General features: G+C 47.8%; 1 protein-coding gene across 2 annotated transcripts; it reads left to right on the top strand.

Moving 5' to 3' along the window:
- Positions 1 to 8,865: 8,865 nt before the first annotated feature.
- On the top strand, positions 8,866 to 27,904 carry PCMTD2 (protein-L-isoaspartate (D-aspartate) O-methyltransferase domain containing 2). 2 transcript variants are annotated; one of them, XM_082645772.1, is made up of 6 exons: positions 8,866 to 8,978; positions 13,628 to 13,958; positions 18,723 to 18,825; positions 20,201 to 20,372; positions 22,112 to 22,235; positions 24,883 to 27,904. In XM_082645772.1, the coding sequence occupies exons 2-6, from the start codon at positions 13,652 to 13,654 to the stop codon at positions 25,260 to 25,262; spliced, it is 1,086 nt and encodes a 361-aa protein (XP_082501898.1). In that variant the 5' UTR covers positions 8,866 to 8,978; positions 13,628 to 13,651; the 3' UTR covers positions 25,263 to 27,904. The 2 variants fall into 2 exon arrangements, with proteins under 2 accessions (XP_082501898.1, XP_082501897.1); XM_082645771.1 differs by having other exon boundaries at positions 8,920 to 9,012.
- Positions 27,905 to 60,948: the final 33,044 nt, after the last annotated feature.

Below are 60,948 nucleotides of genomic sequence, written 5' to 3'. Positions count from 1 at the left end.
TTCTGTTGTTGTTGAGTTTTAAGAGTTCTTTCTATATTTTGGATACGAGTCCTTTATAAGTTATGTGTTTTGCATATAGTCTCTCTCAGTCTTTGGCTTATCCTTTTGTTCTCTTAATAGTGTCTTTCACAGAGCAGAAGTTTTGAATTGTAATGAAATCCACCTTACTGGGACTTCCCTGGTGGCACAATGGTTAAGACTCTGCGCTCCCAATGCAGGGGGCCTGGGTTTGATCCCTGGTCCGGGAACTAGATCCCACATGCGTGCTTCAACTAAGAGGTTGCATGCCAAAACTAAGGAGCTGGCGAGCCGCAACTAAAGAGCCCGCCTGCCTCAACTAAGATCCAGTGCAACCAAAAAAAAAAAAAGAAATCAACCTTACCAATTGTTTCTTTCATGAATACTGTCTTTGATTTTGTATGTAAAACATCATCGCCAAGTCAAAGGTCACCCAGGTTTTCTTCTATATCATCTTCTAGAACTTTTATGTGATAATTGTGAGGTTTGTGTCTAGATCCCTTTTTGTGTATCTGTATGTCCAGTTGTTCTAGCACCATTTGTTGAAAAGACCTTCCTTTCTCCACTGAATTGATTTGCTCCTTTGTCAGAGAACAGTTGACTATATTTGTGCATGTCTTTTTACGGGCCCTCTATTCTGTTCTGTTGATCTGTTTGTCTATTCTTTCATCAATACCACACTGTCTTCATTACTGTAACTTTAAATTAAGTCTTGAAGTCAAGTAGTGTCAGTCTCCAATTTTATTCTTCTCCTTCAATATTGTGTCGGATATTCTTTTTATTTATTTTTTTTGCCTTTCCACATAAACTTTAAATCAGTTTGTTGATATCCACAAAATAGTTTTCTGGGATTTTGCCTGGATTGCGTTGAATCTACAGATCAATGTGGGATGAACTGACATTTTAAGAACATTGAGTCTTCCTATCTGTGAACATGGAATATCTATTCATTTATTTAGGTTTTCTTTGATTTCTTTAATCAGAGTATTATAGTTTCCCTCTTATCCATCTTGTACTTTTTTGGGTTAGATTTACACCTAAGGTTTTTTGTTGTTGTTTGTTTGTTTTGGTGCTAAGGTAAATGCTGTTGTGTTTTTTATTTCAAATTCCAGTTGTCCATTGCTGGTAAATAGGAACGGGATAGATTTCTGTGTATTAACATTGTATTCTGAAACCTTGCTGTAATCATTTATTAGTTCAGGAGGTTTTGGTTTGTTTATTTTTAATAGATTTTGGGGGTATATTCTATGTAGACAATCTTGTCATCTGTGAACATAGACAGTTATTTCTTCCTTCCAAATCTGCATACCTTTTCTCTCCTTTTCATGTCTTATTGGATTAGCTAGAGCTTCTAGTACAATGTTGAAGAGAAGTGGTGAGAACATTCTTGCCTTATTCCCAATTTTATGGGAAAGTATCTGTTTTCTCATCCAGTATGATGTTCGCTGTGGGTTTTCTGTAGATGTTCTTTGCTAAGTTGAGAAAGTTCCCCTCTAATCCTAGTTTGCTGAGACTCTTTATAATGAATGGGTATTAGATTCTGTCAGATGCTTTTTCTGCATCTGACAAAATCCAATTTCATATCCAAAATTGATATGATCATAAGATTTTTCTTCTTTAGCCTGTTGATGTGATGGATTACTTTGAAATGTTAAATGTATCCCTGGAGTAAACTGCACTTGGTCGTGGCATGTAATTCATTCTATATATTATTGGATTCAATTTGCACATATTGGATTTTTGTGTCTATGCTCATGAGAGATATTGGTTTGTATTGGGTTGGCCAAAAAGTGCCTTCAGTTTTTAAGTAAAAATAAAAGACAAATTTTTCATTTTCACAAAGACCTTTATTGAACAATGTATTCACTCTTTTGTTCCACTACCTTCTGCCATTTTTCAGGCAACTTCATCATTCCATCTTCCCAAAACTTTTTGTCTTTTTGAGCAAAGAACTGTTCCAGGTGCTTTTTACAGTCTTCTAGGGAATTGAAAATTTTTCCATTAAGAGATTTTGTAAAGACCTAAATAAATGGAAATCCAAAGGTGCAATACCTGGGGAATATGGCAGATGAATCAGAACTTCCCAGCCAAGCTGTAACAGTTTTGCCTGGTCATCAAAGAAACATGTGGTCTTGCATTATCCTGATGGAAGATTATGCATTTTCTGTTGACTAATTGTGGACGCTTTTCGATTTTGTTGAGTGCTGCTTCCAGTTGGTCTAATTGGGAGCAGTACTTGTTGGAATTAATCGTTTGGTTTCTGGAAGGAGCTCAGAGTAGAGGACTCCCTTCCAATCCCACCATATAAACAACATCACATTCTTTGGATGAAGACCAGCCTTTGGTGTGGCTGGTGGTGGTTCATTTCGCTTGCCCCACGGTTTCTTCTGTTCCACATTATTGTACAGCATCCACTTTTCATCTCCCGTCACAATTTGTTTTAAAATGGAACGTTTTTGTTGTGTTTAAGTAGAGAATTACATGCAGAAATACGGTCAAGAAGGTTTTTTTTTCACTTAACTTATGTGGAACCCAAACATCAAAGCAATTAACATAACCAAGCTGGTGGAAATGATTTTCAATGCTTGGTTTGGATGTTTGAGTATGTCAGCTATCTCCCGCGTGATATAACATTGATAGTTCTCAATCAATGTCTCGATTTGATCCCTGTCAACTTCAGCTGCTCTACCTGACTGTGGAGCATCGTCCAGTGAGAATTTACAGCACAAAACTTCACAAACCACTTTTGACATGGTCAATTAGTCACAGAACCTTCTCTATACACTGCACAAATCTGTTTTTGCGTTTCGTTGCATTTTTACCTTTCTTGAAATCATAAAGCATAATATGCTGAAAATGTTGCTTTTTTTCCTTCCATCTTCAATATTAAAATGGTTACACAAAAATCACCAATTTTGATAAGTCTTGTTTTAAATGAATGCTGATATGACAGCTGTCACATACAATCTAACAAAATTGCTTCGAATGAAATTAAAGACAGCTAAGTGCTACTAGAGCCATCTTACAGAAAAAAACAAATGAAACTTTTGGTCAACCCAATACTTTCCCTTTCTTGTAATGTCTTTGTCTAGTTTTGGTATTAGGGAAATTCTGGTCTCGTAGAATGAGTTAGGAAGTGTTCCCTAGCTTCTGTTTTGTGGAAGAGATCAAATAACTGGTATCATTTCTTCCTTAAGTATTTGGTAGAATTCACCAGTAAACCCATCTGTGCCTGGTGCTTTCTGTTTTGGAAGGTCATTAATTATTGATTTCTTTAATAAATTTAAATAATTTAATAAAATAAAATTAAATTTCTTTAATGTAGGACTGTTCACATGATCTATATATCCTTGTATGAGTTTGGTAAATTGCATCTTAAAAGGAACTGGTTCATTTTTTTAGATTATCATATTTGTGAGCTAGAGTTGTTCACAATATTCTTTTTTAAAAAAATTAATTATTTATTTGTCTGCACTGGGTCATCGTTGCTGTGTGCAAGCTTTCTCTAGTTGTGGCGAGTACGGGCTACTCTTCACTGTGGTGTGCAGGCTTCTCATTGCAGTGGTTTCTCTTGTTGCGGAGCACGGGCTCTTGGTGTGCGGGCTTCAGTAGGTGCAGCACATGGGTTCAGTAGTTGTGGCGCACAGGCTTAGTTGCTCCGCAGCATGTGGGATCTTCACAGACCAGGGCTCGAACCCGCGTCCCCTGCACTGGCAGGTAGATTCTTAACCACTGCGCCACCAGGGAAGTTCCCACAATATTCTTTTATTATGCTTTTAGCATTCATGGGTCCCATAGTGATGGCCCTTATTTCATTTCTGATAATTAATAATTTGTATCTTCTATTTTTCTTGGTTAGCCTGGCTAGAGGTTTATCAATTTTATCAGTCTTTTCAGAGAACCACCTGCTGGTTTCACTAATTTCCCCTATTGATTTCTTGTTTTCTGTTTCATTGATTTCTGCTCTAATTTTTATTATTTCTTTTCTTCTGCTCACTTTGGATGTAATTTGCTCTTTGCTGTGTCAGTCCCAGCCTGTTGATGGTGATGCTCTCAGCTAGGAATGCCTGAGGCACTTTCTGGGCCTGTATTGTAGTGAGCCCTGGAGACATCCCCCCCCTAACCCTGCTACTGGGGCAATGTTGTGGCTGGACTGGCTCTGTGGTTCTTATTATGATCACTGGATGCACTTCAGCAAAAAACGTGAGGGAACTCTGAGGAACAAGATTTATTACTCACAGGTGCTGGAGGGAACATGGCACAGCTCAGGGCCACACAGCAAGGTCAGAGGGGGAGAAAAAGAGCCTGGGGCTTTGCCTTTATTAGGGTCTGAGGGTGGGTTTTCTAGGATCATGGGGTCACTCATTACTGGCAAGCCTGGAGCATAAGGGCAGGAATTAGGGTGTAGGCAGGGTTATTCAGGTGCTCAGTTTTCTAGGTCTCCCAGGGTTTTCTGAAATGGGAGCTCTATGCAAGGAGAGAGGGGAATTCCCTACCTGATTGTTTTGCTAGTAGTCGTGTCATACAGCTGGTGATATGTTTATTCACGAGCCATGTCATCTGACGTGGATGCCTTGGTAATCAAAGCTTCACGCCAGGCACTTACACTACACTCTTCTCCCCTTTGTTTTTGTTTTTTAATTTATTTATTTTTGGCTGCGTTGGGTCTTCATTGCTGCACGCGGGCTTTCTCTAGTTGTGACGAGTGGGGGCTACTCTTCCTTGCGGTGCGCAGGCTTCTCCTTGTGGTGGCTTCTCTTGTTGCAGAGCATGGGCTCTAGGCGTGTGGGCTTCAGTAGTTGCAGCATGTGGGCTCAGTAGTTGTGGCACAGGGGCTTAGCTGCTCTGTGGCATGTGGGATCTTCCCAGAGCAGGGATCAAACCTGTGTCCCCTGCATTGGCAGGCAGATTCTTATCCATTGCACCACTGGGGAAGCCCCTCCCCTTTGTTTTTGAAAGCTAGAATTCTAGGGTGGCAGGGTTTGGTTCTCCCTTTTAGTATTTTAAATATGTTACTTCACTGTCTTCTTGCTTGTATTGTTTCCATCAGGAAATCTGCTGTCAGCCTTATTTTTATGCCTTTGTACATAATGTGTCTTTTTTTCTCTGGGTGTTTAAAATTTTTTTCTCTTTATCACTGGTTGAGCAACTCGATTGTGTTATACCTTGGTGTAGTTTCCTTCATGTTTCTGAGCTTGAGGTACATTGAGGTTTGTAGTTTTCATCAAATTTGGAAAATTTTCAGCCCTTGTTTTTTCAAATAATTTTTTCTCTCCCAACCTGTCTTTCCTTCTTTCTGGGACACTAATTACATGTATATTAGGTCACTTGGGGTTGTCCCACAGTTGTCATTGAGGCTGTTAACTTTTTATTCTCATTTCTCTTCATGTTTTATTTGGGACAGTTCCTATTGCTACCTCTTCAAACCTTTCTGCAGCAATGTCCAATCTGCTGCTAATAATATCTGCATATTTTTCAACTCAGACATTATAATTTTCATTTCTAGAAGTTATATTTGAGTCTTTTTTGTAATCTCTATGTCTCTATTTAACTGTTTTCAATACTTGATATTCACTTATAGCACCCATGTTAGTGTCTTTGTCTACTGATACTAAGATCTATGTCAGCTCTGGGCCAGTTTCAATTGCTTGATTTTTCTCCTCATTATGAGTTGTATTTTCCTCCTTTGTGTACCTGACAATTTTAGATTGGATGCCAGACACTGAATTTTACCTTGTTGAGGGTTGGATATTTTGTGTTCTTAAAAATATTCTTGGGCTTCCCTGGTGGCGCAGTGGTTGAGAGTCCGCCTGCCGATGCAGGGGACGCGGGTTCGTGCCCCAGTCCGGGAAGATCCCACATGCCACGGAGCAGCTGGGCCCGTGAGCCATGGCCGCTGAGCCTGCGCGTCCGGAGCCTGTGCCCCGCAACAGGAGAGGCCGCAACAGCGAGAGGCCCGCGTACCACAAAAAAAAAAAATAAAAAAAAAAAAAAAAAAAAAAAATATATATATATATATATATATATATATATATTCTTGAGCTTTGTTTTGGGATACAGTTAGAAGGAAATAGTTTGATTCTTCCAAATCTTTCTTTGATTTGTTAGGTGGGGTCTGTGCAGTGACCAGTCTGGGGCTAATTATTCCTCACTACTGAGGCAAGAGCCTTCTCCGTCCTCTACCCAATGTCCAGTGAACCAAGAGGTTTTCCAGTCTGGCTGGTGGGAACCCGCACTACTTCCTGCCTTGTTACGGTGTGGGGCATTACCTCGAATCCTTCTGGGGGGTTCTTCTCCCAGACTTGGGTTGTTTACTGACATGCATGTGCTGATTAGTTCTCTGCTGAAAATTTGGTTGGGGGCGGTTTCCTGCAGATCCCCAAGTTCCTTCCCAATGTCGCTTTCTCCTCACCAGCTGTGGCCTCTAGCTGCCTTCGCTTCCCTGAATTCTCAGTTTTATCTCCTTGACTCAGGGAGTCCTTCTGGCTCTGCTTGGGTTCCCTTTCTCTGCAGTGCAGCCTGGAGATTCTCACAGTGGTAAGATGGGGGCAATTGCAGGGCTCAGCCCATTGGTTCTTCATCTCTCAGGAGTCACTGAGCTTTGTTGCACAATGTTTAGTGTCCCGAGAACTGTTGCATCACGTATTTTGTCCATTTCTTTGTTGTTTCACGAATGGGGGCAAGTCCAACTCCTGTCACTGCATCTTGGTAAGAGCTTCAGAGTTTCTTAGTACAGAGTTTCAGTTTGGAATTATGAAAAAATTCTGGAGATCGATAGTGGTGATGGTTGCACAACAATTAGAACGTACTTGATGCCACTGAACTGTTCACTTAAAAATGGTTAAAATGGTAAATTTTATGTTATCTACATATTACCACACACAAAAAAACCACCTTAAAAAAAAAGGGCTACCTGAACAAAGAGCCTCGGGGATGCTCCTGCCTCAGGCCGATGCGTGACCACCCCTGTGCCTGCGGACCCCTCCTCCAGACACATCAACCATGAGTGGCCCACAAATCACCCAACCCAAGCCTACATCTTTCAGTGAGCTTTCCCAATACCTGTTAGAGGCACCCCACAGCTCCCCATGGTGTGCCCCCCACTCCCTGGGACAAGGAATAATCCAAGCTCACCCAACTACAGTGTGTCTGGTGGCCTTGGCAGGGCACTGACATCTCTTTTACAGACGGACACATTCTGCATGGGCTGGATGCTGTCAGGAAGCAGGGGCGTCTAAATGAGTGATGCCTGTGACGGGCAGGGCAGAGGGAGGCTCAGCCGTGCTGAGGCAGGAGCAGGCCTCACTGCTGTGGGCCGGGAGAGGGCACGCTGGTGGCACAGAGACCTGGTTTTGGCTTCTGCCTGGACACAGTTATGATGTGGTGTTTGTCACACTGCAGCTCTTCTGCCAGATGTCTGTGTCCAGCAGGACAACCTTGCTGTGAGCCCAGGCCGACTCCCATCGTCAGGACCGCTCTTCTCCCTCTAGGAGAGCATGCTAATACCTATTCCAAGGAAATAATCTCTGTAAAGTGCTTAGCATGATGCTCTACAAAGACCAATACTGATGGTATGTTGTCTATTATTTATATTAGGAAGACCAGTCGGCACAGCAGAGGGAGGGGTGGTGAGATGCGAGGCTACAGCCTGGCCCCATAGAGATGAGGGAAGCGAGGCCAAGGCAGGGTGGGGTGGATGGAGGGCCTATCCCCTCACAGCAGGGAGAGGGTCAAGGATGGCTCCAGGGCCTCTGTAATTTGAAACAGCCACAGACTATCACAGGCAATCAGGTAGGAAGGGCTCTGAGAGCCAGTGTGACCGTCACCAGGTTGGCGGCAACCACAGGGCCACTGATTCGGGGCTGTGGACCACCAAGAGAAGCAAGCCTTCCCTGGAACATGGAAAGTGGTGACAACTATGCCCCCAAGTGGAGCTCAAGTCTGGCGAGGAATGTGGGGGCAGGAGGGACCCAGGCAGCAATGCTTGCAGCTGTTAAATATAAGGGCTCCCTTATAGGACTGTGTCTAAAGAAAGGGCTCTGCTGCTAAAGACTCAGTTGGAAAACCTATGTGAGGTTTGGGCTGAGCAAAAGGAGGTTCGGGCAGATTTCACAAAGTTTACTGGGTAGGCCGGGCAGGTGGCCCACAAGGGACGTGTGGCATCGGGGCAGAAGGCCCCCCCGCGTCGGTGGGCGGCTGGGGAGGTAACACCGAGGATCTGCCAGTGGGCCAGGATGCAGGGGCAGGCCACTTCTGAGACGCAGAATGACCCTGACTGATGCCCCAACAACTCTCACAGGAAGGGCTGATCAGGAGGCGGCGTGGGAGGCGGCGGTGAAGCCAGTGAGGGTGGGTGTGCAAGTCGGGGCTGCGTGGAGCCCTCGCAGACCCGGGTGGGCATGGTAGGGGCTCCTGCCCACTTCAGCTCTCCCTGGCCTGCAGCCATTGCACCCTCTCTTGGCACAGCTGGATCCTTCTGGTCCTGCAGATCTTCGCCTGAACGTCCCTTCCGTGTCATCCAAGCCGCAGCAGCCGCCGCTGCCGCCAGTTACTGTCCATCCCCTGTGTTTTCATTTCTTCCTCACCGGTCGGTCCCCTCCTGGAAGGTCACTTCCAAGGAGTGAGCCCTGCCTGTCGTGGTCACAGCTGAGTCCTGGCTCGCGGTGGGGCGCGGAAGAGATAACGCTCACCTGCGGCTGCCCTTTGACTTCCGCCTCCCAGCGGAGCGCATGGTCGGCAGGGACGTCTGGATGGGGCCCACCGCTGCGCCCTTGCCCCTTTAAGCGCTGGACCCGGGCGCACGCGCAGTAGGGCGTTCGGGCGCGCAGGCGCAGTGGGGCGGTGGATGTTTACGGCGGCGGAGGTCGGGGCTGCGTAGTGGGAGGCGGACTGGCCAGGGGCGCCAGAAGAGCTGCAGGTGCGGCCCAGCGGCCGATCCCGCGGGCCCGCCGAGCCAGGAGGTACTGAGCCGCCGCCGCCGCCGCCCTCGGCCCGGTCTGTAGCGGGGTATGGGGGGCGGTGCGGCCCCTCGTCCCCCTCCCCCTCTCTCCTTCCTCTCCACCCCTCCCCTTCCCCTCGTCCCGGGCTCCCGGACCCTCCCCCAGGGCCGCCCTCTCCTCTCCGCGTCTTCCTGTCCTCTTCCGCTGTCCCCTCGTCCCCCACCCCCAAGCATAAACACCCCTCCGCGTCCCAGGCGTCTCCCGTCCCCGCTCCCCCCTCCCCGGGGGTCCGCCCGTCAGTGTTCCGGGGGTTCCCGAGGTCTTTCCAGGTGCGCATTGCTTACATCCTTTGGGTTGACTTAACTCTCCAGACGCGTAGCTCGTCCCTAACTTACTAAGTAGGAAACATTTGCAATTAGCACGGCAAGTGGAGAGTTACCAAGATTTGAGACAGGTTGTACCTTTTCAGAAGGTGATAGAGTCTGTTAAGGAAGTATTGGCCCTTCAAGCCTTGGGGACTTAGCTTCAGGCAAGACCTGAAAGAGGCGTTCGGTTGGGAAAGGAGAGCTCGCCGGGCTTTGGGGCGTGTGTTTTGTTTGTGTTTGCGAGGGCCTGTGTCTCCCAAGTTGATGTTTGCACATCAGAGAAGTCTTTTATCTCCCACCTTTGCTCATGTGCCTGTCAACGTTTTCTTCGTTCTTTTTGGCCAAGGAGGGGCTGAAGTGAACAACTGCATTCTCAGTGTTGGGTAGACCGGCAGGTTCCTGTATAAACAAGTCCGAACTTGTGGCTCTGCGGGGGGGGAAATAGAGCCATACGCTAGGGTGGGAGGGGCCCTTGGAGACGGTGGGTTTCGGCTCCTGAGACCAGCGCCTGGGCCCCCTCCCTGTTTGTACTTGGCGCGGGACGTCCCTGGCGGGGAGAGACTCCTCGTTCTGACAACGTGTCAGTATTTTCAGTTCCAGTTTTAGAAAGCTTTTTTTTGTGTGTTTAGTATCCAACACGTGTTCCACTGGCCTGGCTTTTATCAGGCTCATGTATAGTGTGTATATGGCAGCCTTTCAAGTATTTGGAAAAAAAAGTCCCTCTGCATCCCTTGTAAGAGTTTTGGTTTTCAAAATGAAAAAGTCTCCCTTTCTTCCATTATGCCTGCGGCAGGGGGTGTGGTTTTGGTTCCTTCTCCCCAACTCATCTTCCAGCCGAATTACTTTGTCCGTGTTGCCCTTAATAAGTAGCCTGATAAACCCAGCGTCGACTTGAGTCTTGGCCCCGGGTATCAGAGCTTCATGCTCTGTTAGCCTGGCCACTGTCACAGCCTCCTCCATTGTCCACCTGAGACCTTCCGATGCCTCCTCCTGCTCAGCCGTCTCCTCCCTGTGCCCTTAACGGCTGCTTTTGGAAGAAGCAGCATTAGAGGAAGGCTTTCTTGGGTGGTGCCCGGTTACTGCGGAGCGGTGAATTCAGGGTTGCAAAGTATAGTCGAGTGCAGCATCCGAAAAATGACTTGCCATTACTTTGAAAAATGGAATTTGAGCGGCTTGTAGGTCCAGGTTTGGTTTGGCAAAAGGACATCTCTTAACCTGTTGGTGGTGTTTTTGGTGGCGTTAGGACCGATCACATTCATGGTCAGTAATAAGCAGTGATTGTCTGCAGTGTGAGGGAGGGTTAGACTGCCCGGGAGAGTTAATAGTAAATATCAGATCCTACAGGTTGTCCCGTGCAGCCTACCAGTGGCAGCAGATAGGGTTACCACACAGTTATTTAGTCTGTCATTTTGGAGAGAGATGACCAGTGTGTTCATTGGCAAAGAGTTTTGCTCCCTTGAGAACTGTTTAAAGCTGTATTTGGTGTGGGGTAGAGAATATAGGCCCGGGGTTGAATGGCAGCCCTGTCCTTTCACACTGGTGTGTCATCATGAGCGGAGTGACTTCTCAGTCCCAATATGCCTGATAATGTTGTAAAGCCAAGATGAGGTCGTGACTGGCAGGTGGTGCCTGTAAAAAGGTTGCAGTTAGTTGCTAGTTTTACTAAAAAGCTAGCCTTTGCACGTGGAATAAACTTTCAAAGTGAGGCAAAGTTGAAAATAAGGGATAAATACTTGGTAGACAATGAAACACACCCAACATAGACTTCGTGTTTGCTTTCTGAGGATAGAACATTATACTTTGCGGGCTTCTGGGTGAAGAGGTGGCTTTCAGATCCACCCTGGAGGATGTGTGGGTGCCAGACATTTCCCTAAAGCAAGCAAACATGACTCAACTTTTAACTAGTGACCCAAATTTTAAGATGAGTGTCCAAGACTAGGGGTAAAGGCTTTAGCCTCAGAACTAAGTGGCTCATCCAGGATTAAACTTGACCTCCCATCTGGCTAAGTTAACTGGCCGTGGACTGTAACCAGCAAGGTCTCTGAAACAGTTTAAAATGGGGGTGAGAATCTAATAATTGGAAGATCCTAGTGATTTGAAAGTCTGATATTCAGCTCTAAAATCTTTATTTTATGTATTTTTTATTTTTTAAATTAAATAAAATTTTTTTATTTATGGCTGCGTTGGGTCTTCGTTGCTGCGTGTGGGCTTTCTCTAGTTGAGGCGAGTGGGGACTACTCTTCGTTGTGGTGCACGGGCTTCTCATTGCGGTGGCTTCTCTTGTTGTGGAGCATGGGCCCTAGGGCACGCAGGCTTCAGTAGTTGCAGCATATGGGCTCACTAGTTGTGGCGCGCACGCTCGGTAGTTGCTTAGTTGCTCTGTGTCATGTGGGATCTTCCTGGCTCAGGGCTCGAACCCACATCCCCTGCGTTGGCAGGCAGATTCTTAATCACTGTGCCACCAGGGAAGTCTTCAGCTCTAAAATCTTGCCGATGAACATGAACTGTTCCAGCCATAAAATAGAAGAGCGTTTGTATTAAAAGTCCCACCTTTCACACATTTTGTGTCCTTGTGAGAAGCTGAAGATTAATCTGTGTGGTCGGTGGCTTTCATTCCTGGGGAAATCTCTCCCACCGCAATTGCCAGTTTTGTGTGTGGGGTGTGTGTGTTTGGAACTCTTAGTTGTGGCATGCAGACTCTTAGTTGTGGCAAGTATGTGGGATCCAGTTCCCCGACCAGGGATCAAATCTGGGCCCCCTGCGTTGGGAGCGCAGAGTCTTACCCGCTGGACCACCGGCAAGTCAGTGCTGTTTTCTTTTTTCCCAGCAGTTTATAGCAAATGTTTTTGTAAACATTACCATTTTATTTGAAGTAAAAGTCCCTCGGGTAAGTATAAAATTGGAGTTGTTTAGGAAGAGTAAAACCTCTACAGGTGAAGGAGCATTTTCCCTGTGAACTAGAGGAGGGTACGTGGTGTTTTGGTAGCCGGCTCAGAGGGGAGCACATGCTGTTACTTTGTCTTCTTGAAGGCGGTTGGGAGGAGAGCGGAATGTACTTTCCGATGTTGACGAGCTGGAAAGGTTGTGTAGTAGGCATTTCGAGGAGTTGAGGGAGTTCTAGTAGCAGCTTCTCTTGCTCTGAAGCTGTAGCCTTGAGACGGCTGTTGTGTTTGTTACAGTGAGGTGTTTGTCACAGTATGTTTCTTGGGGAAGAGGGTTTTGTGGATGTTGTTTTTGCCTGAATTTGTACATCAGAACGTCCAAATCAGAGATTGAATGGATTGCTTGACTTGATGTTTATGCGTATGTGGGATGTGGAGTTGCTAGATAAAATATAAGACAGCAGTTAAATTTGAATGTCAAATGAACAATGAATAACTTTTTATTATTTGTTGACCTGAATTAAAAAAATTTTTTTTTTGCTTTTGAAGATTTATGTACCAAAAAAAAGGATCTACAGCACTTGAAATATTCAAAGAGGTTGATATTAGAATGATTTTCTAGTAGACATATCTGCTCTCTTTTTATGTTTACATTCAATGATTTTTCCATATGTGGATATATACCTGTTAAGATAGATACATGTTCAGGATTTCCATGGTGGTCCAGTGGTAAAGAATCCGCCTTACAATGCAAGGGACGCAGGTTTGATCCCTGGTCGGGGAACTAAGATCCCACATGCAGCGGGGCAACTAAGCCCGGTACCATAACCACTGAGCTCGTGTGCCTCAACTAGAGAGCCTGAGTGCTGCAAACTACAGAGCCCACTTGCCCTGGAGCCTGCGCGCCACAACTAGAGAGAGAAAACCCACATGCCACAACTAGAGAGAAGCCTGCATAACGCAATGAAAGAGCCCGCATGCAGCACTAAGACCCGACCAAAAAAAAAAAACAAAAAAATCTTAAAAAAGAGATAGGTGTATATTCAAGATGATTTTAATCCTAAATGCTTGACTTTCTAGAATGATGACTTTTAGTAAAGTTTTGAATTCATGCTTTAATGATGTTCTTAAGTTGTCAACTATGTTTTAGGGATTGCATGTTCATTTGTATTCAGTCGATACTATAAACTACAAACTTATTTTTGGATGGATATAATTGAATTTCAAATTTAACTTTTTTGTTTTGACTCTGGCATTCTTGGGAGTGGAGGGGGATAGGGTGGGGGGGTGGGTGTTGAATACATATATTCCATCTGTATTACTTTCAGAATTCAGAATCTGAAGTTGGTAAGTGTTTAGGACTCCTATTGCTCTCCTCTAACCTTTAGTATGAATTGCTCTTTTAAAAATTTTAAAACGGCAGCTTTCTGTAAACGTGGTCTCGAAGATGGGAGGCGCCGTGAGTGCTGGTGAGGACAACGACGAGCTGATAGACAATTTGAAGGAGGCGCAGTACATCCGCTCTGAACTGGTGGAGCAGGCCTTCCGAGCTATTGACCGCGCAGACTATTACCTCGAAGAATTTAAGGAGAACGCGTATAAAGACTTGGCGTGGAAGCACGGTAACATCCACCTCTCCGCTCCGTGCATCTACTCAGAGGTGATGGAGGCCCTGGACCTGCAGCCTGGCCTTTCCTTCCTGAACCTGGGCAGCGGCACTGGCTACCTCAGCTCCATGGTGGGGCTCATCCTCGGTGAGTCTGGCTCTGTCCCACGTGTAGGAGGGAGAGCCTGCCGGCAGCGTGTCCTTTTGTGGGGACCGAGTTGTAACTGCTCTCGGCCTTCCCAGCCGTCGTGGTGTCCACACAGTCCCTGGGTGGGGGGGGTGATTGGATTAATCGAGAAATCCCCGTAAGGAATAGAAGGGTCCTTCTGCAGCTTTCCTGTCCCCCCAGCCTGCGCCTCCAACATCTGATCGGCACACCCTCCTTTTGGACAACAGAGGACCTAGAGATCGTATAAATCTGGACCTCATGGTCATTTCTCGATTAATCCAGTCACTCAGCCCGCCCTGTCATGGTCTCTAAACTGGGAATAGTTAACTTTAAAGTCCCCTGGAAGTTAAAGTTCTTCCAAGCACTTTTTGTTTTAATACTAAAAAAGTTAATACTTGTAAGTTGTTTATTTTAAATATATTTCAGGGATGGGAAGGATTTCACAAGTTATCTCATTTGAAGCCATTTAGCCTGTTTTCCCAGGTTTGCTAAATATCAGAGCTTTCAGCTTAAGTATCTTAACATCATTACTAGGTCAGTATAAGATTCCAAATATTGGCGATTTCAAGTAATAACGGCTTTAAATTCATATTTAAATCATTAGCGGTCCATCACAAGATTGTTTCTTTGTGGCTGATATAGGCACTTAAGAAAATCTTAGCAGTAACAGTTGCTTTTTGTGGATATGGAATGAAACTTTTGGTTTCTTCATAAGTTCATATACTTTAGAATTTGCTGAAGTTTTGAGATTCTGATCATCTGACTTTAGGCTATAAATTGCTACCCTCAGATTATTAAATGGCAATTTTTTTTTAAGCTAAATGCTTTTTGAATTTAACTTGTCTTGGATTGAAACTGCTTTGCAAAGGGAGCCCGGGTTATTCATCATTCTGGAATTAGTGAATTGTAATTCCCTCTGGTGGAGCTGAAAAATTGGAGGAGCTAAGGATAAGGTGGTCAGGATATCAAACTGATTAGGTTAGAAATGCTATTGAAAAGAAATGAAATGCTCAGGAAAAGATGACTTAAAGTAAACCTCAGCTGCCCTGCTGCACTTGATGTTGTGTAGAAGTTATAAAGAAATGGCTTACAGTTGATGTTGTTTGTCTTTTCTGAATCCCCTCTTTCTTGGGAATTTCACTAGATACTAGGAGAGGAGAGTTCTGAAGGAAGGAAAGCTGTGTTTTCGGCTGCAGTGGACACTGCGTGCTGCTTTGATGTATTTGAAGGAGGTAACTTGAGAGTTTGCATTCACGGGTAGACATCTTGGATCTGCAGGGAGAAAGCTGCGCGCACTGGACTGTGTTCACTGTCTGGATGCTGGGTGTCCTGGGCCTCCCTGTCTGGTTCATTCAGCCGTGACGGTGCTTCGTGCAGATCACTGCAGAGGTGAAAACCTTGCTGGCCTCCCCGCGCCTGCAGATGTGAGGCTTGGAGTGTTTCATCTGACTTAGGGGCTCTTATTCTCTGACCGCAGCCTTTCTGCCCGGCTCTGAACCGTGTCCCCTTTCTGCCACATTCCTGTGCTCATTCTGTGGCTCCACCCCTTTGCTGAGGGCGCTCCCTTCTTGAGGTCCCAGTTGGTGGTGGGGAGGATGCAGCACTTGTCAGCTTAACCTGAAAGTGTCGTGTGATGTCGTGTGCTGCTCTGCTTGGGGGCCTTGTGGGACTAGTTTCCGTGTTGTGTCTTTGGTGCCACCGTCCTGACCGCCTCCTGCACTCCCTCTGCTTTTAGTTCTCTTTTTATTGGGGTGGGTCAGGGGATATGTGTTTTTAGTCTGGTGTGAAGCTTCTTGGGAATAGGAGGTGTGTCCTCAATAAGTGTCTAACAAAGGTGAGGGGCTAATGAGAACATGATGAATGGGGGGAAAAAGCAAGCTTTCTTGGTCTCTGGCAAGTGACCAAGAGAGCAGTGGGGATGGAAACGGAATAATGTGCATGTGATATAAATACTGGAAATGTGACTTCTCAAGTAGGCTGTGTTTTTGCTTTTTATAACTATGTTTAATCTTTTTTTAATGATATTTTATTTATTTATTTAATTTATTTATTTTTGGCTGCGTTGGGTCTTGGCTGTGGGCGGGCTTTCTCTAGTTGCGGCGAGCGAGGGCTACTTTTGTTGCGGTGTGCAGACTTCTCATTGTGGTGGCTTCTCTTGTTGCAGAGCGTGGGCTCTAGGTGAGTGGACTTCAGTGGGTGTGGCACGCAGGCTCAGTAGTTGTGGCTCACGGGCTCCAGAGCACAGGCTCAGCAGTTGTGGCGCATGGACTTAGTTGCTCTGCAGTATGTGGGATCTTCCTGGACCAGGGCTCGAACCTGTGTCTGCGGCATTGGCAGGCGGATTCTTAACCACTGAGCCACCAAGGACGCCTGTAGGCTGTGTTTTGATGAGAGAATGTTTTAGCAGCAGCTCTGTACATGACAGGTGTTGAGAAAGGAGAGCGTGTGAGTCATCCAGCAGAGGCAGGAAGGCCTGGGCCTGGGGCCAGGCTGCTGCACCAGGAAGGGGCCAGATGAACCAAGTGGCAGAATGCAAAGCTGTGGGTGCACAGATGGTTGCATTTACCAGTATTTCTGTTGGACTGTAGGGTTGAATGCTGCCCTGTGACTTTATGTGTATGTCTTTTATTTATTTTTTTTATAAGATTTTTTTGATGTGGACCATTTTTAAAGTCTTTATTGAACTTGTTACGGAATTGCTTCTGTTTTATGTTTTGGTTTCTTGGCCACGAGGCGTGTGGGATCTTAGCTCCCCAACTAGGGATTGAACCTGCACCCCCTGCATTGGAAGGCGAAGTCTTAACCACTGGACTGCCGGGGAAGTCCCTGTATGTCTTTTAAATAAAGCCCTACGTGCCCTGTTTATTTTCACATGATTTTTTTAAATTGAGGTATAACTTACCCGTAGTAAAGTAACAAGTGTGAAGCGTGGAACTTGGTGAGTTTTTACATCCACCTCCATGTAACCATCACCCAGAACAAGATGCAGAGTCGAGTCTGTGCCCCATAGTTTCTCATGGCCACCGCCCCGTAGCAGGACCCCACCCCTCCAGAAGGGGGAGGATGCTCACCTCCATCACACAGATGAGCGTTACCTGTTTTGACCTTCATACAAGTGTTTTTATTTTAATTTAATTCAATTTAATTTATTTTATTTTTTAATTTCTTTTTTGCATGTTTTTTAAAATTTATTTTTGACTGCATTGTGTCTTCGCCACTGTGCGAGGGCCCTCTCCAGCTGCAGTGAGCGGGGGCCACTCCTCGTTGCGGTGCGCGGGCCTCTCACTGCGGTGGCCTGTCCTGCTGCGGAGCACGGGCTCCAGGCGTGCGGGCCCCAGCAGTTGCGGCAAGTGGGCTCAGCACCTGTGGCTTGCGGGCTCCAGAGCGCAGGCTCAGCAGCCGTGGCTCACGGGCCCAGCTGCTCCGCGGCATGTGGGATCCTCCCGGACCAGGGCTCGAACCCGTGTACCCTGCACTGGCAGGCAGACTCCCAACCACTGCGCCACCAGGGAAGCCCTATTTTTATTTTTTATTTAAAAAAATTTTTGGCTGCATTGGGTCTTCGTTGCTGCATGTGGCTTTCTCTAGTTGTGGTGAGCGGGGGCTACTCTTCATTGCGGTGCGTGGGCTTCTCATTGCGGTGGCTTCTCGTTGCGGAGCACGGGCTCTAGGCGCATGGGCTTCAGTAGTTGTGGCACGCGGGCTCAGTAGTTGTGGCTCACGGCCTCTAGAGCACAGGCTCAGTAGTTGTGACGCACGGGCTTAGTTGCTCCGTGGCATGTGGGATCTTCCCGGACCGGGGCACCAACCCGTGTCCCCTGCATCGGCAGGCGGACTCTCAACCACTGCGGCACCAGGGAAGTCCGACCTTCATGCGAATGGATTCTTACAACACAGAGATTTAATGAAGCTGTTTGTGTCAATAGTTCTCACTGAGATTTAACCCAGGGGCATTTGTATGTGGAGGAAGCAGTTTCATCACGTGGGCTCCTGACTCTTCTCACAGCTTTATTTCCAGTTACTGATAAATTTCTTTTGGTTAAAAAAAGTTTCATTTTGATTTTGGAATTATAGTTTTATTTTGATGATGATTTAAACCTATTTTGTGAGAATTAAACACCACATCTGAGTGTTTGGGGAGCCCTTTGATGGAAAACAGGCCTGTGTCCACTTTCATTTGCAAATACATGTTTCTTCTTTAATTCATTCGTGGCACTTTGAACTCCTGGTTACAGGCCTTGGCTTTTTTACATTTTCAAATGATTCCTTAGAAGCTTGAGGACAGGGAGGTCCAGGCTTTAGGAAGCTGTGAGAAAGAGTACTGATGATGGGCCTCCCTGGTGGCGCAGTGGTTGAGAGTCCGCCTGCCGATGCGGGGGATACGGGTTCGTGCCCCGGTCTGGGAGGATCCCATATGCCGCGGAGCGGCTGGGCCCGTGAGCCATGGCCGCTGGGCCTGCGCATCCGGAGCCTGTGCTCCGCAACGGGGGAGGCCACAACAGTGAGAGGCCCGCATACCGCAAAAAGAAAAAAAAAAAAAAAAAAAAAAAAAGAGTACTGATGATGTGGTGAGCAGAGGCCAGCCTGCATATTTAAATATTGGGTTGGGTGATTTAGGCCCAGTAACGTGTATTTCTGTAATTATACATGCCAAATCAAGTGTGTTGTAGCCTATGAAACAGAAATAAAGAGTAGGGGTTCTCGCCCTAATTCTACATGTTTTCTTATCCTGAAACCGTTTAGGTCCTTTTGGTGTGAACCACGGGGTGGAACTCCATTCAGATGTGACAGAGTATGCAAAGCAGAAGCTGGACTTTTTCATCAGGACAAGTGACAGCTTCGACAAGTAAGATCAAATCTGTCCATGGTTCTGGGTGTCAGTTATAACTTAAACTTTGGATTAAATGGAAAGAAATCAGTTTATTACTGTTCGTGTTCCAGGAAACATGATTGAACTGTGGCAGGAGAGTCAGGGATATGTGTGTATCTGTTCTAATTATTCTTAAAATATTCTGTGTTTTTAAGGGCCTTATGTTTTTAATTTATTTATTAATTTTTATTTTCTTTAAAAATTTATTTATTTATTTATTTATGGCTACGTTGGGTCTTCGTTGCTGTGTGCGGGCTTTCTCTAGTTGCGGCGAGCAGGGGCTACTCTTCGTTGCGGTGCATGGGCTTCTCACTGTGGTGGCTTGTTGTGGAGCACGGGCTCTAGGTGCACGGCTTCAGAAGGTGTGGCACGTGGGCTCAAGTTGTGGCACACGGGCTCAGTAGTTGTGGCTCACGGGCTTTAGAGCGCAGGCTCAGTAGTTGTGGTGCACGGGCTTAGTTGCTCCGCGGCATGTGGGATCTTCCCAGACCAGGGCTCGAACCCGTGTCCCCTGCATTGGCAGACGAATTCTTAACCACTGTGCCACCAGGGCAGTCCAGGTTTTTTAATTATGATACCTGAAAGTAATTTCTCACCAGTATAAGAGAACAAATAGAATGTTCATTTTTCCCAATTTTCGTGTTTCCAGTAGAGACAACATTTTATCGCCTACTTGTTTGTAAAATGGAATTGTTGCATTTATCTTTATTTTTTTATTTTAAATTTATTTATTGATTTTGGCTGTGTAGGCTTTCTGGTTGCGGCATGCGGGCTTCTCTAGTTGTGGTGCGTGGGCTTAGTTGCAGTATGTGGGACCTTAGTTCCCTGACCAGGGATCAAACCCGGGTCCCCTGCGTTGGGAGCACAGAATCTTAACCACTGGACCACCAGGGAGGTCCCACATTTGTTTTTAAATGGCACCATGTAGCTAGCTCTTGCATTTTAAAGCAAAGCATTAAAGTTCATATTTTAGGGAGCAAAAATTTTAGAAAAACCAAATATAATTTTCCCTCTTTTTACTCGGTTAGTAGATCTTGAATAAGATAATAAAGATAGAAGATAATAAAATAAGATAATAACAATAGCCAATAGTGATGCTTGGAGCTTGGCTGATGTAAGCTTGGATTGCACTTATGATACTGACTTTCATAATATTTGGTTTGGAATTTCTAGCATTCTGATTATTACTCGCGTAATTCTTTCTGAAGTCTGGCGTCCAGCTTCTGCCTCTGATTTTGCTGTGTTGCTGTGGGATTGTGCGATGAAAACATACCCGTGTTTAGTGTAGATTTGCCATGTAGGCTTGTTCTAATGTGACATATTGAGTTGTGGAAAACATTGTTTGCTTCAGGTTTGACTTCTGCGAGCCGTCCTTCGTCACCGGCAATTGCCTGGAGATCTCTCCAGGCTGCTCTCAGTATGACCGGGTGTACTGCGGGGCAGGCGTGCAGAAGCAGCACGAGGGGTACATGAAGAGCCTCCTCAAAGTCGGGGGCGTCCTGGTCATGCCGCTGGAAGAGAAGGTCAGGTCCCCGTGTAACCCACGGTTTTGCACTTAGCTGCCTGCCAAGGTCGGTTCCGGGGAGCTGACGTGCACTCTCCTTCCTAACTCTTGTAACAATGCCCTCCATTTCACCGATGAGGAGACAGGCCGTAGAGGCAGCCAGGGCGGGGCAGGTCCTGACTCAGGCGGGCATCCCAGAGCCTGCACTGCAAGGCTGACCTGCCGCCCTCTCTCTTCTCCTCCTCTTTTCTGTCCTCTCCCCCTCCTCCCCCCGCCCCCTAAAAGCTATTCTTTTATGCTTTTGCTAGTATTGGAATTACTGTACACATAAAAAAAATTATTAGAGTAATTCTATTTTGGTAGCTAGTCTAATTGTTAAATTCCATGGTGGAGGGTACTTTACAGAATCCCTTGCTGAGTGGGAATCTTGTCCAGGTCTACTTGGCTATGCATGTTTCTGTATGTTTTAGATACTGTGTTTCTTTGGAAAAACAGATTGCAATAAATGAGCAACCTATCCGTCACAAACAACGAGGAAAAACAGAAATGATAAATGTTAGGAGATTGTGCGTTTTGGTGAAATTTTCTTCAGTTTTAAAATATTAGCATGAAATTCATTTTGTTTGAAAAGTAATTATTTATTTTAGAAAATCCAGAAGATATGAACATTAAGAAAAACTATTCACAGTCCCTCATGACTGTTAGCATGTGATTCTTGTAGCACTCTCCTCTTAGTTTGTATCCTTTCAGAAAGGTTATGGTACACTAAGGTGTTGTAGTTAATATGTGAATATAATTTTAAGTTACTTAATATTCCACATCATCATTTTTTAGTGCTTATGTGGTAGCCGGTTGAACCATTGACCAGTTAATTATCTGGCTTCTATAATCAGACATTAGGTTGTATGTCGTTTTTATTGTTAGTTACTGTTATGTAAAGACTGTAGTGAATGTCCTTAATAAAAAATATATATGTTCTTCAGTATTTCAGTTTGTACCTGCAAAAGATAAGGGCTCTGTGTTTTTAAACTTCATAACAAAACCATTACCAACCTAAAAAAATTAATAGTAATTCCTTAATATCTTGAAATGTCCAGCTAGTGTTCAGGTTTTCCTGATTGTCTCAAAATCAGATTGAACAGCTTACTTGAATGAGACCCCATTTAGGGCTGTGCACTGCACTTGGTGGATTATCTCTTCAGTGTTGTTAATCTCTAAGTTTTCCTCCTTTCTTGCAATTTATTTGTTGAAGAAATCAGGCCATTTGCCTTAGAGAGGTTCCTGCTGCTGTTCAGTGGGGCAAGATGGTCTTTTTCCAGTTCCCACCCTCCAGAAACCACAGCCCAGGACTCCGTCTAGGCTGGAGTATCGCAGCTGGTTGTGAGGGTCTCTGATGACTTGGACTTGAGAATCGCCCCATCTTCTTACGCTTCCCCCGCCACACGGACGTTTTTTGTAGAGTCCAAGGAGGCCGTCTCATCAGAATCCCCACATCCCTTCCCTGGTTGCTTCCTCTTGTTACCCGTTAACTTCTTTCCCTGTTATATATATTTTCTGTACTAGAAGCTTGAGTATATTTGCAAGAATATCATTACGTTATGTGTAATTCTTGTCACATCGCATTAGAGGCCCATGTTGTCAGGTTTTTTCATTGTTAGTGTCTGTGTTTTTTTAGGTTGTGTACAGGAATGATTATATTTAAATAGACAGTACCAGTAGTCAAATCTTTTGAATGTCCTCGTTTTGTCTTTGGGATAGTTGACTAAGATAACTCGGACTGGTCCTTCTGCCTGGGAAACAAAAAAGATTCTGGCTGTTTCTTTTGCTCCACTGATCCAGCCCTGCCAGTCAGAGTCAGGAAAATCAAGACTTGTCCAGTTACGTAAGTATGAAGATTCTTAATTACTTTTTAGATCTTTTTACTGTCGTTAGAATTTGAAGAGAAATAAAATTCATAAGAAACCTTTTAATGTTAAAGAACACTTTTCCACCCATTGAGGCCTTTAAAGTTTTACAAGTGATTTTTAAAAAAATCACTCAAAAAACTATAGTCTACTTTTAGCCTATTTTGGATTATTTTAGGATGTTTGTGCTTGATATTCAAGGATGAAAAGGAACTCCCTAGAAAGAGAGAAAAGGGAAGAGAAGCATGAGCAGAGGCACACTGGCCGTGAGCTGGACGTCCCTGGTGTGTGGGGGATGTACGCCGGGGACGTCCAGGGTTAGGGTTAGGGTTAGCAGCCTTTGGCTGCTCTGTGTTATTTGAAGCCACGGGATGGTTGTCAAACCAAGGATTGATAGGCATAAGCGGAGAGGAGCTCGCCAGAGTGGGGGTCGTGGGAACATGAGGTGGGCAAGTGGGTTAGACCCAACTTTATCATGTAGGTGGTAGAGTCCGTCCCATGTTTTAAGTAGAAGATGTGGGGACTTCCCTGGTAGCACAGTGGTTAAGAATCCACCTGCCAATGCAGGGGACATGGGTTCGAGCCCTGGCCCGGGAAGATCCCACATGCCGCGGAGCAACTAAGCCCGTGCGCCACAACTACCGAGCCTGCGCTCTAGAGCCTGCGAGCCACAACTATTGAAGCCCACGTGCCTAGAGCCCACGCTCTGTAATAAGCGAAGACACTGCAGTGAGAATCCTGCGCACTGCAATGAAGAGTAGCCCCCGCTCGCCGCAACTAGAGAAAGCCCGCGCGCAGCAACGAAGACCCAACGCAGCCAAAAAATAAAAAACACCCCCCCCTCAAAAAACTCTAAATAGAAGATGTGGCACCTCCGTATTCTGGATTCCCTGGTGGTCAGGGGAGGGTGAATTTGTCAAATGTGTGCTCCCTGAAAATCCCACCGGAGTGGGTAGGCAGGCCTGCCCGCGGGCCGGGGGGCACCGCCTTCCAGAGCCCCTGCCGAGCTTCAGAAGGTGAGGCCACAGGTGGGATCTACGACAAGTGTCTTGATCATGCCTGGGTAAGAATCATGAAGACGTGGAGGGTACCCGAGATGCGGGTTTTGAGGCCAGGGCTTCAAAGCCAGCGTGGCAGAGTGAACAGTGTCGATGCTCGTCAGGGCTCCGGAAGTGAACTTGGAGTTTTGTCTCCCGGACCAGAGGCTCTTAGACGAGTAGAGTGATGTTGATGAGGGCAGTGCACATCGAGGCCGTGAGGATGCAGTTGTGTGCTGCACAGGGGATAGGGTCAGCTCTCGGATGGACGGGTGAGCGACCAGACTGCAGGCTGAGCTGGTCAGGAGGCCACTGGGATTTTCTGGGCAGGAGATAAAGACTGAAGCTGAGACACTGGGCTCTACAGTGGCAGGGACTCAGGAGGCGTGTAGGGCCTTTCTGAGGAAGGACATGGGCCTGAGGTGGCTGCCATGTTATGGAGGCGGGGCTGCAGGAGGCTCTGACCCCAGCAGGACTGGGTTAGAGCCCGGGGAGCCTTTGGCTGCTCTGTGTTATTTGAAGCCATGGGATGGATGTCAAACCAAAGACTAACAGGCATAAGCGGAGAGGAGCCCGCCAGGCAGGGTGGAAGAGGAAGAGGCCAGGGGATGAGGTGGCCCCCACCGATGGCACCTCGGGGTGAGCTGGAGAGGCCAGAGCTGGCCCTTGGGAGGTCTGAGGAGGGGGCAACAGCAAGTGGGGTGGCGGGAGAGGAGTGCTGCCATGCGGCCGAGCAGGAGGCCATGTGGGGGTGTGAGGGGCGGGCGAGTGCAGAGCCCCCGTGTCCTGACAAAGGGGAGGAGGGTGCTGCGAGCCGGGGCGCCTCCAGGGCATTGGGCGCTGAGCAGGTTTTGCTCGGGCCTCTGTGATTCTGGTGAGAGACGTGGGCGACAGAGGAGTCCTCCGCATAGTTTGGGTGGTTATTTTTTTGGAGAAGTTAGGTTCAGGGGGGTAAGAAGTGATGCTGACTCTCAGTGTCAAGGCCCCTAATGATTCTCTTCCTCTCAGAGGAGCCGTTATATTTCTGTGTGTGTATTGCCTACACATTGGCCTAAATTGAGCTTTAATTGCCAGATTTTATTTTTCCTTGATGTGCTTTGGGATTTTTGTTCTTAAAAATGTTTTGGAACTGCTTTTTCTCTACTTTAATAAAAAAGGAACAAATTCTTAAATTTCTGAAATACTGTGAAAATATTAAAACAGATAAAAGAATTGTAGAGCCATGTGGTCACTTATTTCCACTGGATGAGACAATGCATCACTGAACACGGCAAATAGGGAAATGAAGCCGGGTGTCAGAGAACCAAACGCTGTAACCCTGGTTCTTATTCTTCCATTGATTGATTAGCCAAGCAGTACCGCTTCCTTTTCTTATCTGATTTACAGGTCAGTGCATTTGAAAATATCTTTTGAAAAATACCATATGAATGCAAATTAGAGTATAATTAACATTTGCCTACAACACTATCCTATTCTTGTAATGTGTTTGTAAGTACGCCAGTAAATGAAAATGTGGTTAGAATTTTCTCAGGTGTCTAGACCTTGTGGTGTCACGAGGCTGAGGCTGACGGTCTCGCTCTCTGCACAGCACCCCTGGCGGTTCGCAGCCTTCAGGACCTGGCGCGCATTGCCATCCGGGGCACCATTAAGAAGGTCATCCACCAGGAAGCTGTGAACAAAAACGGGAACGGACTGAAGAACACTCCCAGGTTTAAACGAAGGAGAGTTCGCCGCCGCCGAATGGAAACGATTGTCTTTTTGGACAAAGAGGTGTTTGCCAGTCGGATCTCCAACCCCTCTGATGACACCAGCTGCGGAGACCTGGAAGAGGAGCGGCAAGAAGAAGAGGTGACAACCCCGCCGGACGCCAAGCCAGAGCCCCCGGTGAACTTCCTGCGTGAGAAGGTCCTGAGCCTCCCTCTGCCAGATCCCCTGAAGTACTACCTGCTTTATTACAGAGAAAAGTAAGTCTGTGGTCCAGGGGAGGAGGCCAAACCTTCCTGGAGGGCCGCCCGCAGCAGGTGCCCTGGAGAAGGAGGGGGCTCCCGCTCTGCGTCTCGTCTTCTCGTCTGTCCTTGACTGTCCTGGAGAGTTTTCATCCAGTCGTCTGATTTCTGTAAACACAGTCTGACAAACATAAGGTGCAAGGGAGAATGTTGTCTCAAAAGGGTGAGAGTCTCCTGGAGGAGGGGTTGACTTCACACTCTCAGGAAATGCTGAGGTCTGCACGTGGAGGTGGCCTGGAGACCGTTTCTTACACAAGGTACACGTGTCTGCATCAGAAAGGAAAACTGAAGTTGAAATTAACTTGTGTTTCTTTTATAAAAGGTGAGACAAAAAGCACAAGTTGGTAAGTGTTTAAAATCTTTTTTGAGTGGGACATGCCTATGTGCAAGTTTGAATTTTACGGTATCAACCTCTTAATTACTGGCACTGAGTAATTAAAAGATTTATTAAAAGATTAATTTAAAAGATTTAACTAAATCTTTTAGTTATCTGGAACATGGATACTTGATTGAAAAGCCCTCTTAAGTAAATTAATTACATCTTACGTGAGTTGTCAGTTGTAATTTTAAAAAAGGAAAATTGTGCTGAGGAGAGGAATGAACGTATCAAATTGCCAGATGTCTTTGTGGAATTGCAAAAGAAATTCCAAGGAATTTTTTTCTGACACCTTTTGTTACCTTTAAAAGAACCAACATTGAGTAATCGCCTCAAGCAAAGTCCTGAAGAATGAAACAAGTGTTGTGTGTAAGTAAGGAGCTACATTACTTTTGCCCCAGAGACAGAGCGTACTGTTGACTCAGCTTTAAATACAGTCACGGTGTCTAAGGCTCAGTCCTCAGAGCAGGTGGGAAGTACTGGCTGCAGGAAATGGATTGGGGACAATGTAGACGGCCTGTGGGTTGGGTTTTTTTTTTTTTTTTCAGTTGGCTATTTTTCTGTAATCACATTACAGTACTGATTCATAGATTTTATCTTTTATAATTCTGGAGAAAAATATTTGTTAGTTTTGTAATTTTTCCTAAGAACAAACTCGTGTTTAGTACATTGCATTAGAACAGTTTCACTCGAGTTTGACTTGTAGAATCCATCTTCTCCAGCGCTGTGTGTTGAGAGCTTCCTGTCTTATCAAGTCATGGGTCTAGAAGAAGAGGCCGTCCTTTTAACTAGGTGGCAGCATGTTTACAAGTGACACTGCTTCTTCCAAAACATTGGTTCTTTTCATACTTTTCAGTTTTAACCAAAGGCTAGTATAAAATGTTAACACTAAACCCCAAATCAGAGTGCTGATGGAGGATTAATCATCCAGATTTTATGATTAATTTTATCTCTTAGCCTCTCAGGTGTTGCTGGATTTCAATGTCTTTGTGGTTTTACCAGCTTCGCTGAGTTCTGGTTATTTTGTTTTGCCATTTATGCTTTCTTTTTTTTTTTTTTTTTTTTTTTGCGGTATGCGGGCCTCTCACTGTTGTGGCCTCCCCCGTTGCGGAGCACAGGCTCCGGATGCGCAGGCTCAGCGGCCATGGCTCACGGGCCCAGCCGCTCCGCGGCATATGGGATCCTCCCAGACCGGGGCACGAACCCGTATCCCCTGCATCGGCAGGCGGACTCTCAACCACTGCGCCACCAGGGAGGCCCCATTTATGCTTTCTTTAAGTAACTGAGTCATTTTATCACAGAATACTGTGTGCACACATAGCTGGGAAAGCGTGTATATTGCTCTAAATTGGTATAGTTAAGCTATTGTAAAGAAGGGTTTCTTCATAGTTGTGTTTACCTGCCTTTAACTGGAAGTCAGGCCTCGTTGTCTCAGAGAGAAAAGCATGAGTCACGTTTACTTGCTAAGACTTCAGTTTGCAGATCTTGTTGACGTTATTCTAATTGATTTGTAGAGACCTCTGCAACACGTGGACATTTTTGGACATGATATCTGAAATATTTTATGTTAGGTGGCTTGACTAAATTTTTTTCTGTAATTGTATATGGATTTCCTTTTTTTTTAACCACATTTGCCTTTATGCTAGATTGTAAAAACTCTTTACGAGGCATAAGACATGTTTTCCCCTATATATGTTAAACCTTTCCTTAACATTTTGTATTTACTTGTTGGTTTGTGACTTTTAAACCAGAATTTGGTTACAATATATATATATAGATATTGAATATAATATATGTGAAATAATTTGGTATTGATCTATCTAATAAACATAAAGGAGAATCATCAGTGAGTTTCCCTGTGTGTCAGCATCTTTCTCCAGAGGCAGTCTCAGACACTACTTTCTGTTTTCAAACAGATGAATTATATATATAGTCTGTGTTGTCCGCAAGCTCTATATTGTAAACCACATTCTAGACAGTGGCTGACTTTTATGTTTTGATTAGTCTGTATTTTTATATGTGACTTTCGTCTTGAAAGTAGTACAGCCATAGACATGTGCAAAACAAATAACAAATTTATAAATATTAAGTATATAATGTAGAAATCAGCTGTGTATTTAAAAATATTTTTGCCCATCTGGAACTTTCAGGGGATTAATGCAAGAAATATGAAACAAAGGTTTTAATGAACTGATATACAAAAGATACCAATAAAGGTAGTTACGACACTTTAGCCTTCTTGGCATTGCTTCTGTTTCCTGTGTGGAATTAAAATTCTTGGCTACATTTTTTTTTCCAAAAATGTTTTAAAATAAACGTTAAAAAGTTAGAATCAGGGCTTCCCTGGTGGCGCAGTGGTTGAGAGTCTGCCTGCCGATGCAGGGGACACGGGTTCGTGCCCCGGTCTGGGAAGATCCTACATGCCGTGGAGTGGCTGGGCCCGTGAGCCATGGCCGCTGAGCCTGCGCGTCCGGAGCCTGTGCTCCGCAAGAGAGAGGCCCGCGTACCGCAAAAAAAGAAAACAACAACAAAAAAATTAGAATCATGTGCTTTCTTTCACTGTTTGTATTATTGCTGAATTCTGTACCATTCTAGCACACTTAGAGGAGGCATGATATGTGATTGAACACGGGAAGTTGGAACAGACAAAGTCTGGCTACGTGAGAACATAGGCGTCTGGAGAGAGTCTGGTGAGTTTTTTGGCCCGATTTCCCCATATTGTGAAAATGTTAAATAAGAGATATTGGGTAATGGCATTATATCTTGTGGGGCAGCGGGGGTGAGGATGAGGGTTCAGGGTTGGCGCTGGGGTCAGGCCAGGGCCAGGGTCAGGATTTAGTGTCAGGGTCAGAGGGTCGTGGTCCAGACTTAAAAGTATTGAGGTGCTATTGTAGTAAGTGAGCTTTTTTTTTTCTTTTTCATTTAAAATTCCAGTTTTTCCTAAACACCGTTGCTGATTCTTTTAATCCATCTGGGCTGCTATAACAAAACACCAATTGGGTATTTTAGGTGGTTTATAAACAATACAAGTGTATTTCTCACAGTTCTGGAGGCTGGAAGTCTGAGATCAGGGTCCCAGCACGGTTGGGTGAGGGTGCCCTTTCTGGTGGCAGAGTATATTACAGACAGCCCATGCTGCTTTTACTTCAACAGGCCATTTTTCTGTAAGCATATTAGAGCACAGTTTGGGGTGGTGCGAGCAAAGCCAGGAGGCCGCTGCAGTCAGTAGCCCTGAGTGAGTGGTGGGAGGTGTGTGGCAGGCTCTGCAGGGACGGTTGTCTTCCCACGGCGAGCACAGAGCCCTTGTTTTCTGGACTTTGTCACATGCTTAATCCTAACTGTCTCTGGGAGTTATTTCAGCAGGATGTGTTTTATAGAAGCTTCCCTGCCTTAAGGCTTAGGGACTCATGGTGTTTGGAACCAGGCTCGTTCGTCACACAGCAAGCCACATGCTTAGATGCCGAGGTTGCAAGGCAGCCAAGTGATGATATGAAGTCCACCTCCCCAGAGGCAAGGAAGGGGCTTGAGGTACTTATAGGATAAGGAAGCAAGGTGGTCTTAGGTGTGGGGAAAGGAGATTGGAGGTAGGGAAGAGGTGAGGCATGAGTGTATCTGAGTTACCTGCTTCTTCATGCGACTTCAGGGGATTGGAGTAGGGTTCAAATTTTTAGTCTGTTCTGATATGAGCCTATAGTTAAGGGTTAAAGGTGGTGTAGGATCATGGTCAGGTCAGAGGTTAGGGTTAGGGAGTAGTGTATGGTTCAGAGTTAGAGGGTCAGGATTAAGGATTGAAATTCAGGCTCAGGGACTTCCCTGGTGGTGCAGTGGTTGAGGATCCACCTGCTGATGCAGGGGACATGGGTTCGAACCCTGGGCCGGGAAGATCCCACGTGCCACGGAGCAACTAAGCCCGTGTGCCACAACTACTGAGCCTGTGCTCTAGAGCCCACGAGCCACAACTACTGAGCCCACGCGCCGCAACTGCTGAAGCCTGCGTGCTCCAGGGCCCACGTGTCACAACTACTAAGCCTGCATGCTGTGACTACTGAAGTCCATGCGCCTGGAGGCCACACACCGCAACGAAGAGCAGCCCCCACTCGCTGCAACTAGAGAAAGCCTACGTGCAGCAATGCAGACCCAATGCAGTCATAAAAAAAAAAAAAAAGACTTGTACATTTCATTAAAAAAAATTCAGCCTCAGTGCTCAGGGTGAGAAGATAGGGTCAGGGTCAGGGCTAGAGGCTTAGGGACAGTATTAGAAGGTCCATTAAGAGGATGAGGTTTTGAGGGTCAGAGTTAAAGGATCTAGGTTAGAGGTTCAGGGTTAGAGGGTTAGGCTAGCTGTAGGTTGGCTCCCCTGCACCTGGAGATACGGGACCCATGGAGTGGGGACCAGGCAGTACCACTGCAATGGGGCTGCATTTGCTGGCACATCCTCACCAGGTGTCTCTCAGCGCCAGGAGTGTCCAGCCTTAGGGCCCTAGCCAGCTCTGGGTCTACATGATGGGACTCCAGGTTGGGTCACTGCTGCTGAAAGAATTTACTAAGAAGTTCTCTCTCTCTCTCTTTGTAATTTATCATTTTTATATAGTGGATTATAGCTGATTTACAATGCTGTGTCCCTTTCTGGTGTACCTCCACTTGGTTCACATAAAGAGAAACATCTACATATTTTTTTCCATATTCTTAGCAGTCTTATGTATTCTCTTCTGGAGATTTCAATGTGTTGGGTTCTATGTGCTGTACACTAGGTCCTTGTCGATTACCTATATTGTCCATGAAGGGTATGTATGCTGATTTCAACCTCCTGGTCTATGCCTCCCTCCACCCCGCCTTCCCCCTTTCGTAGCCACAGTTGTGTTTTCTAAATGTGTGTCGCTGTTTGTGTTTCGTACGCTTGTTCATTTATTTGTATCCATGTTTAGATGCCACCTATAAGTTAGGGTTACGGTTAAGGTTGTTAGGGTCAGGGTCAGGGTCAGGGTCCGGTGTGTAGGGTGTGCTGAGTCTAGTCCTTTGCGCTTTAGAGTAAGCCTTGTTGATTGCCTGTTTGGTCTGTGGAACGGTATCTGTGCTCATTTTAAACTCCTGGTTTATGCCTCACCTCAACCGACCTTTGCACTCTGGCGGTCGTAAGTGTGTTTTCTAAATGTGTGGTTCTGTGTCTCTTGACATTTAGTTCGTATATAGCAATTTTGATATTCCACCTATAACTGATACCTTATGATAAGTCTCTTTTTCTGTCTGACTTATGTCACTTAGAATGATCGTACCTAAGTCCACCTGAGTTGCTGCAACTGGCCTTATTTCATTGATTTCATGGCTGAGTTATATTCCATTGTACATAAGTATCACATCTTCTTTATCCGTGTTTTCCTTCCAAGGAGATTTCGGTTGTATCCAAGTCAAGGCTCTTGTAAACAGACAAGCACTAAAAGTTGTGGCGCCTGTGTCCTGTCGAGTGTTGCTTTTCCCAAGACATATGCCCATGAGTGGAAGTGCCGTATGCTCTGTAGCTTTGTTTCTTAGATTTTTTTTAGGAGACAGAATACACTTCTCCAGAGTGCCATTGGCAATTTACCTTTCCACAATCAACGTAAAAAGGCTCCCTTTTCTCCATGCCGAATCCTTCACTTCTGGTTTTTACACTTTGTGAGGATGGCCCTTCGGACTGATGCGAAGTGATACCTCCTTGTAGTGTTGATTTGCATGGTGCGCCTGCTTGGTTTGCCAAAAAGGGTGTATGCGTTTTCCCTGAATATATTCTTGTAGAACGCATATGCCCTTTCTGGCCAATGGCATCGTTGAAGAAGTTCTGCCCCTTTCCCTGTGCTTTCAAGGCGAGACCAGTCTCCCTATTGAAATTCCGTTCCTGCAATTCTGCCTTGCTTTCAAGTCCTCTTTCGTGACTTACCTCAAGGCATTTTTCCACGTTAGGTATCATTTACAGTCCTGCACGACTGTGACTTGCAGTGCCCCTGAGCTCCACTTTTCAACTTGTTTCTTTGGGCATTGGCCACCGTACAGCAGGATTGCTTCAAGCCCTATTCTAGTTCAGAAGGCTAGCTGAGCCTTTTGTCACTTCCTCTTCCTCTTCGGAAATTAGAGTGGCATGTGCCTGTCCAAACACCTCAGCGCTGTCCCTCATTCTTCCCACCTTCCAGTTCATCTTGGGGACAAATTCCAAAGTGTGCGAAACAAGATGTTGATGGTGCTGACTTCCCCTGGTGGGGAGATGGTTAGGAAAGAGGCTGGAGCGGGGAACCCGAGTGCCTGGAGATGAGGAGATGAGGTGCCTTTTCCAAACTCTTCCCGATGCGACAGTGTATCATTGTCAGGGTGTCCCATGCATGTTTTAGCTGTACGAAGGGTCCCCTGCACTTGGAGATTTGGGATCCATGGAATGGGGACCAGGCAGGATTACTCGAAAGGGGCTGCATTTGCTGACTCATCCTCACCATGCTTCTCAGCCCCACAAGTGTCCAGCCTTAGGGCCCATGCAGCTGTGGGTCTAGATGTGGTCAATCCAGGTTGCATCACAGCCCCTGAGCGAATTTTGTAACATTTTCTTTCTGTCTTTTTTTTTGTTTTTTAAAAATTTATTTTTATAATGGGGTAAACGTGATTTTCCATGCTGTCTTTCTTGCTGCTGCACATCCACTTGTTTCACTTACAGAGAGACATCCATAAATTCTTTTAAGATTCTTACCAGTCGTATATATTCTTTTCTCGTGACTAGAGTGTGCTGAGTCCAGTTCTTGAGCTATAGAGTAGGTCTTGTCGATTACCTGTTTGGTCTTTGGAACAGTATCTGTGTTAATTTCAATGCTCTGGTTTATGCCTCACCCCACCCCACCTTTCCCCTTTAGCAGCCATAAATGTGTTTTCTAAATGTGTGACCCTGTTTCTGTTTTGTAATTTAGTTCACGTGTAGCCATTTTTAGATTCCACCTATAAGTGATATCTTATGCTAAGTGTCTTTTTGTGTCTGACTTATGTCACTTAGAATGATTGTACCTAAGTTCACCTGAGTTGCTGCAACTGGCCTTATTTCATAGATCTCATGGCTGAGTACTATTCCATTGTACATAAGTACCATATCTTCTTTATCCATTTTTTCCTTCCAAGGACATTTATATTGTTTCCAAGTCGAGGCTCCTGCAAAAGGGCCGCACTAACAGTTGAAGTGCCTGTGTCCTATGGGTTTATGGTTCTCCCGAGATGTACACCCGGGAGTGGAAGTGCCGTATGCTCTGTAGCTCTGTTGTTTGTTAATTAATTAGGTAATTAATTTTGCCTGTGTTGGGTCTTCGTTAGTTCGTGTGGGGTTTCTCTGTTTGCAGGAAGTTGGGGCTACTGTTCGTTGATGTACACGGGCTTCTCATTGCAGTGGCTTCTGTTCTTGCACAGCACTGGCTTTAGGCGTCAGGCTTCAGTAGTTGTAGCACACGGGCTCCGTAGTTGTGGCTCACGGGCTCTAGAGCACAGGCTCAGTAGTTATGGCGCACGGGCTTAGTTGCTCCGCGGCATGTGTTATCTTTCCCGACTAGGGCTCGACCCTGTGTCCTCTGCCTTGGCAGTTGGATTCTTAACGTCTGCGCCGCCAGGAAGTCCCTGTAACTCTATTTTTTAGAATTTTTAGGAAACGTCATACCCTTCTCCAGCGTGGCTGTTAGCAACTGACATTCCCGCCATCAGCGTAGCAGGGTTCCCTTTTCTCCACATCCTCTCCTCCATTTCTGGTTTTTACACTTTGTGAGGTTGGCTATTCTGACTGGGGCAAAGTGCTACATCTCTGTAGTGTTGATTTGTATTTCCCGCATGTTTGGTTGGCCACAAAGGTCGTATGGGTTTCAACCTGTACACCCTTTTTGGCCAACTGAATCATAGGCAATATTGAGCAGCTTTCATGTGCTTTAACGGCAAGTCCAATCTACCTCTTGCAGTCCGGTTCCTGCAGTTCTGCCTTGTTTTCAAGTCCTTTTCAGTTACTTGCCCCAAGACTTTTTTCTACGATAGTTGTCATTTACAACCCTGAAGGCGTGGTGGATTGCAGTGCCCCTGAGCAACTGTCTTCAACTTGTTTCTGAAACCGGCCACAAGGTGGCAGGATTGCTTCAAGCCCCATTCTGGTTACAGGGGCGGCCTGAGCCTTTGGGAAATTCCTCTTCCTGATGGGAAATTAGACTGGCATGTGCTGTCCAAGCACGCAGAGCTTGTTTTTCATTCCTTTCCCCCCTTCCCCTTCATCCTCCCGACAGATTCCAAGCCGTGCACGACCGGCTGTTGAGTGTGCTGACTCCCCAGGTGGGGAGACTCTAAGGAACGAGGCGGAAGCGGGGACCCCACCTCCCGGACATGTGGAGATGGGGTGACTTTTCCGAACCCTTCCCGCCCATCCGGCCCCCCATCCTCTGGGGTTCTGTCCGGACACCGCGGGGTTTCCAGCGGTGCGGGGCTCTGGCGCCGCCCTGCAGGGAGCAGCCCTGCTACCCGCGCCTGCAGCGCCACCTGCTGGCCTCTCTGTCCTCCCGTTGGGCACAGTCTTCACCTTCCCCGCTGCCTCGGACGGTCCCTCTCCGCACTGTCCTGTGATCACCCCCGGCTCCACACCCCTCGTCCAGCCTCAGGGATGACCCAGGACTGGGCTCCCCGCCTGCCCACCTTCGGTCTGTGTCCTCAGTCCACCTGTGCAGGCAGGTGAGGATCCCCTCCAGAGGCTCCCAAACGCTTCACCCCTACATCCTCCCCGGGGTCGGCCCATGTCCTGTCGGCATGTTCCACCCTCACCAAGCCCCCAAGTACCTGGCAAGGGCAGGCATCAGGCCTGCTGCGTGCACTGCTGTGCGTCCTGCTGTATACACAGGCATGACCCTGCCCCAGGGTGCAGAAAGGCAGCCTTACCTCGGGACGTGGGGAGAGGGGCTGCCCACAGGGCGGACGTCCGCTCTCGGCTCACCAGGCAAGGGCAGCCGGGTTCTCGCTCCTTGGACGCTTTCTCACCCAGCCTGGCCAGGACCCAGCTTTGTTCCCACCCCCGTCGTCCCTGCATTGGCCTCGCTCTTGTGAGCAGAGCAGGACAGTGTGGTCTGTGGTCACAGGCTGAGACACACAGACACTGGCTGACCCGCGTGCACCCACGCTGACCACGCGGAACGGGCACTGCACCAGGGCCCGTGCGGTGTGGGTTCACCTGCCCACAGAGAGGCCGGGCCTCTGTCCTTGCTCTAGGAGGTCACCTTGAGTCGGACGGGAGTGTCCGTGCTCCATGGGCCTCGCTCCAGGCTGGTCTGTGCTGACGGCGTGATACACGGTGGGGCTTCCCGAGTCCCCCGGGGGCTGGAGGTCAAGGTCAGGCACACGGCGGTCCCCACATTGACGTGACAGACCCCAGTAAACCCTGCACTTCAGGACTCAGGTGGAATTCCCTGGGCTGCCACAGCTGAGGAGGCTGGACCCTGCTCATGCCCCCTGTCCTCGCTGATTTTAACTTGCATCCTTCACCATAATAAACCCTGGGTATAACAGCTTCAGGGAATTCTGGGAGCCTCCAAGAAAAAAGAAGCCAGGGAGGGGGTCTCTGGGTCCCTGACTTTACAGTTGGGGGCAGAAGTTGGTGGGGAGGATCTTGGGGCCCTGGAATCTGAAGGGCTACTCTACCAGGGGAGGGGTAGGAGACCCTGGGTGGTAGTTAAGCTGAGTCCAAGGCCCTCCTGTGTAGGAGGCATCCTAGCCCCGGGGATCCTGAAGAGGCCGGCTCCCTCCTCCCCTCCACCTCCAGGCCTGGTCCCTGCTCTTGAGAAATTCCCTAGGGTGGGGTCCTGGTGCTGGAGGTGCCCCAATGCTGTGGCCTCCTGAGCCTCCAGTGAGGATAACGGGAGCGGGGGAAGACCTGCACAGAAAGGGAGCTTCTGCCGGAACAAAGCCTGGGTCTGCTGCCCCCACCCCCAGGTGCACTGGGACAGGAACGTGAGAGTGAGGCCCCCTCCCCTCCCAAGACACCCAGGACACATGGGCGCTGGTCGCTGGCCTCCCACACAATATGAAGATCTCCCACGCAGGCCTGATGGGTGAGAGACACTATTTAAAGACTATTAATGGGGCCGGGGGGGCCCAGGGGGTGAGGCTGATGTGGGGAGAGTTGGAAAATCACCCAAGGATGCGCTCTCCCTGCAGCGACCCCCCAGGTGGGCTCAGGTGGAGGTGGACCCATCAAGTCAGAGCCCACATTCGGGGTCTTTGGGGGACAAATAGCCAAGCACCCTCAGTCCTTGCCTTCACCTGCTGCAGTTAGAGCCTGCCCTGTGTTTTTCATGGCCAAGTTCTCACCCCTCCCAGAAGGCCTCTTGGGGGTTCATGGGATGGGGGTGTCCATGGCAGGACTGGAGGGCCTGTGGTGGGCTGGAGGCCACGTGGCAGGCAGGAGGGCTCGCATCGAGCCTGCCGGTCCACACCTCCGGGTCACAGGCCCGCACAGAGTCCACCAGGCTGTGGACGTGGTAGAAGGTGCAGAGGTGTGGGGACCGGGCCAGCCATGCAGGTGTCTGACCACCGAGCGGTCAGTGTGGAGAATTCCCAGGGAGCCCTGGCCGTGCTCGCACCCTCCCGGGAAGGACACGTCAGCGTGGCCCCTGGAATGACCGGGAGGTCAGCCGGCAGCGCCCCCCACCCAACCTCACTGTTACCACAGGAAACAAGAGGCAACTCCGTGAGGAAACATGGAACATCACCAGCCTGATGCTGTCCTGAGGAAGGTCGGCTGGCATCTGGGAACTGGCTGCTATAGTGGATTGAATGGGGGGGTCCCCCAAGAAGTTATGTCCACGTCATGCCCCCCAGAATCTGAGAATGGAACCGTATTTGGAAGTATGGTCTCTGCAGGTATAATTAGTTATGGATATGGAGGTGAGGTCATCCTGGATCTGGGTGGCCCCGAATCAGTGACAGTGTCCTTCTAAGAGACAAGCAGAGAGACATAGACACACAGGAGACACCACGTGAAGATGGAGGCAGAGACGGGAGGGATGCAGCCACAAGCCCAGGGACGCCTGGAGCCCCCAGAAGCTGGAAGAGGCAGGCAGGACCCTCCCCTGGAGCCTCCAGAGGGAGCGCAGCCCTGGGACACCTTGACCTCAGACGTCTGATCTCCAGGACTGAGAGGACAGTTGCTCTGAGCCTCCGTTTGTGGTCGTTCATCACAGCTGCCCCGGGAAGCTAATGCAGCTGGTGAGCAGCTCCCAGGCCTGATCTAAACCCTCCCACCTCCCGTTAGGGGCAGCCCCCTGCGCCTGTGCTGTTGCACAAACCATGTGGCTCATGCTGGACCCCGGCTCCCCTTCTGGGCACCGGCATTTTGGAGGGTGAGGGCAGAGCGCACCACGTGACCAGCCGCCAGCCGGTGCCAAGCCTCTAATGAGCTTCCCTGGGGGCACGGGGGTGCGGGTAACTGTCGTGGTTCTGCCCTGCGTCACTGGGGGAAGAGACACCCTAGAGACCCTCGAGGTGAGGAGGGGGCATGACGGGTCATGAGGTGACCGGAGCAGGGGCCCTCCCTCCCGGGCATCCCTACTGCGTGCTGTGACCCATCTCAGCTGTGAGGATACAAGCCACGAGCATGTGCTGGGTCCTGTGAGCCTCCCAGCCAGTCCCTGAAGGTGAGGGCGGCACTGCAGACCCCAGCCCTCTCCTCCACGTCTAGTAGGTGGAAGACCCACTTCTGCTTGCCATTCCAGAAGCGGTTCTGGGGCTGTCCTGGGAGGGCTTCTGGGGTTATGCAGGCTGAGCCCCTGTTGCTAAGTCCCCACTTCCCCACAAGAGCCTCCAGAGCAAGCAGTTTGCACTGTTGCCTGAATGACCGCCCACCAGTTTTCTCAGGAAAGAATCAGGGGTTTCTGTACCAGCGTCCGCAGGCAGCTCTGCATCTGGACCCATGTTCACATCTTCTGTGTAAACACTGAGAACCTTCCCTGACACCTGCCCCAGCTGACCACCTCCGCATGCCGACCACAGGCCCCAGTGCGGGCGTCAGTCAGACTGACCGCCCGTCTCAGCCTCCTCCTCTTGTTGTCAAAGCTGCTCCAGGCTCTGCTCAAAGCCCGTGGACCCACCTTTCACAGGGCTGTCCTCCACCCCCCATCTTCAGCAGGAGTTCACCTAAGTATTTAAGTGAAGGGGTCCAGAGATAAGAAAGGAAGCTACAAACAAACAAACAGATGGAACCAGCTGGGACCAAGATGGCAACGAATCTGACCCCCAACAGACCCTGAGTCTCATCACAGGTTGAATTTACTATATCGGCATATTAAGTGACACACCCACCGGCGGCCATGACTGGACGTGAAGGACCAGAAACGGGTCAAAGGAGGTGGTGCCCCGCCCCCTTGGGAAAAGCCCCGCCCCTTCCCCCGGAAGGCCTCTTCATCCCATCACTAGCCTCACTCCTCCTCCCTTTGTCTTCGCTCTTTACAATTAAGCCACTCTCTCCAGGAGGGCGAGAAGTTGATCTGTGAACTTAGTTCCCGCTTCTCCATTCTCTGGCCACTGAATAGAGCCTGTGTGTGGTGGTCTCGGCTTTGGTTTTGTTATTTGCCTACTTGACTCCACGTGGACAAAGGAAACCTCCCCCGCTGAGGCAGAGCGCCTCGCCAGGCTGGGGCCCGAGCAGGGTCCACGTGACGTCACTTGGGAACAGTCTGTAAGGGGGCGGCGGTCTCTGCCCGTGGGGTGGGGGCAGGGACACCTACAGCCACAGCGCCGGCTCCGTGGACGGCACGGCCCCTCGTGGGCCTGGACCGTGTGCTCTCGTCCCCCCACGCCTGACACCCCCTGACAGTCGTGACGCAGTGACCCTGGCTGCTGGGCGTCCCGTCAGGGGGGACCAGAGGCAGCACCTGGTGCCAGGTGAGACGTGCCTTTTCACGGGCAGGGGACATAGGAGATATTAGGACTTTGTGTCTAGAAAACAAACCAAGCGGCTAGAAGGTGATCTGAGCTGTGGACCTGAAACCCACGTGCCAGGTGAGAGCTCCCACTGGACACTGGCTCGGAAGCTTCCGCACAGGCGACAGCAGACCAGTGCTTCCCGCCCGACCCCTCCAGGCCTCCCTGTGGGCACAGCTGGGCCTGCGTTCCTCAGGCTCCCCGACCCAGAGCCTGAAGGGCTGATGCTGCCAGGGCCTGGGGACGCGAGGGGTCCCTCCACCAACGCTGCTCGGCCCCTCCTCCCCAGTGACCAGGGGAGGGAAGCCCCGTGGAGTCTCAGACCCGGCACAGGCAAAGCTCGCACACACACCCCCCAGGACCCCCAGCCCAGCCCTGCTTCCTCAGGCCCACCACCTGACCCTCCCGGTGCCTGCGTCCCACCGACCCACATTCCCGGTGTGGACGTCCACGTGCACAAGCCGCTCCGTGTCCTCTTCCCACATGGGACACCCCCATCCCTTCTTCTCCCTAATGACGGCCTGGACCCCGAATGTTCTGGGCAGGAAGAGGGCCGAGGAGGAGGCCAGCCTGTCCCGTCTGCCTCCTGGGGGCCCAGACACAGGGCTCGGGGTTCCTGGGCCTTGAGGTCTGGATGCTTCCAGGTGTGGGATGAAGCTGCCACTGCCCACTGGAGCTGCTCCTTCCGAGACTCAGGAAGCAGGGGGTCCCACCACACGGAGCCCATCCCCAGGCTCTGCTGCAAGTCTGCTCAGATTTTCTCTCCTGATCCTGAAGGCAGACCTGCGGGAAACAGGGCCTGCGATTCCTATACTGACAGTGTTCTGTGGAATTTCCACTAGACCCCTTCCTACCCTGTTCTGAGCAAATCACTAGTCAGTCCATGCTACCATCACCCCATGAGCAGACCAGGAAGCTGAGGCTCTGAGAAGCCAAGTAATCCAGCCGGAAGCACAGATGTGGGACACGGAGTGGGCTCTGCACCCGCCGCCCACCCAGGGGGACTGCCCACTCCCCGCAGGTTCCACGCCTGTTCCCTTCACCCCCCTCCCGGGACCAGCTCACAGAGCATCCTCTTGAGGGGGATTCACTTACCTTCTTTTAACAGGATCCATCTCACTATCCTGTTTTGTGATCATCCGGAAGGCTTGTCACTCTGAAGCAAGTTCAGCCTCACGTCACCAGAGCAGATTTCCTGGATCACACTCACCACCTGTCCACTCCCAGCTCAGACCCAGAAAGGCCCCCTTGGCCCTGAGCCCCATGGCTCTGCCTGGGCTCCCACCCCCTCCTGCCTGGTCCATCCCTCTCATGTCCCCTGCAGGGTCACCAGAGGCTCCCACCTGCCCCAGGCAGGCTGTCTGCTCTGTCCTGGGGAGGCCTCCATGGTGTCAGGTGGAAGACACAAGAGGTACCCGTGGGGCCTCCCTTATGCAGCACAGTGGCCAGCACCCACCTACTGACCTCATCACTCTAGATGGACAGGGTTTCAGGGGGTCTGTGGCATCTCCTGGTTCTCATTTCATCCCAGCACTGCCCACAGGGAAGTTGCTAAGCAACTCTGTGCTGGCTGCACAGAGAGGACGCTCATACATGCCCCCCTCCCAGCACATGGGGCCCTCGTGGTCAGGCCCCTCCCAGGATATGGAGCTCACCTGAGCAGGTACCCAGCAGCCCCCGGGGCCCTCGTGGTCAGGCCTCTCCCAGGATATGGAGCTCACCTGGGCTGGCACCCAGCAGCCCCCGGGGCCCTCGTGGCCGGGCCCCTCCCTCGGTATGGAGCTCACCTGGGCCGGCACCCAGCAGCCCCCGGGGCTCTCGTGGTCAGGCCCCTCCCTGGGTATGGAGCTCCCCTGGGCAGACACCCGGCAGGGCTGGGCACACAGGAACCGTGCACATAGCCGTCACTGCAGAGCACCCCCAGCCCACCTGTCGGTTGAGCTGACACAGAGCACCTCAGAGCAGGACCTGAACTAACAAACAGCAGCTCCGACAGGTCTGTGACCCTGGGCTTCACTCTGTGCGGCCTCCCTCTGCCTGGTCTTCCAGAGGCTTCCACTGCAGGCGGGGCACCAGGCCTCTGTCTCCACCCGCCACCCCTCCTCTCCCTGACTCCTGGGTTCCTCTCATTAGGAGAGGGTCTTCTTGAAGTTGTCTCCCACTCATGGGCCAGATAAAATGATTAGAAAACAAGCAGAGCTGCAGCCCCTTGTCTATCCTGACCCTCAGGACCCTACACCTGTTCCTTGGACCTGGCCGGTGCAGCAAGGCCCATTTTCTGCAACTCTGAGTCCTTGATGGGCAAGGATTGGCTGACCTGGGCAGCCTGACCCTGCCTGCCAGCCCTCCCCAGGTGTGCCTGGGTGGAGGTCAATATAAACACCGCTCCAGGCATAAGAGCCCCTGCAGCTGTGCCTGACACCATAGTCTCTGCCCCGTCAGCAGTGTCGGGGCTGTGCTGCTGGGAGGGAGTGAGGGGCCATGGCTTTGTGGGTGGCCCGGTGTGAGTGGGGCTCTGCTGGACTTTCTGCAGGAGTTGCCAGGCTGCCACCTGCTAAAGAAGAGGATGTGTCACCCATACCTGCCGCTGGAATTTCTCCCTAGGCAGAGGTGAGGAAGGAAAAAAGCAGTGGGGGCCAGGACAGGAGGGGTATCTCAGGCAGGAAAATGGAAAGCTTCCAGAAGAGCGCCCGGGGCCAGGACCACCCTGGCTGGCCTGCAGGCACCAAGTCGGTCTGCGTGCTGTCGCTGGTGTGGCTCCACGGCCCTTCCTCTAGGCTTTCAAGTCCTTGTACATATTCAGGTGTTTTACCTGGGAAGGGTGGGAACAGTTCAGCTTTAGCTGGCCTGGGGCTCAGCTCACGTTTACTCACAGACGCCTCGGCACGGTCTCCCAGCTTTGCAATGAGGACACTCCTTGCGGGGGTGCTGCTGGCTGCATGGGAGACGATTCCCCAACTCTGACCAACTTCAGAATTGTTTACCACTGGAGCAAGTGCCCTGATAGGGTTTTCCTCTGTGTAACTAGTGGGTTCTTAATTAGTAACGTGAACGGTGACATCAAAGGTCCTGAATCAGGATGGAAATACTTATCCCCAACATGTACAGACGTAAAAACCTGGGGAGGCTGTGTGCAGCCGGCACCCTTAGGGATGGGCTTCCGACTGACCCCTCAACATTCTGGTGTCCAACCACTGCTTTAGGATTTCTGGGGCCCAGTGCTGACTCTAAGGGTTCTGCAATCCAGTCTCTGTCGGCCTTTAATGAGACCCGCACTTCCAGGATCCTACAGAGCAGGGTCTGTGTGACCGTTCTGTGGCTTCTGTAACAAATGACCACAAGCTGGGTGGTTTAAGACAACAGGAATTCATCCTCCCCCAGTCCTGGAGACCAGACATCTGAGATCAAGGTGTTGAAGGATGGAAGTCTCTCCAAAGGCTCTAGGATAGGGTTCTTCCTGCCTTTTCCAGATTTTGGGGGCTCCAGGCGTCCCCAGGCTTACGGCTGCGTCCCTCCCGTCTCTGCCTCTGTCTTCACGTGGCTTCTCCTCTATGTCTGTGTCTCTCCTCTGTTGTCTCTCATAGGGACTCTCTCAATTGGATTGAGGGCCACCCTAACCCAAGATGACCTCACCTCGAGATCCTTCACTACATATACTAAGACGCTTTTCCCAGATATGGTCCTGTTCACGTGTTCTGGGGGGCACATCTTTTGGGGCCAGCATTCAACCCATTACCTGTGTATAAAATAACCCTCATTTTAGGAGGTAACCAAGGTCCCGTATAGACTGGCATAGGCAGCAGCCATGTGGGTGGGGTCTGGGCAGAGTGAGGACCCTGGAATCACCTGGAAAGGATGAAGTCCCGGCTTCATTAGGTGAGCTCTTCCACCACGGGGCCCGTGGAAACAGCCACTCCACTCTGTCCGTGGAAAGGGACCCAGTGCCGAGTCCAGAAGTGGTTATACTGCAAAGCTGGCTCTTCTGGGGTTTCATCATCAATAGCATCATGTAACCAATAACTATGGGCTTGGAGGAGTCACTCTCTGGCACATGATGACAGCACTGTCACTTTAGGCTCATCAAGCCTAGAATAGGAACGTTTGAAGGAGAAGAGTTTGGGAAATTGCAAAGCTTGGTTGTCAAGGAAACTGAGCAGGTTTGTTAAGGTTGTCAAGGAAACTTCTCCCTTAAACTGAAGGCAGGGCCGGGAGAGCTGAACTCCAGGGATCTTTTAAAGGGACTGCTTTTAAGCACCATCACCTGAGAGGTGGTCTCAGTGTGAGCCGGGGTTTGAGAAAAGTGTGATGAGATTAAGCCTGACTTTCTGTGACACCTGGGGAGGAGTTTGTAAAGCACCTTGGCTTTTTTTTTTTTTTTGCCGTACACGGGCCTCTCACTGTTGCGGCCTCTCCCGTTGCGGAGCACAGGCTCCGGGCGCACAGGCTCAGCGGCCATGGCTCACGGGCCCAGCAGCTCCGCGGCATGTGGGATCTTCCCGGACCGGGGCACGAACCCTTGTCCCCTGCATCAGCAGGCGGACTCTCAACCACTGCGCCACCAGGGAAGCCCCTACCTTGGCTTTTAAGGCAAAAGTTTGTTGCTGGAACAAAGTGTCTCCCAAAACTGGGCTGGAGCTCAAGATGTCTCTGTCCCCTTCTTGTGAGAGTCCAGGGCAGGTGGGTGTCAGGTCCCAGGCTCTGTCCCCCTTGTTTCTCCTCCCTGCTTCCAGGTGAGGGCTCCAACCGGCAGGGTGGGGTGACCAGGTGGGCATCATGCCCTCCGTCCTAGGATGCAGGCTGGTCAAGGCCCTCACCACCTCCACCCCTTCCCCTTGGTAACACGAGACACTGTGCCCCAGCTGTAAGGGGTGGGAAGGCTGGGAGGTGCAGGGTAGCTGTGAACAGGAAAAAGGGAAATGGTTTCTCACGGGCAGCTGCATGGCTCTCCTGTGAGGGTTACCTGGACGCTAGTGCCCAGACTCTGGGGTCTGTGAAGCTTCGATGCTTTGTGGTTCTGGAAATCCTATAGGAGACGGTCCACAGCAGGTGAAGCTAATGCTCTCAGTGGAGCTGGTGAAGCCAAAGATCTGCAGTTCAGACTGAAGGTGCTGATGTGGGCATACATACAGGACAAAACCATCTCGTGTGAATGGACTTCAGGCACGTTTAACATGAATGCAGTCATGTTAATGCCTAGCATCTTCTATCTCGTGCCTCCCCTCAGGGACCCCCTCCTCAGGTCCTGAGGATCCTGTAACTCACATACAGGGGGATGGAGAGTGGGCTCTGTCCAGTCTGAGCCCTGAGTTACCCTGTGTGTGAGTCTGCTCAGGACCACCATAACAAATACCACAGACTGGGCCGCTTGAATAACAGACCTATCTCCCAGTCCTGGATGCTGAGATCAAGGTGTCTGCAGGCTGATTTCTCCTGAGGCCTCTCTACTTGGTGCTTAGACAGCCATCTTCTCCCCAGGTCCTCACATGGTCTCCCCCTGTGCCTATCTGTGTCCTAGTCTCTTCTTGTAGGACATCAATCCTATTGGATTAGGATCCAGCCTAGTGACCTCATTTTTACCTTGATCACCTCTTTAAAAATCCCATCTCCAAATACAGCCACATCCTGGGGTCCTGGGGGTTAGGGATTCAGCATGTGGATTTGGGCGGACGTGACTGAGCCTATACTATCCTCCTTAGGAACCAAGGGTGCCTCGGTCCTTCCTTCCCTCAAGTCACACGAGGTGATGTAATGGCTCAAGGAGAGGCCACTCGTGCAGAGTTTGTGTCCCAGCTGGGGAACCCTTCCCTGCTCTCTTTGATCAGGCAGTGGCAGCGCCAGTCCCCTCCGGAGGTGAGCAGTTCTGGGGTTTCCTGCCGTGTCTCCTGGCCTGCTGAGGTGCTCATTGTCAGGGAACTCAGGAGCCAGCAGCCTAGTGGGGATGCTGGGAACCCTCAGGGCCTTGGCAGATGTCTCTCCCAGCAGATACCCTAGTGAAAGTGGGGAAACATTTGGGGGATTACAGGTGGGAGAGGGTCACAGTCTCGTTTATGCTTCAGAAAGACCACATTGGGGTGGGATGTGAGACGCACTGTGGGGCAGGGAGCTTTGTCAGGCCTGATGGAGGAACCAGGCACGAGATTGGGCTTGGGACAGGGCTGTGGGCGTAGAGGGGAATTAGTGTGGGAACTGGCCACAGACTGTTGTCAAAATATCGGCTTCGCTGTGCACTGAGGCCAAGCAGAAATACAGAGACAGGGATTTCTGAGGAAGAGAGAGATGGCTTTATTTTTCTGCCAGGCAGAAGGGAAGACACAGCTGGCTAGCGCCTCAAGAACTGGGCACCCCTCCTTGAGAATCAGGGAAGATTTTATATGTGGGGCTCTCGCAGTCTGGGGTATAGGATGAGGATCAAAGTAGTGAAGGTCTTGCATTCCTCCTTTCCTTTGCATTGTTTCAAAACAGTCATAGTTTGTGTCAGGCTGCCTGGTAATTGGGGTCCAGCAGTCTGGTAATTGCATCCGTTTGCCTCTGGTTTATCGGCCGGTGACCTTGTTTCTGAAATGAAAAACTATAGGGGGTGACTTGTTATGAGGGGCGTATAGAATGTAAGTGCTGGACATAATAAGGTTAGGGAGTGAGAGGCAGGGGATGTAACTCACACAGAGTCAGGGGTGATGGGTGCCGAATGTAAATTACATAGTGTCAGGGAGTGAGGTTAGCTTTGTAAAGTACAAATCTAGTTACTCCAAATGAGTGACAAAGTAAAACAAGGAGTGATGAACTCTTTCAGGCCAGGTTGTGTTTCTTCTCTAGCCTGTTCGCTGTTCCCTTTGTTTTCCTTGTTCTCAGGGGAAGGAAAACTTCATTTCTGTTTTTGCTGCAACAAGACTCTGGAGGAGCAGATGACAGTCAGTGGGGCACAAGGAGGGTGGGAGCCTGGGAGCCCCCAGTGTTACCGAACAAAACGTGGGTCCGCTTGCCCGAGTGCAGTAAAGCCAGTCTACTGACCCCGGGTGTGGTGAAGGAAAGTGCAGCTTTAATTGTACAAGTGCCGATACAAGGAGTCCAGGCGGCTTGTGCTCTGAAACCCCGAACTCCCTGAAGGATTTCAGCAAAGCAGTTTCAAAGGCCAAGTGAAGGAGGGGGGTCGCAGGGTATGTGATCAGCTGGTGCACAATTCTCTGGCTGATGGTGAGGTAACAGGCGGTTAACATTATAAATTCTTAGGCCCCAGAAGCTCCGGGGCTACCTGTTCATGATCATCAAGTAGTTAATTCCTTCCACTTGGTGGTGGAGGAAGCGTGCGTCAGACACTGTTATCCGGGTACTTCAGAGAGGACCTACAGCAGAGGACGTTGGGGAGGGCTCTGTCCTGGGAAGGCCCTGTAGGGTCCGGCTCGGTTACACCCGGTGCCTGGGCTCAGCAACCTGGGAAGGTGGGGCTGCTCCTGGGTGTGGGGAGCTGCGGGATCCCAGTCCTCTGAGGGCCCTGTTAGCCCCCAAGGTGAGATGGGGGTGCAGTGGCTGGACAGAGGCGTCTGGCCTGGGGGAGGGGTCCAGGCTGGAAATGTCATGGGAATCATCCCAGGGAGGGAGAGGAAAGGCCAGTGGGGGCAGGTAGGTCACAGCAGACTACGTGCAGGTGACTGCGGTCCTGGTGGAAGCAACTCAGAGCCAGAAAGGAGTGGCCGTCAGGGGCTCAGCTCCATTCTCTTGTTCCTTTGTAAAACCACTGTGTCAGAGTTTGAGACACCACCAGGAGACGTCTGGGCCCAGTGCTGCCATGGCTTCATCAAAGGGGTTCAGGGGGAACACAGGACCACTGCAGGCCCTGCCCATGTCCTCACTGGGAATGAACCCCACTGGGGCTCCTGGGCTCACAGACTTGAGGGAACCTCTGTCCTCAGGACCGGTCTTCCTCCCTCCTCTCACCTTCTGGTCAGAGGCCCAGGAACCCCCAACCTGGCTCCACCCCCAGGGCCTGGATTCAGACGCCCAGGAACCCCCATCCTGGCTCCACCCCCAGGGCCTGGATTCTGGGACAGCTTAGTGGTAAGCAAGACCCTCATGCTCCTTTATCTGCCTGGGGGTGAAAATGTCTTAAACGCTGCAATTGACTGATTATGGAGGGCTGAGTGTTTCCAGCAGGTATGGGTGGAAAGATGGGGCGTGAAGTTCCTATGTCTGCAGGGTCTTCCCAGCGTGAAGATCTGTCAACATCGCAGCCAGTCAGCATCCTCCCAGGAAGCCCAGATCCAGGATAACAAGGGCAGAGGCTCTCCCCTTGCTTATCTGTAACTTCCTGCTCCCACAGCAAGGAGCCTGGCTCCCACCATCTGCCATTTATCTGTGCATTGCTCCTTTCCAGGTTACATGTGCAGAGGTTTCAGAATTGTTAGCTACTACACCCTGGAAAGAACTTCGTAGAATAAAGCCCACTGTTTATATACGGTCCATTTTGCCTTTAGTCTACAGATTCCATTCATTTCCAAAGGTAACTTAGGTCAGCAGCTTTTACCCCATCCCCTACAGTGAGTTGTTTCCATATATTTCTAACACAGTTAGATTCTGTGACATTATGTATTCCATCCTGCAACACTCCTACATCCTAAATAACTAAATTTGAATAGATTATGATTGGCCCCTTGGGCTGTGCACATCTGTGGTCTTAGACAACTGCATAGTGACAGGTATCCACCCTAGAGTATCACGTGGAACACTTCAAACCCCCCACCCCATGATCTGCTTATGATCTATGTAGCTTTGCCTTTCCCGGAATGTCATCAATGGGGTCATACTGTGTGCATCCTCCTCAGACTGGATTCTTTCACTTAGCAGTATATACTGAAGATTTATCCATGTCTTTCCATAGGTTGGTGGTGCATTCCTTTCTGCTGAGTAGTATTTCACTGCAGGTGTATGGGAGGAAAAACAATTTTCCCTCTACTTTTCTAGGTTCTTGGTTGAGGTCCCCCCTGCCCCTGTAATAAAAGACAGATTACCAGGAGAAAAGCAGAAGTTTAATAACATGCATACCTTCTGAATACAGGGGGGATACCATGGAAACTGAGTCACTCCCTGAAATGACCATAACCATCCCCTTAAATACCGTCTTCAGCTAAAAACAGAAGAAAGATGCTGGGGAACGGGGGAAGACCACTTATGGCAGGTTATCATGCAAAGCTCAGTAAACGAGGGTATGACTGCACATTTAAGTCAGGACTTCTCCATTGAAAAGAGTTACTTAAGATTTAATTATCCTATTTTTGGTGCAAAGAGGGACATACCCTTATAAATGGAGATTTCTCTATTGTAAATGTCCTTCATAATACGGCAATCTCAGTTTTCTGAGATTTAAAAAAAATAAATTTATTATTTTATTTTTGGCTGCATTGGGTCTTCGTTGCTGCGTGCAGGCTTTTCTCTGGTTGTGGCAAGCAGCGGCTACTCTTCATTGCGGTGCGTGGGCTTCTCATTGTGGTGGCTTTTCTTGTCATGGAGCACAGGCTCTAGGCGTGCAGGCTTCAGTAGCTGTGGCACATGGGCTCAGTAGTTGTGGCACACGGGCTCAGTAGTTGCGGCTCACAGGCTTAGTTGCTCTGTGGCATGTGGGATCTTCCTGGACCAGGGCTCGAATCTGTGTCCCCTGAATCGGCAGGCAGACTATTAACCACTGAGCCACCAGGGAAGCCTTTTTTTTTTTTTTTTTTTTTTAAAGCAGGCCAATAATCCTTATGCCAGAGAGACATATTTTGGGGTGGCATATTCTACTCGCCTTGACATGGATGTACCCCAATTTGCTTATGCATTCATCTTTTGAAGGATATCCTGATTTCTTCAAGTTTTTAGCCATTATGAAAGTGCTGCTGTGAATAATTGCACCCTTGTTTGCATTTGGACATAGATTTTCAAAGCAGTTGCCTAAATACTGGAAACACGATTGTTGGATCCCAACGTGAGACTTGTTTAGCTTTGGAAAAAACTGCCAAATTGTCTTACAAAGTGGCTGCACATGCATCCCCCCAGCGATGAGGGAGAGTTCCTTTTGTTCCTCACCCTCCAGCAATTGGTATTGTCCTATTTTTGGAGCTTAGCAGTCCTAATAGGTGTGCTGTCTTATCTCATGATTTTAATTTGTAATTCCCTAATGGTGTATGATGTTGAGCTTGTTTCTGTATGACTTTCACTCTCTGTGTATCTTTTTCGGCGGGAGGTCTGTCCAGGTCATGCTGTTCATGTTCATGCTGAGAGGAGCCCCGTCTCCTCAGGACCCGCTGGGGCTTTGGCTTCTGGGACATGTGGGGCCGAGTCCACGCTGACGGCTGGGCTTCGGGACCACCCGGGGTCGAGTCCACACTAACGGAAGCCGGGTCTCCTCAGGACCTGCTGGGGCTTCAGCTTTGGGACACCGTGGGGTCCAGTTCATGCTGACAGGAGCCTGGTCTCCTCAGGACCTGCCAGGAGGTGATGCCACTGACGGAAAAGGTGAGGAAAAGTGGGCAGAAGGTACCTGTGCGTGGCTGACTGCTGAGGGTGTCTGTCTTCAGAGGACCCAGGAGAGGAGGGGCTTGATGTGGAAAACTGGTTTTTTGGCCCCTTTTGTGTGTGGTGTAGATAGAGTGCAGTGTTGTTCTTCGGTGAGTGGCGTCCGGTTTTCCCAGCACCGTTCATTGAGGGGACTGTCCTTTCCCTGGTGTATGTTCTTGGCTCCTTTCTTGTGAAGGAACTGACCACATACCTGTAGGTTGATTCCTGGGTTCTCTGCTCTGTTCCTCTGGTCTGTGGGCCTGTTTTTGTGCCAATTCCACACATTTTTGGGACTGTAGCTTTGTAATGAAGTGTGAAGTCAGGGAGGGAGATGCCTCCAGCCCGTTCTCCTGCCTCAGGGTCCCTTTGGCTCTTCTGGGTCCTTTGTGGTTCCACACACAACTTAAGATTGTTTGTTCTGTTTCTATGGAAAATGTCACTGGACTTTTGGTAGGGATTGCACTGAATGTGTACATTAATTTGGCTAGGATGCATATTTTTTTAAATTAAAAAAAATTTGGGGCCACACCATGTGGCATGCAGGATGCGGGATCTTAGTTCCCCAATGAGGGGTCGAACCCATGCCCCCTGCAGTGGGCGCACAGAATCCCAACCCCTGGACAGCCGGGGAAGTCCCACCTTAGAATGCACATTTCCACAATATTCTTTTTACCCATGAGCACGGGGTATCTTTCCATTTATTTTTGTCTGTTCAGTTTCCTTTATCAGTGTCTTCCAGTTTTCAGTGTGCAGGTCCTTCACATCCTTGGTTAAATTTACTCCTAGTTATCTTTTTGGATGCAACTGTAAGTGGAATTTTTTTTTTAAATTCTTCTTCTGATGGTTCATTATCAGTGTATAGGATCACAAATGATTTTTTTGCATTGATTTTTCTTTTTTTTATCCTGTAGCTTTACTGAATTCATTTTTTAGTTGTAACAGTTTTTGGTGGTTGAATGTGGAAAGCTAGAATTCAGAAATCTCACTGTTTCAACTACATCCAGGTCATCCACAGCACCCAAGACATAGTGGTTCCCAATAAAATCTTCCCATGGTGCCTCTTGTAGTATGTGGACTCCTACAAGGGTGATTAGCATCACCACTGTGGGTGAACTGGATCTGGGTAGGGCTTGGCCTCTATAACGGAGTTTGATGTCTGTATTTCTGGCTTGGTATGACATGGTTGTTTTGATAAGTACTGTATTTTCTAGTAAATTTCAAGTGTATAAAAAACTTTAAATAGCAGTATAAAGTTTTCCACATTCACAAAATACTCCAGTTTGTTTACCCTGTGAGAGTGGGGGGGCCACTCTCCGAGGGAACCAGCACATAACCCCATAATGAGGAATAATTATGGTTTCCACATTATAATCCTATCCACAGACTTGCTTCAACTTTCACCAGCTGCCCCAGCTTTGTGGAAATGTATTTTTCCATTCGAATCCAGTTTTCTTTTCTTGGAACCATCACTGGGGCTTTTCCTCACTTAACAAACCTTGCTGGATTGAAAGTGTACAAGATGAGCATGATCTGGGTGGTTTTTCTGTATGGCTTCTTTCACTTAGGATGTTTTCAGTGTTTATCCACATTGTAACATTGATCATTATTTCATTCATTTTTTCCCATTGTGATTAAAAACACATAACATTTACCATTTAAACCATTTTTTTAAAGCTTTTAAAAAATTATTTTTTATTTTTTGGCTGTGTTGGGTCTTTGTTGCTGCACGCAGGCTTTCTTTAGTTGTAGTGAGTGGGGCTACTCTTCATTGCTGTGTGCAGGCTTCTCATTGCGGTGGCTTCTCTTGTTATGGAGCATGGGCTCTAGGCGCACGGGTTTCAGTAGTTGTAGCACGAGGGCTCAGTAGCTGTGGCTCGCAGGCTTAGTTGCTCTGCGGCATGCAGGATCTTCCAGGACCAGCGCTTGAACCCGTGTCCCCTGCATTGGCAGGCGTATTCTTAACCACTGTGCCACGAAGGAAGCCCCATTTAAACCATTTGTAAGTATACAGTTCTATGGCATTAACTACATTCACATTGTTGTAAAAATATCCTCACCATCCATCTCCAGAACTTCATTTTCCCCATGTGAAACCGTAGCCATTAAACACGAACTCATCTCAACCCCTGGCAACCTTATTCTACTTTGTCTTTGAGTTTGACTTATCTGGATACCCCATACTAGTGGAATCATAGAACGTTTGTCCTTTTTTGTGTCTGGCTGGTTTCACTTAGCATAATGACTTCAAGGTTCATCCACATTGTAGCATGTGTGAGAATTACCTTAGTTTTAAAGGTTGAATAATATTCCATTGTGTATATACTACACTGTACTTGTCCATTCATCTGTTGAAGGATGTGTTGTGTTGCTTCCACCTTTTGGCTATTGTGAATAACGTTGCTATGAATATGGGGTACAAATGTCTGTTCCAGTCCTTGCTTTCTAATATTCTGGGTGTACACCCTGGAGTGGAATCAAGGGATCACACATTTTCCATGTTTTTCAGGAGCCACCATACAGTTTTCCACAGCGGCTGTATAATTTTACTTTATTCCTTTATATGACAGAATAATGTAGCTTATGAATCTACCTTATTTTGCTTATCCGTTTACCTGCTGATGGACATTTAAATCTTTTCTAGCCTGGGCTATTGTGAACAGTGCTGCTATGAATAATTGGTGTACAAGTTTTTGTTTGAACGCCTGTTTTCCATTTTTTTGGTATATATCTAGGAGTGGAGTTGTTGAACCACATGGTAATTATATTTTATATTTTTGAGTAAATGCTAAAGTTTTGTACACACAGACTGCACCATTGTACATCTCCACAAGTAACGTTTAAGGATTCCAAATTCTCTACATTGTTGCCAACCTTTGTTATTTTTATTTATATATTTTAAAATTGATTTTAAAGTTTATTTTTGTTCTAGTGTGTGTGAAGGGGCATCACACTGTGGCTTTCATTTGCATTTTCATCATGACTGCTCACATTTGACATCTTTCCATGTCCTTGTTGACCGTTTGTATGTCTTGCCTGGAGAGCAGTCCATGCAGCCATTTGTCTGTTTCAAAAATTTTATTGTTTGTCTTTTTGTTGATGAGTTGGAAAAGTCCTGGGTATATTCTAGGTAAAGAGCCTTATCAGATATATAATGTGCCAGTATTGCCTTCCATTCTGTGAGCTGTCTTCTTCCTTTCTGGATAGCCTCTTTTGATGCACAAAGGTTTGTAATTTTGAGGAAATCCAATTTATCTATTTTTTTCTTTCATTTCTTATGCTTTACTGTCAAATCTAAGAAACCATTGCTAAATTCATGGTCAGGAAGATTTAATTCCTTGGTTTATTTGAGAGTTCATACAGTCATCCCTCGGTACCCACTAGGCCAGGCTTTAGGCCTGGGGTTGAGTCAGTGTGAGGGTTCAGGGGTCACGGTTTAGGGTTATGGGTTATTGTTGGAGAGTTCTGGTAGAGGGTTGTGGTTAAAGGGTCGGGGATTAGAGTTCAGGGGTCTGGGGCGAGGGTCGTTAGGGGGTTACGGTTAGAGGTCAGGGTTCTTAGGGTGAAGGTTAGAGTTAGGTTTAAGCACAATTGGCCCTCATTGCCCTCCCCTCTCCTTCTCTCTGAAGCCTCCAGAATGGATAGGACTTGCCCAGGGTCAAACAGGAGTCAGGGAGCTGAGGTCAATAACTGGTTTTCTGGCCTCCTTTCCCCCAGTCCTGGGCTCTGAGAGAAGAATGAAATGTCTGTTCTTGTCTCGGACTGTTTCTTATCCAACTCAACCTCTGTTAAGGATTGGGGAGGGTGTCAGAAGTCATGCATGGTTTCCCTCTGCCCTCCTACCTGGGAAGGGTGATGCTGGCCCTACTCTGCCTGGGCAGGCCCAGGTTCCAGCACAGCCCAGACTGGAGGGCACTCAGTGGACACGTGTGGATTTATACAGGACTGGGTGCAGTGACCTGCCAGACCCCAGATGCTGCCTTCTTAAGAGCTGGTGGGCCCTCCTGGCACTGGAGGCCTCCTTTGTTCCATCTGAGTGGGCATGAATAGATGATCAAGTTTCAAGCAGGACAGCCTTTGACCTCTGACTATCCAGGCAGGCATCTGTGGTCCTCTAGCTCAGTCCAGCCTGGGCATTGTCAGGCCCTCATATACAGTTACGGAGCTGACCATGATGCTGGGCAATTCAAGAGCTACCTGGGCAGTGTAGACATTCCTTTGAGAAGTTTCAACTACCAACATGCATGTGGCTGAGAAAAAGGCCTCCTGCTCACAGCCTCATAGGCTGCCAAGAGAAGTAATAATCCTCTAAACATTGGAGTGTGTCTCTGACACAACACCCATACAGTAGACCATGACCCTGCAATCCTTTGTCCTTTCAGTCGTTAGAAACTTTTGACATGCATATTCATTAAGAATCAAAGATATGGAAGCACCTGGACCGCCCAGTGGGAGGTTTACAGTGACACTGCCATTGTCTTGGAGAGCCATATGCATCCATGTGGCCTCTGGAAGCCTGCCAATTATGGGTTCCATGGCATGGAATAATTCTTGAGCCTCCCGTTACTTCATCGCACAAGAGTTTCCTTACCACCCTAGCATTTGGTTTCTTCCCTTAGAAAAGGAGAGAGAAGAAACTGGAAAAGGAACAGTATTGTTTTTCAGGGATGGGTAGTTAATATGGCCAGGGAGATGGCATAACTCACGGGCTCCCACCTCTCAGGGGCAGGAATGAGGTCTGTGGGTCTTCTGAGGGCACATGGGCTGTTCTGGGCCAGCCTCTGAGATGTGAGGATCTGATGCCCAAGGAAAGAGACTTGAGTTTACCACCACCAATGATCCTGACTTTTCAGCAAGTGAAAGAACTTCTTGCAGTCTTGGGAGGGACAGTAAGAGCACTGGATACATAGCTGCAGCCCCTGACCCTAAGTGAACCCCTTTCTTCCTTTTGTGTCAGACTTTGTGCTGTGCAGTGAGCTGTCATTGACTTAGAATCTGTTGCTTTCTCCCAGCCAACATCTGTTCTCAGGCCCAAGTGCCTCAGTTTTCCTTTGGGAATTACATCTCACCTGCTTCCAGTCCAAACAGTTGCAGAAGGATGACCCCATGTTCCACCCAGCTCGAAGAAGGGTTTACAACCCACATCTAGCCAGTCCCATTTTCCATCTTCTGGTGTTGGGTCAAGGATGAGAATGTAACCCAAGCCAGATCAAAGGCATTTAAACCCATGACTTTTTGGAATCCAAGAAAAGGAGAAACTCTTTCTCGGAAAATGGATGGTGAGTGTTTGTCAACCTAGAACTGCTGTTGGCCCAAGGGCAGTGAGAGAGCCTGTGCCTGTGAATGGGGTCCCCCAAAGGCACTGAGCGGGACAAAGGTTTGGAGAGAAGCAAGATCACACTGAGACAGTGTGAGCCGCTGGACCTGCCAGGTCCAAACCCATTCTTCAACTTGTCACTTGCAAGTATTAATGTATTTCTACCCTTACAATAAATACTAATTTATTTTACTTCTGTAAGTGTGTCCAGTCGCTGGGAAAAGAAAAAGTCCTGGTTGATACATCTGAATCAATAACCCCTGACCCTTCCTCAGGTGTCCTCACTGGGTAGGCGTGGCTGGGGGAGGTGAAGACACTGGGTGGGGTCATGTACTAGGGGAGCTGCCAGACATCTCTGTCCCTGCTCCTTCCCTGTCCCAGGAGAGGGAAACCCTGGAACAGTGATAGGATAACCAGTAGGGGAAGAGGTTCCTCAGTGATTAATTGGCCTTTTTGTGTTTTCCTTAATTTAGGGACCATTTTGGTAATGTGTTTTTACAAAGAAATCCCCCTTTTCCTCTAGGTTTCCAGTTTGTTACAGTAGGTTTCTCTTATTTGATGTTTACTTTTTCCTGTCTAATTTTCTACAGAATCATGACAAATAATGAACAAATACTGATACTTTACTATTAACTGAAGTCCCTATTCACTTTCCCTTTGTTATACCTTTCCTTGTTCCAGGGTCTCAAAGGACATGGGGTCATCATGTCTGTTTAGTCTCTTCTGGGCTCTGACAGTTGCTCAGACTCTCCTTGTTTCCATGACCTTGACAGTGTGGAGGAGGACTGGTCAGGTATTTTATAGACTGCCGGGCACTGGGATTTGCTTGGTGTTTTTGTCGTGGTTAGACTTGGCTTTGAAAAAGCAGATCACAGAGGTGAAGTGCTTCCTCTTCACTATATATCAAGAGGACAGGCTCTTAAGGAAACTTCTCACTTATATTCTTAACTTTGGTCACCTAGCTGAAGTAGTGTTTGTCAAGTTTTCCCACAGGTTAATTTTTTTCCCATGTCCATCCTGTGTGTCTTATTTAGGAGGAAGTCATAATGCAGAAGCCACACTTGAGGAGAGAGGTGTTACAGCTGAGTGTCTATATGAATTGTTTAGAAGCTTTGTGCATAGGAGATTTCTATTTAACACCATTCATCGAAAACTATGTAATTTATTTTTACCAGTTTGGACACGTGAATGATTACTGTAAACTTTTGTTTATAATCCAGCACTACATTATTAGACTGCTTAGTTCATTCTTGCTTTGGCTGTTGAGAGCTTTTTCCATTTGCTCCTGTTTTCATTTTACATAATTTTTCTTTTGTGGGTTTTTAAAATTTTGGGTACTTCTTTACTTTCTGATATTTTAAGATTACGCTGCTTCATATATTTACTGTCTCAGTCCTAGCATCAGCCCTTTCTTCAAAGAGCCCTTGTTCCTTTTATTAGAGAATGGTATTAAAAACTTACATGTGGGAGCTAAATATGCTCAGCTGACAGTACATAGAAATACATGCATGTATCCCAGCCTATGCATATACACATAATTATAAAGATATCCATGTGGAACTATGTGTAGGCTAAAGATAGTTTATACCGATGTCTCCAACCGGATCTGTTATGACATGGATATCGTAACCTTTTCCCTTTGTTTGACTGTAACATCCCACTCCAGTGGTAAGAAACCTGGCTTCCACCATTTGTCATTTATTAAATTCAGTGCTTGTTCCATTCGATTACTGATATAGTAGTTTCAGTACTGTTAGCTACTACCCCTCATGGGAAAGAACTTAGAGTCCACTGTGTATGTATGGCACATTTTGTCTTTGGCCTACAGATTCTGTACATTTCCAAAGTTAACTTAGGTCAGCCCATTTGTCCCACTACCAACAGTGAGTTTTTCCATACATTTCTGAAACAGTTAGATTCTTTGTTACATTCTGTATTCCAGGCTTTGACACTCCCATATCCTAAGTAGCTAAGTTTGAATAGATTGTAAATTACTTGTTGTGTTGTAAAAATCTGTGGGTGTAGACAAATGCATAGTGACAGGTATTCACCACTAAAGTATCATATGGACTATTTCTACCACATATTCCTTAAACTGTTTACCAGTGTCAGTTTTACCTTTTCTAGAATGTCATATAAATGAGGTCATACAGTGTGTAGCACTTCAGACTGGATTCTTTCACTTAGCAATGTACGTGTTAGTTGCATCTATATCTATCTATATATATTTGCATGGGTTGATGATCCATTCCTTTATATCTCTGAATACTATTGCACTGCATGTATATGAGAGGAAAAATAATTTTCCCTCTACACTTCTATGTTCTTTATTGAGATCTCCCTTGTAATGAAAAAGAGAGGAACTGGAGAAAACAATCAGAAGTTTAATATATACCATGCGTACCTCCTGTATACTTGAAAGATACCCAGGAAAACTGAGTCGCTCCCTGAAATGGCCCAAGCCATTACCTTAAATGCTATCTTCTGCTGAGAACAAAAGAAAGATGTTAGGGAATGGAGGAAGCCATTTAAGGGATGTTATTAGTCAAAGCCCAGTAAACAAGGGTATGGTTGTTACACAGATTTACATCCAGGCCTATTTCATTGACAAGCTTTGTTTTTTTTTTTAAACATTTATTTATTTGGCTGCACTGGGTCTTAGTTGCAGCCTGTGTAATCTTTAGTGGCGGCATGCAGGCCCTTAATTGCAGCATGTGGGATCTAGTTCCCTGACCAGGGATTGAACCCTGGTCCCCTGCATTGGGAGTGTGGAGTCTTAACCCCTGGACCAGCAGGGAAGTCCTAACAAACTTTTCTTGATATTTAGTCATCTTTCAATTCCTGGTCCAAAGAGGGACATACCCTTACAAATGGAGATATCCTTAATAAATGGAAATTTACCTCCTAAAAGGGCATTTTCTACTTTATTTATTTATTTATTTATGTTTTTGCGGTACATGGGCCTCTCACTGTTGTGGCCTCTCCCGTTGCGGAGCACAGGCTCTGGACGTGCAGGCTTAGCGGCCATGGCTCATGGGTCCAACCACTCCGCAGCATGTGGGATCTTCCCACAGTAGGGCACGAACCCGTGTCCCCTGCATCGGCAGGCAGACTCTCAACCACTGTGCCACCAGGGAAGCCCTCTACCTGGTTTTGAAAGATTCTCCTGGGTCTGCTGTTTCTTAAATTAACCCGTCCAAAATAATCCCTTTGTCAAATGGGCATATTTTGGGGTGGTGTATTCTGCTCCCCTTGACATGTATGTGCCCTAATTTGCTTATGAATTCATCTACAGAAGGACATCCTGATATCTTAAGTTTTTAGCCATTATGAATAGAGCTGCTGTGCATTACTTGATGCTAGTTTTGGTTTGAACACAGTTTTTCAAAGCAGTTGTCTAACTACAAGAGGTACACTTCTTGGATCCTAAGGTGAGACTTTTTAGATTTGGAAAAAACTGCCAAACTGTCTTCCAAAGTTGGTTGTACATGCATTCCACCAGCATCTTGAGTATATTCTTGTATGCTTATTTACTGCCTGTTTATCTTCCTGGGCTAGGTGTGTGTTTCAATCTTTACTAAATTTTAATGGCGCTGTTGGCATAATTTGAGTACAAATCCTTTAACAGATATGTGTTTTGGAAATAGTTTCTTGCAGTTTGTGGTTTGTCTTCCTGTTTTCTGAATAAGGTCACCAGACCCAAAGTCATGTAGATTATCTTTTTTTGTCTAGGATTTTTATAGTTTGGTGATTTAAATTTGTCTATGGGCAATTTTGAGTGAATTTTGGTTTAAGTTGTAAAGTTTGTGTCTACATTCATTTCATTACATATGGTTTGTAATTAATTGCTCCTTAACGAATTTTAGAGAAATACAGTGAGACACTTGGCTCCATTTCAGTTTGGATTTCCAAACTTAGTATATACAGCAGAACTGCCTTCCGGATGAGGCCTCTGGGTTTGTGAGTGCGGCACTCCCGGCACTTTTCTCACGTCCCACAGGGGGCGCCAAACCAACCTGTCTGACCCTGGGGGCACAGGTGCACCCTGCCCACAGACTTTGCTCTGTGACAAGCAGACGGGAGCTTTGTCTCCTGTCAGGGCTTAGGTTTCTGGAACATGAGGCATTGTCCACACTGACAGGAGCTGGGTTTTCTCAGGAGCCACTGGTGAGGAGACTCTGCAAGAGGAAAAAATGAGCAAGTGTGGAGAATCTTCCTGTGCAACTGACTGCTGGCTGGGTGGGTGCATCTTCAGGGGACTCAGGAGAGAAAGAGTTTAATGTGGAATACTGTGTGCTTTTAGTTAGCTTTATATGCAGTGTAGATGGTGACCACTGTCGTTCTTTGGAGTCCGGTGTCTAGTTTTCCAGGCACTGGTCGTTGATGGCTTTAGGTAGAATAAACATTTTTTTACAACTTTATTGGAGTATAATTGCTTTACAATGGTGTGTTAGTTTCTGCTTTATAACAAAGTGAACCGGTAAAACATATACATATGTTCCCATATCTCTTCCCTCTTGCGTCTCCCTCCCTCCCACCCTCCCTATCCCACCCCTCTAGATGGTCACAAAGCACCAAGCTGATCTCCCTGTGCTATGCAGCTGCTTCCCACTAGCTATCTATTTTACGTTTGGTAGTGTATATATGTCCAAGCCACTCTCTCACTTTGTCACAGCTTACCATTCCCCCTCCCCATATCCTCAAGTCCATTCTCTAGTAGGTCTGTGTCTTTATTCCTGTCTTAATCCTAGGTTCTTCATGACATGTTTTCCCTTAAATTCCATATATATGTGTCAGCATATGGTATTTGTCTTTCCCTTTCTGACTTACTTCACTCTGTATGACAGACTCTAGGTCCATCCACCTCATTACAAATAGCTCAATTTCGTTTCTTTTGGGGGCTGAGTAATATTCCATTGTATATATGTGCCACGTCTTCTTTATCCATTCATCCGATGATGGACACTTAGGTTGTTTCCATCTCCGGGCTATTGTAAATAGAGCTGCAGTGAACATTTTGGTACATGACTCTTTTTGAATTATGGTTTTCTCAGGGTATATGCCCAGTAGTTGGATTGCTGGGTCATATGGTAGTTCTATTTGTAGTTATTTAAGGAACCTCCATACTGTTCGCCATAGTGGCTGTGCCAATTCACATTCCCAGCAGCAGTGCAAGAGTGTTCATTTTTCTCCACATCCTCTCCAACATTTATTGTTTCTAGATTTTTTGATGATGGCCATTCTGACTGGTGTGAGGTGATATCTCATTCTAGTTTTGATTTGCATTTCTCTAATCATTAATGATGTTGAGCATTTTTTCATGTGTTTGTTGGCAGTCTGTATATCTTCTTTGGTGAAATGTCTAGGTCTTCTGCCCATTTTTGGATTGGGTTGTTTGTTTTTTTGTTATTGAGCTGCATGAGCTGCTTGTAAATTTTGGAGATTAATCCTTTGTCAGTTGTTTCATTTGCAAATATTTTCTCCCATTCTGAGGGTTGTCTTTTCATCTTGTTTATGGTTTCCTTTGCTGTGCAAAAGCTTTGAAGTTTCATTAGGTCCCATTTGTTTGTTTTTGTTTTTATTTCCATTTCTCTAGGCGGTGGGTCAGACAGGATCTTGATGTGATTTATGTCATAGAGTGTTCTGCCTATGTTTTTCCCCTAAGAGTTTGATAGTGTCTGGCCTTACATTTAGGTCTTTAGTCCATTTTGAGCTTATTTTTGTGTATGGTGTTAGGGAGTGATCTAATCTCCTACTTTTACACGTACCTGTCCAGTTTTCCCAGCACCACTTATTGAAGAGGCTGTCCTTTCTCCACTGTACATTCCTGCCACTTTATCAAAGATAAGGTGACCATATGTGCGTGGGTCTGTTATTATAGGTCTTTTCCTTCTCTTGTGTTTCTTGCCTAGAGAAGATCCTTTAGCATTTGTTGTAAAGCTGGTTTGGTGGTGCTGAACTCTCTCAGCTTTTGCTTGTCTGTGAAGGTTTTAATTTCTCCATCCAATCTGAATGAGATCCTTGCTGGGTAGAGTAATCTTGGCTGTAGGTTGTTCTCCTTCATCACTTTAAATATGTCCTGCCAGTCCCTTCTGGCTTGCAGAGTTTCTGCTGAAAGATCAGCTGTTAACCTTATGGGGATTCCCTTGTGTGTTATTTGTTGTTTTTCCCTTGCTGCTTTTAATATGTTTTCTTTGCATTTAATTTTTGACAGTTTGATTAATATGTGTCTTGGCATGTTTCTCCTTGGATTTATCCTGTATGGTACTCTCTGTGCCTCCTGGACTTGATTAACTATTTCCTTTCCCATATTAGGGAAGTTTTCAACTATAATCTCTTCAAATATTTTCTCAGTCCCTTTCCTTTTCTCTTCTTCTTCTGGAACCCCTATAATTCAAATGTTGGTGCGTTTAATGTTGTCCCAGAGGTCTCTGAGACTGTCCTCAGTTCTTTTCATTCTTTTTTCTCTATTCTGCTCTGCAGTAGTTATTT

This window comes from Mesoplodon mirus (assembly GCF_964341445.2).
Source record: "Mesoplodon mirus genome assembly, chromosome: 15".
In the NCBI taxonomy this organism is placed as follows: Eukaryota; Metazoa; Chordata; class Mammalia; order Artiodactyla; family Ziphiidae; genus Mesoplodon; species Mesoplodon mirus.
This window is presented reverse-complemented; position numbering and strand designations above follow the sequence as displayed.

Excerpts from the sequence above, each read along its gene's own strand:
- PCMTD2 (XM_082645772.1), top strand. The coding sequence starts at position 13,652 with ATGGGAGGCGCCGTGAGTGCTGGTGAGGACAACGACGAGCTGATAGAC. Across the intron at positions 20,373-22,111 it reads TCATGCCGCTGGAAGAGAAG|TTGACTAAGATAACTCGGAC; the intron begins GTCAGGTCCCCG and ends TCTTTGGGATAG. Across the intron at positions 22,236-24,882 it reads ATCAAGACTTGTCCAGTTAC|CACCCCTGGCGGTTCGCAGC; the intron begins GTAAGTATGAAG and ends CTCTCTGCACAG.